At 41.1% G+C, this 72,089-nt stretch overlaps 1 protein-coding gene and 1 long non-coding RNA gene across 4 annotated transcripts in view; one reads left to right on the top strand and one right to left on the bottom strand.

The window, feature by feature from the left end:
- Window positions 1-29,710: 29,710 nt before the first annotated feature.
- On the bottom strand, window positions 29,711-61,640 carry LOC132018765 (uncharacterized). 2 transcript variants are annotated; one of them, XR_009404572.1, is made up of 4 exons: window positions 61,514-61,640; window positions 60,180-60,294; window positions 45,858-46,034; window positions 29,711-31,631 (listed from the first exon to the last, which is right to left on the bottom strand). It is a non-coding gene; the product is annotated as an uncharacterized LOC132018765 (long non-coding RNA). The 2 variants fall into 2 exon arrangements; XR_009404571.1 differs by having other exon boundaries at window positions 61,527-61,640.
- A 2,430-nt stretch (window positions 61,641-64,070) lies between these two features.
- NRN1 (neuritin 1) overlaps window positions 64,071-72,089 on the top strand; it is a 9,106-nt gene continuing 1,087 nt past the window's right edge. The window contains exons 1-3 of one of the 2 annotated variants that reach the window (XM_059399384.1): window positions 64,071-64,334; window positions 68,492-68,636; window positions 71,988-72,089. The exon at window positions 71,988-72,089 is cut by the window's right edge and continues 1,087 nt beyond it. In XM_059399384.1, coding sequence (XP_059255367.1) covers window positions 64,280-64,334; window positions 68,492-68,636; window positions 71,988-72,089 — 302 coding nt within the window. In that variant the 5' untranslated portion in view covers window positions 64,071-64,279. Of the gene's footprint in view, window positions 64,335-66,893; window positions 67,054-68,491; window positions 68,637-71,987 lie in introns of those variants that run through there. The other variant, XM_059399383.1, reaches the window with a different exon arrangement.

Here is a 72,089-nt window from a genome sequence, read left to right as displayed (position 1 = left end):
CCTAATTTGTCTTCTCTCTCAGGGATTCTATGATCTTAAGTTCTTGAGAATTCTAAATCTGTTGTCAATGTCTACTGACTCTTGCCCAAGGTGAATCATTTCCTCATAAGTTTTGTAATTTTTATGAGTATCCATGTTAATGTATCTTTTCCCTGTGGAATGCCTTGTGGTCTGGGCTATGGTTCCACCCTTCCAGGATGATTTGGGGTTTGGCTCTGATACAACCCTAGGGATATCAGCATCCCAGGATAAACTTCATATTAATATTTCCTGGTTTGGCCCACAGTTCTGACCACAAGAGTAGTGAAATTGGAATCCCAAACTTGTGTGATGCTCAAGCTTGGGTTTTAGAAATCTCAGAAGAGACCTATTTTTTCCACTCTTAACCCATTATATGCAAACAAGTTTTATTTCCTGTTCTGATTCACTTTTAATGGTAAATGCCACTCTTCAGAAGTTCTAGCATTTTATCAGGGCTCCTCAATTCCATATGTCTGCCTTAGACAGACCCAAGCTTCATCTTTTGTGCCCAGACAATGACACCCAAGCACATGGGTTAACAAAACTAATATACACTTCCTACTCCACCCCTTGGACATCACAACATCAGTTCACACTATATCACTCTTAATTTTTAGTTTCCTCTCATTTCCAGAACTGGGGCTTTCTTTTTCCTTTTTGAGATATTTAAAAGATTTTTTGTTAGAATTTTATCCACTTTTTCTAGGTGTTTGTAGAAGAAAAGTTTCAGGTTGCCTTAGTTTACTATATTACCAGAGACAGAAGTCCCTCATACAAATATCATTTTAGTTGCAACCATCTATAAAAACAATATTATAGAAAAATTGAGATTAATCCAGAGAAGAGCTATGTCAACAAACTTTTAACTCATAGTGCTCTACCAATCCTTGCTTGGTTTTTTGTTTGTTTATTTTTTTTAAATCCTTGCTTAGTTTAAATAAAATCACATAACCACATAACTTTTGTTAGGAAACAACAGGTATTCCACATGGATGCCAGATTGATAAAGAGCCTGCAGGCTCTCATTTGAAACAAACTTCCGAAACAAATTTTCTAAGGAATAAGTTAAATGAGCAAAAATCCCTTTGAGAAAAATAATTTTCTCATTACCAGATGTGAATTAGTGGTAGAGTAAACATCTAGGACTCTGTTGCAATAATATCAGTAATTGAAAGATACAGAAATGAGAGATCATGGCATGTCATCATCATGAAAGATATTAGAGGAGACACCTAGTGATTTGGACAGAGAATTCTTGACTTTTCATGTTAAAATACATTCAGCAGGACATCTTTCTTTGTAATTCCCTAGACGTATACCAAAACAACACGTTTTTCATAAGAAAAATCAAACAGGCAAAAAGAATATTTTATCCCTCCTGTCAGACCACCTAAACTTACTTCAGTGCTGAGAGAACCTCAAGGTGATGAGGGGCCCCTTAGGTCAGACCTGCATAAAGTCTTTTAACAGCACTGCCAATAACAATCTAATTTGAGCTAGTTTGAGTTTTCTAGTACCCACATCAAAAGAACCAAGTGAAACTAATTTTAATGATGTATTTTATTTAACTCAGTATGTCCAAAATATTAGCATTTCAACATCTATTCAATGTAAGAAGTATTAATGAGAAACTTCATATGTATTTTCTGTATTGTCTTTGAATTATAGTCAGTATTATATACTAATAGCACATCTCAGTTTGCACTAGCCATATTTCAAGTGCTCACTAGTCTCATATGACTGATGGCTACCATACTGGACAGCACAACTCTAACTCTATCCATTTATAGATGTACTTTTTTCTACAAATATTTTTTGCAAGTGTTTTATTATTTTATTAGAATAACCTTTAGAAGTGAAATTTCTAGGCAAGTAGTATACCAATATCACATTTTAGCTTATTGCCAAATTAACCTCCAGAAATGTGTGATAATTTAAATTTCCACAGTAGTGACATTTCTCCATGATCATGTTCATTAACTGGAAGACAGAACAATATGCAACTGAAGTTACTGGTTGGAAGCAAAGCTGGATAGTCAGGATATGTTACCAATATTTAAAAATTATGTTTTCCCTAATTAAAAAAGAACTGATGCTTTTACAATGTATTGAAAATATTAATAAAAAGAAATCATTTATAATCCAACAACCCAGGGATGATAACTGCCATGAATGTTTAGTTTTCTGTCTTTACAGACTTATGTCAAATTTCTTACCTAGATTTAAATAAAAATGCCATTATACTGTAAAAAACACAAATTATAAATGAGTAAAAACAAAACACAGGTATGAAAGAGATTTTTAAACTATAATAGTACACAATATACTATTCTACATTTAAAAAAATTGAATCATAACAAAACAGACCATTTTATGCAAAAATAAAACCTGCCAAAATGACTCATGAAGAAGGTGAAACTAGAAAGAATAATGACTTTGGAAATACTGAGAAAGAGAAATATCTCCCTCAAAGACTTCAGGTTTAGAATGTTTTATAGATCATTTTCTCAAACTTCTAAAGAACGGCATTTCCAATCTTTTATAAGCAGTTTTTAAGAGCTTAGAAAGGAAGGAGGGGAGAATTCAAATTGTTTCAAAAGCAAGAGACTATTAAAAACATAAACTTTGAATGTGGACTGCCCCCTGACAGATGTACCCATGCTACTATTCTATACAAATTACTCATAAAAAATCATAGACTTATTATCTCATAATTCTATTTTATCTGTTGGGTTTGGAGTTAACTCTTTGTAATAACTTGACTCTCACTCTTGAGGACTGAGTAAGACTCAGATACAGACTTAGCTTTCAACAAGATCCTACTCTTTGCAGGGCACAGGACACACTGAAGAAAGAGATGATTAAAGTATGGCTTTCTTTGAAGAATAAATTAGTTCAAATTTATACTCATTCCAAAAAAAAAAATTCTATGGCTTCTTATAATAATAGAAAACCAGCAAGGTTTTTTTTTCCTTATTTTCAGATGTTCTGAAGATCTAGTTAAGATATCCAGTTTTGTCTAGTCAAAGATGATTAAACAAAATTTTGAATCTTTTCCCATTTCTGTCTCTTTTCTGAATCAGAGTGTTTTGTTAAATTCCCTATGGGCTATGTAATAATTCACTTATTTTTATGACAATTGCCTAGAGAACATAGATTGTGTCCTTCTACAAGGTCATTTGTCCAGCTCGAAAATTATTTACACCCGGTGGGTAAAAGTGGGGATTAAGACTTCACAATAATAATCTAGAAATGACCAGCTGAATAAATAACTCTGTTCCATTGCTTTAAAGTTGCTCATGATGACAAGAAAAATTAAAATCTTTTGTGAAAGGTACACTGTCTCAGAGTCCTATAAGGGAAAATATTATAATGGATGAAATTATCTACCCTTGAAAAAATCCTGAAGGGATTAGATTGCTTTTACTTCAAAAAGCATTTTATAAAGTTAATATTCTATTTTGAAATTTTAAAATAACCTTATCTTTTATACATATAATAAATATTTAGTCTATTAATGCTTCAATGTTGTGATAATATATGCTCTTTGAAATTTAGAGATGAAAGGCATTCAGTGGATCAATTTATATTTTCTATTATTTTTTGGCATATAGTGTTACTGTTACTACTTCTGCTAAGAATGTTTTGAGACACTAAAAATAAAATTCAAAAATAAGAGGAGATAAAAAGCTCTTTCTTCTTTGCTCTTTCCACCTAACTGTAAATCTTGACAATCATCCTATGCAAATAGGTACAGGTCTACACTTACATGTATTTTTTAATTGCTCAGTGTTCCTCCATAGGATGGAGTTGTTATTAAAGAGTATTTCCAATTTTTCACTATTACAAATCATATTGCACTGAACTGAAGAATATGCATATGTTTTTACAAATGCAAGAATTTCTGACAAAGAAATTTATAGAGGTAGAACTGCTAGTTCATGGGACATAATGAAATTTTGTTTTGATAGATACTGAAAATGGGTTGTAATAAGGACATATAATGGTAAACAATATGAAAGCTCAGTAAAATATAAGAAACAGTAAATTCATCACTGAGCCAGCATGCACATGCACACACATGCAAGCAAAAGGCAAATAATCTACAAAGGAAAAAAGTCAATGTGAAAGTGAGACTCTCAGATTAGAAGAACATCCTAACCTGCTTTTGCCTTAAAGTTGACCTTCAGATCCTGGTGATCTTGTGCTTTCATTCTGAGGGCTACAAGAATCATGGAAAACAGGCAATAAAACTCAGGGTCCAACCAAAGTAGGAATCAAATAGAAAAATCCCCACAAAAAGCTAGGACTCCCAAAGGCCTAGAGCTTCACTGAATGGTGAAGAACAAATAAACTGTCTACCAGAAACTTTCTTCTCTTGACTCTCTTGTACTAAAAATAAGGCAAAATAAATTGCCTTAAGAAGTTGTAACAAGTTGGTTCTTACATCGTTTCGGGGACCAAGTTCATACCACCTGTGCAATCTAAAAAAACTTCAAAGGATAATTTAATTTACTGTAACCTAGGATAATTAGTGCTCCAGAATCTAGCAGAAATAAAAGCAAGCCCTTTATGAAGAAATGTGATTTCAATGTAGGCCTCAAGGAATTTCTAAAGATAAAATTCCAAGGAAATGAGTTCATAGCTCAAAGCCATTTGTCAGAAGTATACATAAAGACTAAGCTCTGTCAGTGAAAACCAGCAAAAATAAAAGTAAAGAGCAAAGTCAAAACCACTAATATTTCTGAATAGAAAATTAGTTTGAAATGTAATATTTGTCATATGAAATAAATAATATTGAGGCTCAAAAATACAAGCAAAGAATATAGGATCTTAAAACAACCAAAAGACTTAAAAAAGAATGCAGTAATTGTCTTTCTCTGATTTATTTACTTTCCTAAGCATAATACCCTCTAGGTCCATCCACATAGTTGCAAATGGCAAGATTTCATTTCTTTTGATGGCTGCATAGTATTCCATTATATATATATATACCACATCTTCTTTATCCATTCATCTGTTGATGGACATCTAGGTTTTTTCCATAGTTTGGTTATTCTGGACATTGCTGCTATATACATTTGGGTGCACATGCCCCTTCAGATCACTATGAGACTCTTAATCTCACAAAACAAACTGAATGTTGCCAGGGAGGGAGACGTAGGGAGAGAGTGGTTGGATTATGGATATTGGGGAAGGTATGTGTTATGGTGAGTGCTGTGAAGTGTGTAAACCTGGCAATTCACAGACCTGTACCCCTGGGGCTAATAATACATTATATGTTAATTTAAAATTAAAGAAAAAGAATGCAGTAGAACAATTTGAAGTATAGCACTGAGGGATAACAAACAAAAATAGACACCTTATTGAAAATACAACTACAGAACTAGACGCGTCCAAGAACCCCTACCAAAATGAGCTTTAGGAAGACTAAGAGATTAAAAATACAAAACAGAGATTAAGAAAACATGAGGATAAAATGATAAGGTTTACCTTACATCTACTTGAAATTCCAGAAGTGACAACAGAATGCTATCACTCGAAAAATTGATACATACAAAGATTATGACAGGTTTTTGTAGAACTATTGAATGGTTCCAAGCCTCAGATCTATAATGATTAAATAATATTAAGCATGATAAATAAAAGGGAATGGATGCTTTAATCACATTGTCATGAAAGTGCAGGACACTGAAGACAAAGGGAACACCTTTGAAGCAGCCAGAAAGATATTTTACCCAAAACAAAAGATGGTTAGGTTAATGGATGATAAAGTACATTGGAAAAATATCTCCAATGAGTTAAACCCAAAATATAGAATGCAAGCCTGGAAGCATATTTTCAGTGAAGTTATTTTTCAAGAAGTCATATTTTCAAATAACAAATAAACAAATAAATAAACCCACCCAAGGAAATCATATTTTTATGAAAACGTCCATATCTACAAAAAAAAAAAAACTACTGTGTGAGATACCATGTAAAACTAGTATTTTAAACGACTAAATAGAATGGGTTATTCCAGGACTAGTACCGATAAGTTTACAAGTAATTTAAGAATATTACTCAGCCATCAAAAAGGATGAAACCCACCATTTGCATCAATGTGGGTGGAACTGGAGGGGATTACACTAAGTGAAGTAAGTCAAGCAGAGAAAGACAATTATCATATGGTTTCATTCATATGTGGAACATAAGGAATAGCTTGCAGGCCTATGGGTAAGGGAGGGAATACTGAACAAGAAGAACTCAGAGAGGGAGACAAACCATGAAAGACTCTGGACTTCAGGAACCAAACTGAGGGTTACAGAAGGGCAGGGGGTAGGCGCATGGGATAACTGGTTGATGGGTATTAAGGAGGGCACATGTGGTGATGAGCACTGGGTGTTATACACAACTAATGAACACTACATCAAAAACTAGTGATGCACGATATGTTGTCTAGTTGAACAAAAAAAGAATAAATAAAAGATGAGAAAAAGCTAGATATTGAATTTTTAAAAAGAATACTCAGACTTTAATCCACAAACTGAAATATCTCAGAAATATTTTTGTGATTTGATTCATTTAAAGCTATTGAATGGAATCTCAATTTTATTTTTTTTAATTAATTAATTTATTTATTTTCATCCTAACGTATTCATTGTTTTTGCACCACACCCTGTGCTCCATGCAATCCGTGCCCTCTCTAATACCCACCACCTGGTTCCCCCAACCTCCCATCCCTCGCCGCTTCAATCCCTCAGATTGTTTTTCAGAGTCCATAGTCTCTCATGGTTCACCTCCCCCTTCCAATTTCCCTCATCTCCCTTCTCCTAATTCCCCTTGTCCTCCATGCTATTTGTTATGCTCCACAAATAAGTGAAACCATATGATAATTGACTCTCTGCTTGACTTATTTCACTCAGCATAATCTCTTCCAGTCCCGTCCATGTTGCTACAAAAGTTGGGTATTCATCCTTTCTGATGGAGGCATAATACTCCATAGTGTATATGGACCGCATCTTCCTTATCCATTCGTCCATTGAAGGGCATCTTGGTTCTTTCCACAGTTTGGTAACTGCAGCCATTGCTGCTATAAACATTGGGGTACAGATGGCCCTTCTTTTCACGACATCTGTATCTTTGGGGTAAATACCCAGTAGTGCGATTGCAGGGTCCTAGGGAAGATCTACTTTTAATTTCTTGAGGAATCTCCACACTTTTCTCCAAAGAGGCTGCACCAACCTGCATTCCCACCAACAGTGGAAGAGGGTTCCCCTTTCTCCACATCCTCTCCAACACATGTTGTTTCCTGTCTTGCTAATTTTGACCATTCTAACTGGTGTAAGGTGATATCCCAATGTGGTTTTAATCTGAATCTCCCTGAGGGCTAGTGATGATGAACATTTTTTACCAAAGAGGTAAAGGATCTGTACTCGAGGAACTACAGAACACCCATGAAAGAAATTGAAGAAGACACAAAAAGATGGAAGACCATTCCAAGCTCTTGGATCAGAAGAATAAACATTGTTGAAATGTCTATACTGCCTAGAGCAATCTATACTTTTAATGCCATTTACGATCAAAATTCTGCCAGTATTCTTCAGAGATGGAGCAAATAATCCAAAAATTTGTATGGAATCAGAAGAGACCCTGAATCGCTAAGGAAATGTTGAAAAACAAAAATAAACCTGGGGGCATCACATTACCTGATTTCAAGCTTTACTACAAAGCTGTGATCATCAAGACAGCATGGTACTGGCATAAAAACAGACACATAGACCCCTGGAACAGAGTAGAGAGCCCAGATATGGACCCGACAAAACATGAAAAAATATACAGTGGAAAAAAGACAGTCTCTTCAAAAAATGGTGCTGGGAAAACTGGACAGCTATATGCAGAAACTCAACCATTCTCTTACACCCTACACAAAGATAAACTCAAAATGGATAAAAGACCTCAATGTAAGACAGGAATCCATCAGAATCCTAGAGGAGAACATAGGCAGTAATCTCTTCGATATCAGCCGCAGCGACTTTTTCAAGATATGTCTACAAAGGCAAAGGAAACAAAAGCGAAAATGAACTTTTGGGACTTCATCAAAATCAAAAGCTTCTGCACAGCAAAGGAAACAGTCAAGAAAACAAAGAGGCAACCCACGGAATGGGAGAATCTCAATTTTAAATTAAAATTTATACTTTACTCAGTCAAAATTTGTTTGGTACAGAAAAACTTTGGGTGTGTATGATCTACATTAAGTGTATATATGATTTTCAACATTTTATAAGTATTGGCTGCCCATCTTACAATGGCAAGGAAATTCTAAGGTTTATCAAGATGCAACATGCCTAAGGAGACTTGTTACTCAAAAAAAAAAAAAAAAAAAAAAAGCTTTTATCCTGACATTTCATTTCATAGCGGTATTAAAATCCCTATCTTAAAGACAGTTCTGAAGCCTAAGTCCTTTCCCAGTATCCCTGTGTCCTTAGGCACACAGACAAATTTAGGCACATAGCTATATCCCTTCTATTATTTTTTTCTATTGACTTCTTATCTCCTGGACTTTAAGCCCATTGAAGACAAGAATTGTTCCTGATTGTTTTTTATATCCCAGTTTAACATTTGTTAAACATTTGTTAAATATTTAACATTTGTTAAATAATGATAATTTTCAACTGTTTCTGTCTCAACCTGCTCCATACTCATAATAAATCCATCTTTATCCATGAAATTGTCCATGGATGATCTATAATATTTATAATAATATAATAATAATCCCATTTTTGTTTCCGTGGGTCCCAACCATTAAATCCCTTCTGCCATGTCAAATCCACTGGCCTTGCTGGTCCAACATAGAAAGAATTTGGAAGTCATCATTCCCACCCTCACAACAAAAACAAAAGCTGAACAAAAGTCAGCTATTTTTCTTAGATCCACCAGGCAGTTGAGGACACAGAGCAAACTACTGCCCCCAAAACTAGAGAAACAGTGAATACAAAGAACCACAACTTACTGGGAATGGAAGCCACTGCTGGAGCCTTGTGGGAACACTTTAAAAAATAATTGACTATAATATAGCAATTATATATATATATGCAAATATTATATATAACATATATATAGCTTTATATATAACATATATATGTGTATATATATAGAGAGAGAGAGATGTAGTAAGAACAGAATATCAAGAGATATCTGCACTTCCATGTTCACTGCAGCATTATTCACAACAGCCAAGATACAGAAATAACCCGTGTTCCTCAGTGGATGAATGGATAAGGAAGATGTGGTGTGTGTGTGTTCATATCACACACCCAGTGGAATATTATTCAGCCTTGAGAAAGAAGAGAATTATTCCATGGAGGGACCTGGAGCGTTTTATGTTCAATGAAATAAGCTGGAGAAATAAGGACAAATACCATTGATCTCACTTATATGTGGAATCTCAAAAAAGTTGAACTCAGAAACAGAATGAAAAGTAGTTGCCAGGGTCTGGGTGGTGAGGGAGTTAGGGAGAGGTTGATAAAGGATATAAACTTTCAGCTATCTGATGAGTAAGTTCTGAGGACTTAATGTATGATATGATGACTATAGGTAACACTCTACAGTTGACCCATGGGTTTGAACTGCATGGGTCCACTTATATGAGGATTTTTTCAATAAATATTGTAAGTATTATAAATGTAGTTCCTCTTCCTTATGATTATCTATTTTTTTTTAAGATTTTATTTATTTATGACAGAGAGAGAGAGTGAGAGAGGGAACACAAGCACAGGGAAGCTGGAGAGGGAGAAGCAGGCTCCCAGCTGAGCAGGCCCAGGTGCCCTCCTTGCAATTTTCTTAATAACATTTTCTTTTCCCTAGCTTATTTTATTGTAAGAATACAGTCTATAATACATAGAACATATGAAATATGTGCTGTTTGGTGAGGCTTCCAGTCAACAGTAGGCTATTACTAGTTAAATTTGGGAGGGTGGGGAGTCCAAATTTATACATGGATTTTGACTGCACAAGGGGTCAGGACCTCTAACCCCCACATTGTTCAAGGATCTACTATATTGTATAGTTTTGCTAAGGCCAAAAAAAAAAAAAAAAAACACAACTTGCTAAGGCAGTGAAATTTAAATGTTCACACACACATGCATGTGTTAATTAACTAAAGAAAAATTGATTACTGGAAAAGGAGTATAAACTAACTTGAGAATTTGAAAGTCCTGGGAGACCCCCACCCTTTTGTGAGGTTTATCTCCAGAAGCTACCCAGGTTCTCAAGGTGAAGATCAGAGAAAAATCTCCTCAGGCTCCAGATAGGGGAGGGGAAAGATAACTGTTTTTAAGCATTCCCAAAGCACTCTTTTCTCTTTAACAAAGGCCTCAAGGGAAACTACTTTACTAAGGCTTTACTAGCTTGAGTTTTACCAGAGTCTGACCAAAGTGGAGGAAGGCAAGTTATCTAACTCCAGGTCCCTCTAGCCTTTCTGTCTCACCTGAGGTGGGAAGGAATTGTGAAGGTCATAGCCAGAGGCACAAGCTCGCTAAAAAAACTGAGGACCTAATCATGGGGTTATAGGATGCTTCCCCTCCCCCAACCCACACCTTGCCACCACATCAGTAAAACGTTGAATACAACCAGGTGTTCAGTTGAAAGAACTTTGTCTTTGTTAACACTACTTAAGAGGAAGCCCCTAGGGAAATTCAAAGACACCAAGGGATACAGGAAGGAGAGTAAGCCTACCACCTACAGCTGCAGCAAATAGTAAACACAGGCTAACACTCTGCCAGATAAATATAAAACCTCACGTGAAAGACTTATTTACCGAAGTTTCTTTTACCTGATGCATCTTGCTTAGCTTTCAACAACAACAAAATAAAATTACAACACATGCTGAAAGGCAAAAAAACACAATCTGAAGACACAAAGCAAGCATCTGAAACAGAGTCTCAAAGGGGGCAGAAACTTTGGAATTATCAGACTGGGAATTTGAAATGACTATAACTATACTTGATATGCTAAGAGCTTTCATGGAAAAAGTGGACACCTGCAAGAACAGACAGGTAATGCAGAATGGAAATGGTAAAATGATAACACAAGGATATGGGAACTCTAAAAAAACAACAAAAGGAAATGCTAGACATTTTATTGTACTTTTTTAAAGACTTATTTATTTATTTTAGAAAGAGAATGGGGGCCGGGGGCATGCACAGGGAGTAAAAGAGAGAGAACCTTAAGTAGACTCCCCCCTGAGCAAGGAGCCCAATGCAAAGCTGGATTCCATGATCCTGAGATCATGACCTGAATTGAAATCAAGAATTGGACGCTTAAACACCTGAGCCACCCAGGCACCCCTAAGAAATGCTAGAAATTTTAATACTCCATAACAGAAATGAAGAATGCATTACTGGGCTCATCCATGGATAATACAAGCAAGAAAAGAATCAGTGAGCTTGAAGGTGTGTCCATAGGAACTTCCAAAACTGAAATGCCAAGAAGAAAAAAACAGATCAGAATATCCAAGAACTGTGAAACAATTGCAAAAGGTGTAACATACAAGTAAAGGAGACACAAGAAGGAGAAGAAAGAAGAGAAAGGGACAGAAGAGATATGTGAAGTAAAAATGCCTGCAATTTTCTAAAATTAATGAGATACATCAAACCACAGATCCAGGTGAAATGTCCTCCAATAATGGGTCCATGATCAAAGGAGAGAGACTAATACAAAGCGAAGGTCAAGCAAAGCTTTATTTCGCACCAATCATCAAGAATCAAACCGACCAGCCCGGGCCATCTCTTACAAAGAAGCGACCCCTCTCTGCCTTACAGACTAGCTTTTATAGAGCAAAGGCCATGTGGTTGGGTAAGTTCCCTGATGGGGGGAGCAGGGTCAGTTTAAGTTTTACTGCATAAACAACAAAATCACTGTTTAACCAGATGGAATCGCTCTGGCTAAATAGGCCCTTACACAGGAAGATCAGAAGGCACCAAGCAGGATAATTACCAAAAAGCCTACAGATGGGCATATCATATCCAAACTGCAGAAAACTAAAGACAGAGAAGATGTTCAAAGAAGCCAGAGGCAAAAACTTCCCTATGGAGGAACAAGGAGAGACTTTTCTTCAGAAACCAAACAAACTAGAGAATGGACTGAAACATTTAAAGTGTTGAAAGAAAAAAAAAAAACACCAACCTAGAATTTGATGTCTAGTGAAATTACCCTTCCAAAGTGAAGAACAACAAACATGTTCTCAAACAGACCCACTGGCCTCACCTGCCTCCTGGGCTCTGCCCTCTCTAAGCTTTCCCGGGCCATCAGCTTTGCCTACCCCACCTCTTTGCCATGCTCCCTCCAGGTACAGTCTGGATCTTACTGGTGCCACAACTTCACAGTCTTCTGTGAAATCAGCCCCCCTTCCCCACCAAAAAAAAAAAAAAAAATCTCTTCTTCTCAGCTACTAAAGTTCCAAACTGGTACAGAGTAAGCAAGCAAGGATTTTACATCACAGGAACAGACCCTTCTATCCCCATGACAACACACCACCAGATTCTCTCCAAGTTCTCTCTCAGTGGCTTCAATCTTTCCCTCCAACTTCATTTCCACTGCTCTCTATCCACCTTATTTAGCTGAAAAGCCTGTAGATATCTGAAGCCCAAAAGAAAATACCTTTAAAACTTCTATCCCCAAACAACCAAATGTAACAGATGGACTTTCTTTGGATCCTGACCGCTCCCTCCCAAACAATTCTTTTTTTCATTAAGAACAGTACTAAATGGTACCAACAAAATACTACTTTTGTTAGAGGTGACAGTGGTATTATGAATATAAGATAACATTTTTTAGAGATGCATACTGACATCTGTAGGGATGAATGGCGTGAATAATGGGATTTGCCTGGAGATATTTCAGCAAAAATAAATGAATAATTAATTAATTAATTAACTAAAGGGATAGAAGCAAATGTTGAAAACTGTTGATACTTGTTGAATCTGGGGAATAGGTATATGGAATTTTATTCTATTACTCTACTTTTATGTGTATTTGAAGTTTTTCATAAATTTTGTTAATTTCATTTCTACTGCTTCTTCAGAAAATGCCTGTTTCCATTTAATCAGATGTTAACAGGTGCCAGTACAGGGTTTACTTAACCTAGTTCATGCTCCATTCATTAACTAGACTAGATCTACCCCATCCAAGACCCATTATAAAAAATAACATTTCATTAAACTGGCCGGTACCTAACTCATTGCTCATGTTGCTTATTATGCTAAGTTTATTGAAGGGTAAGTTCCTGGGTCATACTGACTGTTTTGAGAGAAGTAAACCAGGTACATTCTGTTCAGTAGTGGACAGTGTGCCCTTCTCACCACACCCTTGCCAACACTGGGTTGTTTAAACACACACACACACACACACACACACACAAAACAACAACAACAACAACAAAAAAAAACTTTTAAAAGTGCAGTGCAGAAGTTGGTGCAGCCACTTTGAAGAACAGTGTGGAGATTCCTCAAGAAATTAAAAATTGATCTTCCCTATGACCCTGCAATTGCACTACTGGGTATTTACCCCAAAGATACAGATGTAGTGAAAAGAAGGGCCATCTGTACCCCAATGTTTATAGCAGCAATGGCCACGGTCGCCAAACTGTGGAAAGAACCAAAATGCCCTTCAACGGACGAATGGATAAGGAAGATGTGGTCCATATACACTATGGAGTATTATGCCTCCATCAGAAAGGATGAATACCCAACTTTTGTAGCAACATGGACGGGACTGGAAGAGATTATGCTGAGTGAAATAAGTCAAGCAGAGAGAGTCAATTATCATATGGTTTCGCTTATTGACAGAGCATAACAAATAACATGGAGGATATGGGGAGATGGTGAGGAGAAGGGAGTTGAGGGAACCATGAGAGACTATGGACTCTGAAAAACAACCTGAGGGTTTTGAAGGGATAGGGGGGTGGGAGGTTGGGGGAGCCAGGTGGTGGGTATTAAGGAGGGCACATATTGCATGGAGCACTGGGTATGGTGCAAAAACAATGAATACTGTTACGCTGAAAGAAAAAAAAAAGTGCAGTGCAGACAATCAGAATTTAACTTCCCCCAGTCAAGAGGGAAGGACATTCACTGCAGCAGACAGTTTCAACAAGGCAAATAGGTGAGAATAGACCTGATTACTTCAGTTCTGCATTACCAGAATTCACTCATTTAGTAAATAATTATTTGCATAGAGATTCTGTATTTAAATGGATATTAATGATTCCAGCTGTTAAAAATATATTAGTAGCTAATTAAAGCTTTAGTCCTGATAAAGTAAGAAGAATTGCTTCTTTTAAAAAGGTAGCCATTTTTGGAGGTGTGGAAATTACCCTTGTGCAGACTTTCTGGAACATCTAGAATCCCATGGAGGTCAGACTGCATCTTTCCTCTTTCTTCCCAGCCTTCTCCACACAGCACTCTGGTAAAATAATGTATTTCTAAATAGATTATTGAGACCAATGACACCCAACATTTTCTTTTATGGTTTACACTTTCAGGAAGTGCTATGGTTTTAAAGTCCTTTCTGCTCCAGTAGCTTTCCTAATAGGAATTAGCAAAGTCTTCCAGAAAAATTAAGAGGCAAGTTCTCCTTTAATAAAGACAAAGACACATTCACTTTGCAATTGGGCTGAAATTCAGAAGACTTCAATAATGAAATCCCATTCTCTAGAAGTCATCATGTTTACCATGAGGAGAGCAATGCCTGTTCCAGGTTAATTGGAGAGAAAGGATGTTTCCCCTGGGTAGTCACTGCAGCTAAATTAGCCCTGCGCTGCAAAGCCTCATTGCTCTGTGTTACGTTTCAAAGCCGAAGTTCTCAGCTCTAAGGAACTGCTTTGCTGTTTAATACTCTGGTTGCTTCAACTTGCTCATCAGCCGGCGCATTTGAACAGGAATGATTGGAAACGAGGCACCGGGAGGGAGAATCACTGAGACAATGAGCGTGAGCAAGGACGAGAGAAGTGCTCTTCCCTCTGCCATGCCTTATTATGATGTTTTCAAGGGGGCCCTTTGAAATAAACAGGGTACGTGGGGAAACTTAAGCAGGACCTCCAGGAGCCGGTTTCACCGCACTGCGCACAGACAGGCTCCCGGGAGACAAGCTGCAGCTTCTCATCGCGGGGAATCTCCAGCCCTTGCTCAGCAAGCTGACCTTCCTGGTCCATTCCAGTTCCGTGCTTCTTAGTCCGGCATAACTGGGGGCGGGGGGGGACCTTAAAATCAGCATTCTTTATTCTGGCCTTTTAGCTATCAAAGTCAGGTTCCAGAAATTAACACGCATCTCCCTGCAGAGGGGGGGGAAAAATGCAGCAAACAAGAACAATGCTGCTAAATAGAAAGCCAGAATAAAGAAAGAACAATGTTGCTAAAAGAAGAAAGAAAGGAAAAGAAAATCCCCTATTTTCCTACTCCACAAATGCACTGGTATGGATTGGTAAATATACAATACAGTACGTGTTTTACATTTAAATGCTTCATATGTCTGTTTCATCCACAAGGCCATGTTTTCATATATAAGTCATCTTCGCGCTTTAGAAAACGAAGAAAAGATAAATTCTTAAAGAAATGTTAAATATACATATAGGTGCATACTGTCATATTAGTATATTTTGTTGTAATATAGAGCATATTTAATAGTATATAATACACCCATAAATAACACATAAGGAGAGATACAGTGCCCTCTACTGGATCAAATTCAACTTGATTAACCTCTCCCTTGAAATAGTTAATTTAACTTTCCTTCAAGTGACTGTCAACAACAGAATAAAAAGTTTCACTGGGTGTGGTGAAAAAAACAATGAATTCTGTTACGCTGAAAAGAGATTTTTAAAAATTAATTAATTTTAAAAAGTTTCATGTTAAGTGATTCTTCATGTCTGGTGATTCCTCTCTGGCTCATACCAGGAAAAAAAAATGCCCATTTCACATGCTATACGTCTTAATGATGCTTGCTTACTATGCTTTGTGTTATAATCCTTCGTGTTCAAAGGATTGTTCACATTCACAAGTGCACTTGGGTTACTATCTGTGGTCTTTGGAAGACAGTAGACAAAGCAAAGGGAAATTTGGCTGGTTAATTTCTTTGAGCTATCTAAGCAATTAATCCAGACTCTATAATTCCGAAACCAAAAATAAACTTATTGATTGTGTGCTATTTGAACTAATCAGATGTAATTTTAAGAACCAGACAGATATGGACTCAGGCACAGCATCCGTGTTCCAAAAGCTGGACAATTCGAGACCTTAAGCAAATTGAGAAGTATCAGTTTAAAAGTAACCTGATGTAGACAAATAATACAGAAATCATCATCATGAACAATTTATTCTGGACTAGTATGGAGATCCCGCGGAAAAGACGCATCTGCTCCCAAATGAGCTGGTGATAAAATCTTTGTTGTGGATTCTTGAAAATTGCAAATAAGAATGGATTTAGGGAATTTCTAAGAAACGATTATAAATAATAGGACAGGTTATTCTAAAATAAGAATAGTTTCAGGATACCTGGGTGGCTCAGTTGGTTAAGCCATTGCCTTCTGCTCAGGTCATGATCCCAGGGTCCTGGGATTGAGTCCAGCATTGGGCTTCTTGCTCAGTGGGGAACCTGCTTCTCTCTCTGCCTCTGTCTCCCACTCTGCCTGCTTGTGGGCTCTCTCTCTCTGACAAATAAATAAAATCTTTTTAAAAAATAAAATAAATTAAATAAGAATGGTTTCAAAAATTCCATGCAGTACAATTTAACATGTATGGACCCTGAGAGAGAGCTGGAAAGCAGAGGGATTCTTAAAACACTGGGGATACCATTGCACTGTACGATATTCTCCACTGTGGCACTGAAAGTGTCAATGTTTCCTTTTCCCGAGGAGACCCTGTCTTCCCCTTGTCCTGACCTGGATTCGTCTCCTGGCTACCAAGGGCAAAGACCCACAGGGTTAACCTTACACAGATTTTCAGAAGCTTGGCAGAGCTTGTCGTGGAAGTTCATCACCCAGCCAAAGTAAGCCAGCTGGAAAATCAGATCCTGTCTCCTTGATGCAAAATTTAGAGAAGATGTCAGGTTGATGGCAGTCCCATTCCAACCTCTGCTGCAAAGAAACACAGGAGAGGGATTTCTAGAGCCCTGCAGCCATTCCTATCAGTAACATGAAGGAAAGCCTTTTGAGACCATTCCCTCCCCCTCAAAAAAAAGAACAATGCTTGGAGGTGAGGTTTGCCCCCTGCCCGGGTTTCCTAGGAAGGCTCTGGCTGCCTTGTGGGGTAGTTTAGCTCTACAAATCAACCATCACATGAAAGTGTTGACTCCCCTAAGAAGCTTGCTCCTTTCTAAGGAGCAAGAGAACCTTGGGCAGAGGTTCTCCCGTTGTAGTGAACCTGGAGACCCTTCTGGTGAGCCTGTGGCAAGTCTGGAGTCCATGGTTTCTTGCAGAGACTCTGGTTCAGTGGGCCTGGAGAAAGATCCAAGAATCTGCATTTTAACAAGTCTAGGGGACTCTGGTATAGTGGTCCTTGGACCATATATTAGAAACACTGCTTGAGGAAGTGAAGAAACACATTTCACCAAAGGCTCCGACATCTTCAGACCTTCTCTTTATGAGTATCCACCTTTTTTTTATTAAAAGATTTTATTTATTTCTTTGAGAGAAAGTGTGAGTGAGAGGGAGAGAGAGAGAGAAAGAACAGGAGGAAGGGCAGAGGGGGTGGGGAGAAGCAGACTCCCTGTTGAGCTAGGAGACCAATGCAGGACTCTCTCCCGAAACTCCAGGATCATGACCTGAGCTGAAGTCAGACCCTTAGCCAATTGAGCCACCCAGGTATGCTTTCAATGAGATCTTCATGGACTAAGAAGTCCCTTGTACTCATTTTTGTCCTTATGTAAATAGCGTCATCATAAATGTACCTATTTCCTTGAGGTGGAACCACATGACAGGATACGTGACTGTGTAGACACCCCTGAGACACTTCTTAGTCCCGGGCCAGGGCCCTGCCGTACTCTTTACTCTATGTGCCAGCTGCAGCCCTTGCGTTTTCGGCTCCCTCCTTAAAAATGTCTTCACCTGTTCCTTCTGCCCCATCTTGTCCCCGCAGCACCGCAGAATAAGCAATCTCATTGCTTTCCCTACCCATCCTGTCTCTGAAAAGCTGGACAAGACATTTTGGGTTTTTCTTGAAGGTTTGTGACAAGCAACAAAGAGGAAAAGACAAGGGGGAAATAAACATGGACATAACATTAAAGAGAAATCTCACTGTCTCATATAGAAGTCACTCCCAAAATTCAGTTATTCTTCTTTGCAGCTCTTGACTCTACCACAAAATACCTGTTTTCTTCCTTCCTTCCTTCTTTCCTCCTTGCCCCCTTCCTTATTTTTTTCCCTTCTTTTTTTCTCCCTCCTTCCCTCTATCCCTTGCACGAACTTCGCCTGAATGCCCACCATGTTCGGCACTCTGGACTTGACAGCACAATCTTCCCATACTCCACAAACATGCCAAAGGGCAACGAAAGCACCAAATAATAGCAGTTTCGGAGGAAGGCTTCACGAAGGACTGATATGAGAAGAACCTGGAAGAAAAGAGAATGGACCTAGCAGAATGCCGGGAAAATTAATTCCCTTCAGCAGAGAGAAGAGCCCCATACAAAGCCAAAGAGAAATATAGTATGTCATATTCTGGGAACCCAGTAGTTCGGTAGAGCAGGAACCTGGGGCGAGTGTTGGAAATCGGAGGGGTCAACTCAAGAAAGGCCACATAGATCACAACAGTGAACAGGGAGTTCATTTCATAAACCATGTGTAAATGACTTTTACAACCGAAAAAGTCAGCAATTATTTAAATCTGATGATTTACGTTCCAAACCAAGTTGGGGGAGAAGGGAAAAGAAGAGGCAAGCCTAGTAAATATTATAGCAGACATACACCTGTCCAGGGCAACCCAGAAGGTCACTCTAACCATAGGGTGTCTTGGCCCACGTGACAAAGTTTCTTGACTCACCTTGATGAGAATGTCTTCATCTTAAGGTTTCAGTATCTAAACACCATTAGAACTACTTGGGGGCAAAACCCAGATGTGCTCCTGCCTTTAAATTCTTTTCTCTTCACAAAGAAAACATCTCCTAGGCATTTCCTCCATTTAAAAAACAGTGACTTCTTAGAAGAAAGGATAGAATCTTTCAGTATGTCCAGTATGTCATTAGTGATGCTGACCACAATTTGACTTACTGAATCAATCCTTCTTTTCCAGTTCTTCAATAATAAACTGTAAGGATTTTGAGTTACTATATGATCTAAGAGATAGAAGGTATGTGATTTCCCAAGAACAATGAATTCTTTGTGTGTTTTTTTTACACATTTGCATTTTATATTAAATCAAAAGTTCTACCATATGTTATCTTGGGGCTCTAATAGTTTTTACCTAACATTATCAATGTCATCGTGAGAGCTACTGGGAGAGTCAGTTCCTGAATCTGCTGGTGGGCAAGGCTGCGGGGGCTGTGAGTCATTCTTGGGTTGGAATAGTTTCTTTACTTCATACTAAAGCACCTGCCCAGTACCACATGGGCTCAGTCATTTTTCTGCTTATGAACAACAACAAAATAACAAATTCATCAAATATTTGGTATCGCTTCGGGATTCAGAGTGAAGTATCTTTATCCGAGGACTAAAGAGTCTCTGTAGCAGACATATTGTGATGTTTCCCTTTTCAAGCTCTTAATCCTTTTTGCCAGCGAGGCCAGATGTCTGCTAAACGAACGACATTAGCCGGATCCCACTCAGGGTCATGTCAGGGAGGAGTTCAGCTCTGGTAATGAGGAAATACGACCTCCTCCAGCTCTCTCTACAAAGGTCACTTGGTTCTGCTTTGACAAATACTTTTTGTACTGCTAATTATAAGAGGTGCTCTAGAATAGTGATTCACAAACTGAGGGTCGTGTTCATTTGCATTCATTAGGTCTGGGGTGGGACCTGAGGTTCTCCGTTGCTAGCAAGCTTTTAGGTGACGCATGCTGCCATCCACGGACCACACTGTCAGTACCAAGGTCTAGAACATACTCAGAAATTAAGATATCTGTGATATTTCAGTGCTGTCAGAGATATCAAGGCAGAAAAGTTAAGATGTTGAATCATTACAGATTATCTGAGATGTGTGGCTATCTCCTTTGTGCCCAGTAGCTCTTAGAACCATATATGGTTGGGGGGGGCTGGGTGGCTCAGTCGTTATGGGTGGCTGAGTCAGCTCAGGTCATGATCCCAGGGTCCTGGGATGGAGCCCTACATTGGTCTCTCCACTTAGCGGGAAGCCTGCTTCTTCCTCTCCCACATCCCCTGCTGTGTTCCCTCTCTCACTGTGTCTCTTCTGTCAAATAAATAAATAAAAACCTTAAAAAAAAAAAAAAAAAAAAAAACCATGAGAGTCCGTGGACTCTGAGAAACAAACTGAGTGTTTTGGAGGGATGGGGGATGGGGAATTAGGTGAGCCTGGGGCTGGGTGAGCCTGGGGCTGGTGCCTCCATAACATGGAGGGCAGGTATTGCTTGGAGCACTGGGTGTGGTGCATAAACAGTGAATGCTGGAACACTGAAAAGAAATAAAATAAAATGAAAAAAATAGCTTTAAGAAAAGAACAATATATGGATTACGATCATCTCAATTTCTTACACAATTGTTCAGGTGAATCTGATTGTGGATTCTCACCCACCCTACTCATAAGCAGACCGATAAGAAAGGGGATTTATTTACAGTGTTGGGTTTGCTTATATTTGGTACGCTTTTTCCATTCTGTGGTGTTCATTCTCCTTCCTCTTCATCCCACCTCCTACCTTCCTCTGAATTGAAGACTTCTCAATCTTGTTTCCTGATCCTCCTCTCCATGAAAACATTCACTCAGGAGGAAAATCGGACTCCCTCATCCACACATAAATAATGGTAGCTTACTGAGCTGTTAACCTACCTGAAAAGGAGAACTATGCAGTATTAGAATTCCAAACAACATCCAGAGGGCAGAAATCAGTACTTGGGAACACGACGGCCTTTCCAGCAGTGGTCTGGAGCAAGCCTGAGTCCACTTTGAGACCCTCCTATAGCCTAGGATCCCTCACACCTACCCCAGGAGAAGCTTCTAACCCAAGAGTGCTTCTAGAAGCTGACCTTGGGCCACCGTAGTTTAAGCAGGTCCCTGGACACCTCAGAATTGGTTTTATGAAGACATTTGACACCCTATTGGCATTATATTCCTGTTCTTTAAGTCAGATTATCTAAATGGGAATTTTTTTTTTTTTTTATCTCATGTTTAGTTACTTATGTTTCCGGAGGTAATAATGGACGGAGTTAAAAAAAACCCCTCTAAGTGAAATCCAACTGCTTGACAACATCAGATTTTGCAAGGACTGAAAGGTGAGCCCTCTATTTATTCTTCCTCTTTAGGTGCATTATGTTTGTCAAATGCCTGCAAATCATGGCGGGGAGGCAGGAAGAAATGGCAAACCTCTGTTTCCTCACTTCCTTTCTTTCTGTGTGTTCTAAAGAACACTCTTCTGTCTTAGCTCAGTGGAAAAGTACAATGATCCTTGTGCACGTGGGCTCGGTTTTTTCCTTGGGTTAAATCGCTGGGGCTGAGTCACTGAGGGCCAAACTAAAAATGCTTGTTGCCATAGGTTGCCCAATCTGTCCACCATGTCATTTATGAAGTAAAGAAAATATTGAATTAGGAAAGAAGAGGACTAGGAATCCAGATGTCCAGCCGGTGGAAAGATGGGTAATGAGAAAACAGAGCTGACCTCTTTCAGCAAAGCTGGGAAATGGCAGGGGATTGTAAGAAGCAGCTGCTCACTTTTGGCAGCTGCCGTGAAGGGCAATGTTACGGAATGTCAGAAAACAGCATATTTCATTGCGGCTTCTCTCTTGCCCTTTAATGATTCAGGAGCAGAGCCATCTTTAACGACACTTGGCATGCTGTCTGCTTTAAAGGCAAATAAAATGTCCTCATTTCAGCCACCTTTGAAAGTCCAAGTGGAGACAAAGAGAATGGTCAAATGTGTCCTTCTCGTGGACCTCTTGGATATCCGTTTGTTACCTAGAAGGAACACTTTGCTTATGAAATAATGCCCTCGCTTTCTCTGAGAACATCTGGAAAGGTATCTTTAGACCCCCATTCTATCATGGCATTGAAATACTCTAAATGACATGGATCCTTATTTAAGGATATAATTCTAAGGTAAAGCTGGAACATTGTCTTAGCCAGTAGTCCTAAGCAAGCCTTTTCTATCTGAACAGTGAACAGACTTCATTACTTTGCCATCAGTTGTAATGTAGTCAGTTAAAATGGGCATTATCCTTAAAAGTTCCCCCCATGTAATTATTGTGAACACTTTGCCTTGTGGTCACTGTAACATTTTGGGGGGTGGGACAGGGAGGAAAAGTAACAATAGTCCATTTGTCCCTGGCATCTATTCAGAGCAGTGTGCAGAATGTAATGCTCTTTTGTAAGAAACGTTTTATGATTTTTAAAATAAATTTAGTGAACCTAAAAAAAAAAAAAAAAGTTCCTCATCCTAAAAAGTCATTAGATGAGGCATATGAAGATGTTTCTTCATAGTTCAGCTCTGTGCACATAGCACAAATAAAGAAGGGGTTCTAGGGGAGCCTGGGTGGCTCAGTCGGTTAAGCAGCTGCCTTTGGTTCAGGTCATGATCTCAGAGTCCTGGGATCAAGACCGACATTGGGCTCCCTGCACAATGGGAATCTGGTTCTCACTCTCCCTCTGCCCCTCCCCATGCTCGTTCTCTCCCTCTTTCTCTCACTCTCTCAAAATCGTTAAAAAAATAAAAATAATAAAAAGAAGAAGAAGAAAAGAGGTTCAAGGGATTATCCAATTGGATAAACTCAAAGAAAATCAAATAACAAGTTTTATTATACAAGTTACAACCTTTGGTTAATGTTGACTAGATCCAGGTTCAACAGCAAAATCTCAAAGGTTGTTTAATTGATGGCATTTATGTCACTATGACACAAAATATAAAACATGTTGTGTGAAGTGCATTGTGATATATGAAATCATTGACTTTCACCCAAGATGGTGTGCTTTGAGACTCCTGGTTCATCAATATCAATTCTAAGGTGCATCACACACCATTTGTGATACTTAATTATGAAAGTACTTGGGTTTTAAAATAATTTTCCTTTTATAGTGGCCACATTTATAAATTGGTGTGTGTGTGTGTATGTGTGTGTGTGTGTGTGTGTGTGTTGGAGCAGATTCAAGAGACCCCTAATATGCCATTATTCACATTCATATTCCTTCTGAATTGTTGGGGAGAGAGAGAGGAAAAAAGGGGGATGTTAGAGAAATAACTGTCGAGAATCAAAACCAAGCAATTGTAAGCAACCATTGTATATGCCATCAATAATGATGTTTAAATGGGTCCCTCTAATTACCCATTTCATTCATGAGGGACTCTCCTGCCAGTCTGTTCCCAGCTGGTTCATCCCAAAGGAAAGCCAGCTGTGGAGCTGTTCTCACAGCCACCATCTGAGGGAACATCAGATAGCAGGTGCCAGAAGATTCCAGGGCACTGCTGAACAGGTCGAGGGAAAAGAAGCCCATCAGGAAACCAGACAGTCATTCAGGTAATTATTGATGGGGACCATATCATCTTCCAAAACTCACCAACCCAGATTTTAATTTTAAAAATACAAACATAAAATATCTGAATCATCAAAAACACTTGGATCCCACCAAAACTGAATTAAAGCAAAAAAGGACTAAACTTCTCAAATATTCCAGATTGGACCCTCAGTGAGATTTGAGAAGTTTGGGGTGACAAAACAAGATCATCAGAGGAAAAATACAAGAACAACAACAACAACAACAACAAGAAAAAAGCTCTTGGGACTACAAAATAAAAAACAGATGGTGTGCTTTTTCCACCTAGAAAAATCCATGAAGGCTGAAAGTCCTTTAAAGTCATACATTTTGGCAAGTTGTTAAATATAATTATAGCGGTTTTCTTTCTTTTTTTAAATCTCCCTGAATCCCCCACCACCATAAAACAAAACAAAAAACAGAAAATAAAATAGCAAAACTAGAAAGTCACAGACAGCATCTAGATCAAAACTAGACTATATGATATTCCCAGAAAGCTCAAACAGGAGCTGGTGGGGACAAATAGAGCCACAAGATCAGTGTGGTATTGGCAAGTGGGCAGAAAAGCAGAGGAAGACCAGTGAGTGTCTGTCAGCATCAAAAGAAAAGAGCTCCGGGGCGCCTGGGTGGCTCAATGGGTTAAAGCCTCTGTCTTCAGCTCAGGTCATGGTCCCAGGGTCCTGGGATCAAGCCCTGCATCGTGCTCTCTGCTCAGCAGGGAGCCTGCTTCCTCCTCTCTCTCTGCCTGCCTCTCTGTCTGCTTGTGATCTCTGAGTGTCAAATAGATAAATAAAATCTTTAAAAAAAAAAAAAAAGAACACAGGAAACAGAGGAACATAGTAAATGACACCATTGGAGTCAAACGGAAAACAAAATTCAGAACAGGGTGTTTCAGTGGTATAGAAAAAAGACTTGTGGAGCGCCTGGGTGGCTCAGTCAGTTGTGGCTGCCTTCCGCTCAGATCATGATCCCAGGGTCCTTGGATCAAGCCCAGCATCGGGCTCCCTGCTCCATGGAAAGCCTGCTTCTCCCTCTCCCTCTGCCCCTTCCCCCTGTTTGTGTGCTTTCTCTCTCTCTCTCTCTCTCTCTCTCTCTGCCAGATAAAATAAGTAAAATCTTTAAAAAGATAAAAGGGAAAAAAGCAAAAAGACTGGAATTTGTCAAAAACAACAACAAACTAAAAAAAGGGTCAGGTAAACCTATAGGTTCGAAGACACTTATATGACTTATCAAATAATTACTATGTGTTGGAACAAATTTGTATACTATTTAAACAAACTTTTAAAATAATTTAAGGACAATAGGGAAAGGTAAACACCAGATATTTAATGATATTAAGGGATTATTGTTCATATTATCTAGGTGTGATCATGGTATTATGGCTATACTTCTTTGTAAAAAGGAGTCCATATCTTTGAGCAACGTATAATGAAATGTGATGTCTGGTAGCTGCTTCTAAATAACTTGGAGTTGGTGGGGAGCCTTCAGGTGCCATAGAGGAAATGAGACTGGCTGGGAGACCATGGCCATTGGGTCTGGGTGTTGGGGAGCACAAGGATGTGTTTTAGGTTGCCTTTAGTTCTCTATAATAAAGCCAAAGCAAATAAAAATACATGCATGTATGAAAATCAGTGGCAAACTCTAAGCCACAAATAACCAGTTAGGTAATACAATGAGAGAGGGAGACACCCATCTCAATAGCAACACAAAATGCATAAAATAACTAGAAATTAGCTTATGAAGTATAAAAGCACATAGTGAGAAAAGAGCAGTTACAAAACTTGACTGAAAGACGTAGAAGAGCTTAATCAATAGACATTTTATGGTCCAAATGGAAAGCCAACATTTAAATGTCATTTTCCCACAAATTTATCTATAAATGTGATGCAACTCCAATCGTCCAACAAGATTTTCTTTAACTTGACTAATGAGTTATAAAGTTCACCCAAAAAATAGAACGTAAGAAAGCAATCAGGATATTTTGGAGAAGAATTCAGAAGAGACGATATTTGTCTTACCAGTTAACAAAACACACTGCAGTACCGGAGAAATTAAAACAGTGCAATGCTGTTGTGGCCCAGACAAATCAATCAGTGAAATGGAATAGAGATTGTGGAAACAGACACAGGCATTTATAAGAATTTATTATAGGGTAAGATGGTATTTCAAATCAGTGGGGAAGGATTCAATAAACACCTGTTGGGGCAATTAAATCTCTTTTTGAAAAAAGAAATAATGTTAAATTCAAAGCTCATGAAAATAATTTTTAGACATTAAATATATAACTGTAAAAATTAGAACTATCAAAATAAGCAATATGAGAAATTATTTTTCTTTTTTATTTATTTTTATCTTTATGTATTTATTGTGTTATAGTTAGTCACCATACAGTGCAGCATTAGTTTTTGATGTAGTGCTCCAGATTCATTTTTCCAACTTTAAAAGATGGAAACCCTTTCTTAATCAAGACAGGACAGCTTTAAGAAAGTGATAAAATTCTCTGTGTACAGATACAGGAAAAACTCCCAAGAGGTACTATTTTAAAAAAAAGATACAGAATGGTGTGTATACTTTTCTACCTTTTATATAGAAAAGGTGGGGAAATAGACATCTCTGTCTGTATCTGCTTCTATACTCAAAATAAACTCTGGAAAAATACACATGACACTAATGGTAGTAGTGTCTGTCACTGCCTCAGAGTAGGAGGACCCAATGGGGAGGAGAGGCCTACAATTGGGAAGAAGATTTTTCACTCTACAACTTTGTTGTCTTTATTTTTAATTTTTGAATTATGTAAACGTATCTACCACAGATTTCAAAAATGACATAAATAAATATAATGAAAAACTAAGATGTTTTTCACAACAGATATTCTAAACAAATTGAATCGACAAATACAGAGGAGGAAATGTTCTCCGGGTGTCAAAGTGTTAAACTCCTTAATGGACATAAAGCTCTCTAAACTAAAGAAAGGGAAAAAAGAAACACCTAGTGAGAAAAAACAAACAAAATATATAAATAAGCAACTGACTCCCCAAAAGTCACCCCCCCAAAATGCTCAAAGCCTTAGAGAAATGCTGAGAAGAGGTATTTCTGCCTTTCAAATCAGTAGGATTGGTGACACTTAATGTTGGTGAGGATGGGAGTGAAATCATACTTGGCAGCATCGGTGGTAATAGAATCCACTCCCACTCAGGAGTCGGGGTGATCACTAGAGATAAAAAAAAAATGAGTAAAACCAAACCTGGTCCAAAACCACAGGCAGCTTACCGTCTCCATGTTTTCTGGTGCCCTGGCTTCTCAGCTGCCTCCACCAGCCTTAAAACCCTAGGGTTTCTCTGGATTCTCTGGGACTAAACCTTCTCTATGGAGTGTCTCCACAAGGGGGTCTACTTCCTTAGCCTTCAGTACCAATTCAACCTCATACAGAAGCCCCCCACCCCCAGCCATCCACGGTTTTACTTTCCATGGTTTTAGTTACCCTTGTCAACTACAGTCCAGAAGCAGATGATTTTCAAGTCATCATGATATGCCAGAAGGTCAATACTAGCCTAAAACCATGTCACCATGCCTACATCATTCCCCTCCTTTGACGTCATCATGTCCTCACATTATCACAAGAAGGGTGAAAACAGTACAGTAAGAGAATTAAAGAGAGAGAGAGAGAGAGATCCCATTCACATAACTTTTATTGCAGTCTATTGTTATAATTATTCTATTGTATTATTAGTTATTGTTGTTAATCTGTTGTGCCTAATAAATTAATTTGTATTAAATAAATTAAATTAAATTAATTAAATTTTATCCTATGTATGTATGTATCTATAGGAAAAAAACATAGTATATATGGACTTCAGTCCTATCCATGGTTTCAGTCATCAACTGTTGATCTTGGAACATATGCCCTATGGATAATGGGGGACTACTATACTCAAACCATTTCTCTGTACCCCAGAGTCATAAATTTTCACTTGGATGTTCCACAGCCATTGAAAATTTGACAGTCAAAATGAACTCGTGATTCCACTGCCTCCTCCAATGTGGTCTGCCAATATTCCCTAACTCAGCAAGCAGAACTCCCTAAATTTAGCCCACCGTGCTTGCAGAACCCTCCAAGACATTCTCCACAGCTGCCTCCCCCTCAAACCCATGATCAGTCAAGAGTCGGGTGGTTCTACTCCACCTTGTGAATAGATGTTGAATCCATCCACCTCCTCTTACACCATCGCCCTGGTCTAAGGCACGATCATCTCCATGGTGGAAAGAGCAGTACCCTTGCTCCTTCCCAGATCTGTTCTTGTCTCCTTTCCACCCACTTTTCATACTGCAACCACTGTGGTCTCTTGGAATGAAGATCTGATCACTTCACTTCTCCGATTACATTCCTCCAATGGCTTCTCATTGCTCTTAGGGTAAAATCCAGACTTATGACCAGGCTCTGCAGTAGCTGTCTTCCTGCCTACATCAGTGGACTCTTCTCAACCCACTCTGCTCCACCATGATTGAAAGGCTGGGGTTGCTCTCTTTGTACTGACATTGAGACTTATCCATACTGTGTTGTTGATTAACTATGCTCACCATGGTGGGCACTGTGTATAGAATTGTCAAATCACCATATTGTACACCTGAAATTAATATAACACTCTGTCAACTATACTTCAGTATTAAACACTTTTTAAAAAGTAAGTTACAGGCTGATCCCATGTTAAAAATATACATGGACGTCTGTGTGGCTCACTGTTTAAGTGTCTGCCTTCAGGTCAGGTGGTCATTATCCCAAAGTCCTGGGATGCAGTCCCACATCGGGCTCCTTGCTCAGTGGGGAACCTGCTTCTCCCTCTGTCTGCTGCTCCCCCTGCTTGTGCACTCTCTCACTCTTTCTGACAAATAAATAAATAAATAAAATCTTTACAGGAATAAAAAACTTTAAAATGTATATACATATATAAATATATCTAAATATTATATGCACCTATGTATATATGTCTCTAATATAAATATGTACTTAGAGACATATATACATACATACAAATCTGAAATGACGACCTCTGAACTCTTAATAGTGTTTTATTTGTAGGGTGTGTTTATCTAGAGAAGTTAACTTTCTTCATTACACACTTTCTATTTAAATTATGCAATATACACGTACTACTTTTTATAATGAAGGCAAAACACTTAACTCCATTTTTTATATTTTTTATTAATTTATTTATTTTCAGCACAACAGTATTCATTATTTTTTCACCACACCCAGTGCTCCATGCAATCCATGCCCTCTATAATACCCACTACCTGGTACCCCAACCTCCCACCCCCCGGCCACTTCAAACCCTTCAGATTGTTTTTCAGAGAGACTTAACTCCATTTTAAAAATTTACTTTGAGACTCTACATTTTTGTAGTGCCTCTGAGTTATGATTGTATAGTCAATTGTCCAATGTTTCCGTTGATCTAAGAAAGAATGCAGCAGTGGGTAAAGAAACATGACATGTAAATCTAGATCTTCAGGGCACATGAGAGAGGGATGCTATGACCATGCTGGGTCATCAGTTGCTAACAGTTATTTCTTGCCTGCCTTCCTTTCTTCCTTCCTTCCTTCCTTCCTTCTTTTTGAGCAGGGGAGAGGCAGAGAGAGAGAAGGCGCCTCCCTACCAAGCAGGGAGCCCAAGACTCCCAGGACCCCGGAATCATGATCTGAGTTGAAACCAAGAGTGGGACACTTAACTGACTGAGCCATCCAGGTACCCCTACCAACAGTGATTTCAAAGTCAAAGATAGACAAAACAACTATACAAATGAAATTAGCAATAATATTACTCAGAGTAATGAGTAGGTTGAAAACATAAATCTACCTGTTGTAGTTTTTGTGTGAAGTAAGTTTGTTCCTATTCTTTATAGCACATACTTTCTAGCTTGTTAATATTACTTACAGAGTGACAACCTAGAAGCATCAAGTCTCTTTTAAGAAGTTCAGCTGTTTTTCCAAAATTAAGTAAGCTGTATTTTCTTTGTAAAAGCATGAGTTTTGAGATCTCAAAAAGGCTGATTCATTATTCACATGCTTATACAATATATTTTATGAATGCTATAAAAATTGTAATGTTATTTGCTTTACTTCTCTGCAACATTTCCTGGGGCTACATCAAAATCCAGAAATATGCATAGCAATTCACGAGACCTGTGAACACCAGCCATCACGTGAGCACAGTGAGGTGGGGAGGGGAGTTCAGGAGTATTGCTGGTCTAACAGAGGCCAGAGCTATGAATTTAGCATCTCAGCCTTAGTAGCCATTGCACTGCTGACTTCTGGAAAGCCAAAATTCCATAGCTCCTTTCTTTCCATCAAAATATGGTTATAATGCCAATATGGCTACATCAAAGCCCTCACTTCAAAGACCTTCAGAAAGAAGACATGTCGGGTAATTACCTACAGAGAGATAGGGAGGTTGCGTCCAAAGAAGGACCCTTGATCCAACTTTTGTCAGGCACCTGCTGGAGGAGCAGCTCCCATTAGACAGAGTGGAAAAGACACCAAAGATGACTCATGCTCCTGAATCTGAGACCATGCATCCACCTGTTGGAACACCTACAGGGATGACAGCGACTGTCCTGGCGGCTGATGACCATAACTCTTAAGCAATGTGACTTCAGAGCCTAGGAAGGGCACAGAGTCATTTTTAAAACCCCCTGCCTGCTAGTATTAAAAATAAGTTTATGAAATAAACATAAACATTAAACATGTGTTTTCTCACAGCTGTGTCATTTCTCAGCTAATACGCCATGCGTCCTGAAAATGTCATGGGCAATTGTTTTGTTACCAACACAATCTATTTCCTATCTCCTCCAGCTGCTTATAACTCCTGAGAGAGAACGGCACAGGGAGAATATATTTTGTTTACTTCTGTGTGTGTTGTTTTTAAAAATGAGGCCATTTCAAGCAGTGATGGTGGGAGATTTTGTTTGTTTTTGTTGTGGTTGTTCATTTATTGGTTACTCTGGTGCCCCTTCTCTCAGCTCCCCTTCAACACATGTAAGGTGTACAAACAGTTAGCCTCCTGTAGTTTTCTCAAATCTACTAAGATATGGACTCCGCTCAGCAGCATCCTGATAGCAAACGCAGATAAGGGATCCCCAAAATTGGATTCAGTCTACACATGAAACCATTCTAGACTGCATGTTTATCTTCCTCAGTCTTCACCCCTTGACTGGCTCTGCTTCCTTTTAATGATCTCTGAACACTCTAGAATATTTTGGTCCTTGGGGGAGCTGGGCACAAGCAGGTCCAAGGCAACATTGCATGGTCTGTCGCACATGTCGTGACGCTCCAGCTTCTTGGCTCTGCTCAGCACCCACACACGGAGGCCTGTGAATCCCAACCAGCTCCAGTTCCCCACATCTTCAAGACACTCTCCTCTCCATATGGAGCCACTCCAGATAGTCCATCTCCTTGCACATAAACCCTTAAAAATCCAAATTCTGAACCATTTCTGATCTCTGAAATGTGATAAGTTCCTCTGAGACTGAAAGGAAGGAATCAATCAACATGCCCTCAAAGAGGTGTTCATGGCAACACTCAAAACACAAATCTGTCCCTTACTCCAGCTTCTTTTCAGCCTTTTATGGGCTGTATGGACTACTGTCAGACCCAGGGTTGCCACAGGGATCTGGGTGTCTCTAGAGCCAGCCTGAGTCACAATTCACTTCCCCTCTTGAGTCTTCGGCCATGGCAACATAGAACAACCTTTTTCTCTTAAAACGCAGATGATGGAAGGAAACATCCCCTCCACATCCCTCTGCTGGTGCTGCCCATTCATTCACACTCTCACTGGTGCAGGATGACTCGACAAGAGCCCCTTGCAACCCTTCCATCTCAATGATACAGTGAAAGGAACTACTGCTTGGTTAAAAAAAATGTATAGTTTTGGGCACTCCATTTCCCAGTCTTCAGTTTCTTCATCTGCAAAATAAAATAGGTGAATTCGAATGAATGCTTTAATATCATTTCCAGCACCAACCATACAGGAAGTTTCTGGGTGGAGATACTGTGTGTGATGACGGGACCCATTTTGGGGAACCCACTGGCCATCATTCAACCTGATGAAGTCAACTCAGTTTCTGCACTGACTCCAAGCTCTCTGTCATTTTTTAAAAATTTTATTTATTTATTTGTCAGACACAGAGGGAGAGAGAGAGAGAGAGAACAAGCAGAAGGAGAAACACACAGAGTGAGAAGCCGGCTTCCTGCTGAGCTAAGAGCCCGACTCAGGGCTCTATCCCAAGACCTAGGGATCATGCCCCGAGCAGATGCTTAACTAACTGAGCCACGCAAGCTCTCTGTTTAAACACATTGTAATAAGTAAACAGCCTCTATTGTTAGATTTTTATTTTGCTGCATATATTTAATGCTAACATGTTCATAATTTCCAACTTGAAGCACTACAAAATCTTGACATCATCAGAAGGGAAATACACTCAGTTTAGTTTCGATAGACTTGAATATAGTCTTTGGAAAATCAGTTCTGTCATGTCTCCTTATTCCACCAGATTATCATATTCCATGCATTCTGGAAAACAGATCATATACTGCAAATAACTTAAACCTGGACTTCCGTCAGTGATACAGTTAGAACATTCTGGCATTCTGGACTAATGTTTTTAAGACTACTTTTTAACAAAAAAATATTCTTTTCCTTAGCCAAATGTCAGGAATGATAAAACATTCATGAGAAACTCATTTTGATCCTTTCCTATAAACTGTTAAGTCTTGATAAGTCTAATAACCTTCAAATCTAGAATACTAAAATATGACCTGTGTTTTCCAAATGTGAACAAAGTACAAAAAGCAGGGGGGAAAAAAACCTGACAAATGTTATAATGGGTCTGAAGACTCAAGTCGGATGGGGCTCTTAAAAGAAGAGCCTTTCAGAGAGGTCTTGACTTTGTCCTGTATGTGGGCACTGATGGAAGGCTGAGACAAACAGCCCCACCACCGACAATCTCCTAATTGACCAGATCCACCATACTATCATTCTGATTTGGTAAGTATAAGTCTGGTTTCAATGGGGCCAGGCTTTTTTGTACCTGTATCAGTCAATCATCGACTGCAGAAGGTTATCTAGCGGGGGGGGCAGGGATGACCTCCCAACATATGTGGACAAGGGACACCAGCTAATGGAGGGGGAAGCTACAGAGAAGGATGCAGTTGTGTGCTGTTAGTAGACAAGATGGGTTGGAGGCATCAGCCCAAGGAAATCTGATGTGGGCAGAACACCAACAGCATCTACTCCACAGGTGTAGCCAAAGACTATCTCTGGTGCCCAATGGAATAGAGGGGCAGTTATTCCCAAAGCCAAATCAAATGTTGTATGCAGAGTCATCAGAGAACCTGAATACTTCACTGTTTGGAATTTTTTGAGGGAATTTTCTGAATGTAGGGAGAGTCAGTAACAATAATTTGCCACTCCTGTAAACTGCCAAATTCTTACATTGGTTTATTGATTTGGAAAATATGTATCGAATGCTTAATATTTGCTAAGCTAGACTTTGGAGTTATATAAATGAATGAATCTTGCCTCTCCTCTTAAGTTGCTCACCATCTAGTGAGGAGGACAGACATCTGAACAGATGATGACAACTGACTTATGAGATGCGCAACCATAGAAATAGGGGAGCATCGCAAAGAAGAATTGCTGACTTCTTTTGTGTGTTACTCTGTTTCAGGTGCTAGAGAGTATTGTCACAGCAACTGAGCAGATGAACTTTTTATCCCCTAAACCATAATAAGACGAATGAGTCCCAGAGAAATTAGGTAACTTGCCCGTGTTCACACAGCTAGTAAGTGATATGTCTGATCTTTCTGACTCATGATGGATCCCCATGCCCCAGACTCTGACTACACATGAGCATTGCATTAAGTGCGTATTACAAAAGGAGGTAGAGAGAAGTAGGAAAAGAATGTCCTAATTATTTAACCTATAAATCCTAAATTTGGAGAACCAACTGGGAAGAGAAAATGGGATGATTTCTGGGACTGAGCATAGGTGAAGATCTTGTTTTCTTTTTTTTGTATTTTAAGCAATTGGTATATTTTATAAATAATCTTGTGAACTACTACACTATGGTTTTGAAGAAGAAGAAAAATAAGGTCATGTGCCAAGATGATATGTCTTATCTGCTGAAGCAAGGTAAAACTGTTATGTATATCTTTTTCTCTAAAATAAGAGAGATATATTATCACTGTGGCTATCAAAGTGTCTGTGAATGCAGAAATGCTCATTATTTATATAGTAACATAAATGTATGCAGCAGATTTACTATACATCGCACCTGCTGAGCACACAACTCCCTCCCCCAAAGAGAAGAGTACAATGAAGGAAAAACATAATCTAGACAAATAGAAAGTAGTGTGGTCTTTATGGCCAGAAAGCTTCATAGAACAGATATTGTTCTCCGTTTAAAATATTCAGTGATGAGACCCTATACACTGTACTTGTAAAATATGGATTTACTTGATCAGATCTATCATTTTTATGTTCCTCAGGATACCAATGAAACTGTGTTTCAAAATAAGCTCACTGAGAATCAAAGTTGAAGACAGGGCAGTGGTTTAGGGAATGTGGTTGAGGAGTGGCTAGAAAACACAAAATGTGCAAAAGCTAAAATAATTTGATGTAGTGGGACTACATCAAACCAAAGAGCTTCTGGATAAGGGAAACCATCAACAAAACAAAAAGACAACTTGCAGGATAGGCAAAGATATTTGCCAAGTGTACATCTGATAAGGAGTTAGTATTCAAAATACATAAAGAACTTACACAACTTAATACAAAAAAGAAAAAAAAACACCAAAAACCATATTAAAAAATAGGCAGAGGACTTGAGTAGAGATTTTTCCAAAGGAGCCACACAGATGGCCAACAGGTCTAAGAGAAAGATGCTCCACATCACTCATCATCAGGAAAATACAAATCAAAACCACGACGAGGTATCACCTCATCGCTGGCAGATTGACTAGCATCAAAAATGCAAATAATAATAATAATAACAACAACAAAGACTGGTAAGGATGTAGCAAAAATGGCACCCTCATATACTATTGGTGGAAATATAAATTGGTGCAGCCACTCTGGAAAACAGTATAGAGGTTCCTCAAAAACTTAAAAATAGAACTACCTTATGGTTCAGCTATTCCACTCTTGGGTGTTTATCGAAAGAAAACAAAAATACTAATTCAAAGAGATATCTGCATCCTTATGTTCACTGTATTATTTACAAGAGACAGGACATGGAAGCAACCCAAGAGTCCATCAGTAGATGACTGGATAATATGTACAATAGAATATTACTCAGCCATTAAAAAGAATGAAATCTTGCCATTTGTGACAGCATAGATGAACAGAGAAAGGCAGAAAAGATAAATACTGTATGATTTTACTAATATGTGGAATCTAAAAAAAAAAAAAGCAAACAAACAGAACAAAACACAGACAAATAATTACAGGAAACAAATGATTTGTTATCAAAGAGAGTATGAGGGGTCAGTGAAATGGGTAAAGGGGATTAAGAGGTACAAACTTCCAATTATAAAATAAATAAGCCACGGGGATATAATGTGCAGCATAGGGAATACAATCAATAATAAAATTAATATTGTATAGTGACATGGTAACCAGACATCACGGAAATCAGTTTTTTAAAGATTTTTTAATTTATTTACTTGACAGAGATCACAACTAGGCAGAGAGAGAGGAGGGGAAGCAGGCTCCCCGCTGAGCAGGGAGCCCGATGCGTGACTTGATCCCAGGACCCTGGGATCATGACCTGAGCCGAAGGCAGAGGTTTTAACCCACTGAGCCACCCAGGTGCCCCCATGGAAATCATTTTATAATGTATAAAAATATAGGATCACTATGATTTATATCTGAAACTAGTAGGACATTGTGTGTCAATTATATTTCAGAAAAAGAATAATGTATCACTACGGCTTTAGTAATTGTGACAGCTGAACCATACTAATGAAAGATGTTAATAATAAGGAAAACTGGCCAAGGGTATGTAGTAACTTTCTGTACCATCTTCACAAATTTTCTGTAAAAAGGTCAAAAGTTTTATACTTAAAAAAGAAAAGAAAATGGGATGTAAAAGTTAATATCACAATTAATAGATGTGATTTAGAAACATGTTACGCAAAAGGTTAGAGAGGGTCTGTTTGTCTCATAGAAATGTGTCTGTGGGTTTGGCAATGGATCAGAGTAAGGTCCATCCGGCTTGATACAAGTTACTTAGTTTTATCTGAGGCCACAGATTCAATCTCCATGATCTACAGAATCAAGTCAGAAATGTGGGTTGTGGGTCATAAGAGCAAGTGGCCCAAACTGCAGCTCAAAGGACAGAAGTCATCACTATTTTGGACATGTTATTCAAATTAGCTATGGTAATGATGGCAATGAATCAAGCTACCTTTTATTGAAGAGTTATTTTTAAACTGATAGCACTAAAGATAGGTAATACATGTTATTTAAAATGGTGCAAATGCACACTGAAAAAATAAAATAAAATAAGAAATAATGTATTTTCACATCCCTTCACATATTTTAATAAAAGTTCTTCACTCATATAAATAAGTAAATAAATAAAGCAACTACATCATCAAAATACCCATTGGCCAGTTAATAGCAGGGTGGCCATACAATTTATTGTCTAAGTCAGGACACTTTTTATGTGAAAAAGAGATACTACTAATAATCACCCCAGTACAATATGGGCAAACCATGATTGTTTCAGGTAAACCTAGACCCATGGAGAAAATGAGAAAATGTCCAGATTACCATGAAAACCCTGAGAATTTGAATCCTCTTTATTCATCTTCAGCCTTCAAGGAAGTCAGTAATCCTCCAGGAAGTAGGATAACTATAAGACTACATTCCACAGAGCTTCCTGGAGAGCAGCCAGAATTAGGTTTCAAACAAGTTCCAACAGTGAGTTTGTCCTTATCACCTACTGCAATTCTTAACCAGTTTTACCGACTTCAAAGGAGCTTTGAAGAAAAAAGAAGACATCTTTAATATGTGTGTGAAAACCACAACATAAAGGGCACATTTAGCAGTATTGCTCGCTCCTAGCTCAGGAAAATACTACCCAGTGAATGTGAGTCAACATTTATCCACCCAGAAACTCTCTCTACTCTTCAGTAAAAGAAGTCATTATTGGCCTTGTGAAACTACAGACCAACCTTGCCACTATTAACAATTTGAGCTAGATAAAAATTCTTTGTTCTGGGGCGTTGACCTGTGCATTGTAGGATGTTTTAACAATTCTTGGCCTCTCTTCTCTCAATGCCAATACCACTCTCCCTATACTTTTGACAATTAAAAACCTCCAGATATTGCCAGGTGTTCCCCAGGGGACAAAATCACCCATATTTGAGAACCAGTGGTATAGACCATGACCTTTTTTCTTTGCCATTACACCTGCTGCCAAGCTGACCCATGCTCTGAACGTCTACAAATCCTCACAACTTTCAGGTGAAAAGGACCTCAGAGGGAATAATCCTCTCTTCCACATGTTTGTTAAAGCATCTGTAACATCCCAGGCCCATAATCATCCAGATTCTGTTTGGCTCACTTCCTCATGAGATAATCTATTTAAAACTTGAGCATTTGAATATGAGGAAGTTTATTAATGCTGAGCCAAAATCAGCTTGCCTGTGATTATCTCTCTCATCCTAATTTTACCCAAAGGAGCTCCATAAAAGATGTCTACTCCCACTTCTACCACGCAGTCTTTCCTTTCTTCCTAGAGAAGTTTTTCTATTTCTTTCCATAATACTTGCCTTAAATAAGCCACCAGTTTATCTCTCTGCCTCAGGATTTTCCAAATAATCAAAATGATATGAGGGTGAGGATGGAAGATGGTAAAGATGGTACTGATGATGAGGACAATGATGGCAGCAGGATGAGAATAATGATGGTGACAATAACAGTGAAGACGATGATGGTAGTGGTAATGATGATGGAGGTACTAGTGGCAATTGTGGTGATAATGGTAGTGACAGTGAGAATGATGGTGGTGATGATGATGATGGTGGTGATGATGATGATGATGGTGGTGATGATGATGGTGGTGATGCAGATGATGATGGGGATGGTGATGACAATGGTGGTGATAGTAGCAGTTGTGATGGTGATAATGGTGGTGGGAGTGAGAATGATGGAGGTGGTGGTGATGATGATGACAATGATGCAGATGGTAATGATGATGATGGCAGTGTTGAGGATGATGGGGATGATGATGATGATGATGTTGGGGATGTTGGTGGATGATGGGGATGCTGGTGAAAATCATGGCACTGATGAAGATGATGACGGGGATGACAATGACAATAGTGGTGGTAGTAGCTATTGTGAGTATAGTAGCAGTGAGTATGATGGTGATGGTGATGTTAGCCATAATTTATTGAGCTCCTTCTATGTAGTGTATGCTCTTAATCCATCACAATGCAACCCACTGTACCAAACATACTAATAATGAAGTTAGCAAATTATTCTAAAATATAACTTCTACCAGGTGACTCCCTACTTCACAAACTTACCTTGGATTTCTACTGCATGGTCCCCTCCAAGACTTCCAGAGCTCTTCTTAAACTTTCTCTACTTTGGGAAGCCTATAAAATTCTTTTTTTTCCACTGAGAGGCTCAATGAGACTTCCCAGGCTTTCCTCCTCCCACTTCCAGTCCACCCAAGACAACTTTGTCTGGCCAGTTCAAATTCTTTCCCTCCATTACCCTCCAGAGAGAGTTCTTTCTTTACCAGATTGGCTTCAGCAGACTTGCGAGGCAGAATTAAGAGATTGATTAGGGAAAAGAGAAACCACGTAGACACACACACACCCCCCCAAATTAAAAAGCTACGAGAAGCAAGAAGGACAAAAATAAAAGGTGTGGGTTGGGTGTCAAGAAAGTTAGAAGTGTTTTGTTTGAAGGGCTTTAGAGAGGCAGTGCTAATCAGGAGATCTTAGGGAAGAGAGGATCTAGACTTCTGAAGGGTATCACTGAAGGTTATAACTTAGATCACCTTTCACATTCTTCCTGAGACACAAGAAATATTTTTAATTCTTTTGAGTTATGAGATTGTGCTTATTTGAATGCAAAAGCATAAAAAAGCCTTGGATATGTGGTCCTCAATTTACATTGAGTTATATTTATAATCTAAACTGGGACTTTGGGGAGTAAAAAGGGGAACTATAATAATTATTCTGGAACAACAGACATAAATCAGGACTAACCTGGGCAAACCAGGATGTCCAATCACCCTAGTTATAATCATTATAAAATGTGACAAGTGAAAGGATGAGGTGTACCCAGGACATCCCCTTGAGCCCAGAAGATGAGTATCTTATCCACTTAATGGCAAGAAAGAGGAGAAAAAAATCTTTCCAACTACCTGGGCCTATAGTGAATTTTTTATTTTCTGAATTAAACCCAGTCTCTGTCACCTGAATTACATCCTGTGTCTCGTTATTTGCTAATTTCTTCTAATGTTCACAAAGAGTAGAAAAAAAAAGGGGGGGACCATCAATCTTTTATATCCTCAAAGGAAGAAAAGAAAAGAACATCATTCTTCTGTATCTTTCACAGTGCTGGGCAGCGTAGGAGATCCAAAGAAAAAGAAGGGTCACGATAAATGCATGTTGTTTGAGCAATCTTATTTCCCTAGACTGGGGGCTATGCACCCACTTTCCAATTATTTTGTAATGGCCTCTGAGCAACATCAGTAGTGGGGCAGAAAGGGTAATGTCAATATTTACAGCCAAGCAGGCAAACTTTTCTATCTCTGATTAATAGAGAAGAGTGTGTACTAGAGTCTCATTTACCAAGTTTCCCCCCAACATCCCACAACGTCATTTAAAAGTCCATCACATTTATACACCCACATTGCCAAGCACAGGTAAACTCTGTCTTCAGCTCTGAAAAATAAAAATGCCCTTACACCACCACCTTCCTCCCTCCCTCCCCCCGCATCTGCTGCTCCAACATTACACTAGTTGCCTTGAGTAAAAAATTTCAAATGCTCTTCTGCAACCAATAGGCAGGGTTCAAGAAGAAAAATGACTGGTTATCTCTTGTTCACTTAAATTCAATCAGACACAGAACACAAGACAGCAGAAAATCCACTTCCTGAGCAGCTCACTTGGATACTAGCAACTTCCTGGCAGTACAGGAGCATTTTGCTGCAAAGTCATCTCTTTGGGCCCTCTCCATGCAGATGGCATGGAGGAAGTTGAAAAAAACTGATGAAGCGTGCTGTCCTGAACGCCTGGACTTAGACAGGAGCGCCACTGTCAGGGAAGGGAACCTATACTGACCAAAGTGGGTCTTTTGATCTAAATGTCAAACGAACATGAGTTCTGCTGATGAGTATAAAAATGTTCTCACCTGCTGACCTGAGGTGGCACTTTTCCTGACTGGTGAGCTCCATTATAAAATTGCTTCTTGGACCCAATTTCATGACATTATTACCTAAGACATATTTCTAGGACACAACCAGTTTTCCTGATAGCTAATATTTACTTATTCATCAATGCATAAAATATAACTAAAGCATCATATGAGGGGAGGCAGGTAGGGAATCCAGGTGTGGGGAAGGATAGAAGGAAGATGTTTCCTCACCATCAGCACCAGCCTGAAACAGCATCATCAACAATTCACTGGATGCCATGGAATGACAGAAATGCGCATAAACTACTGGTCAAATCATGTCATTCCCACCTTCGTTCTACTTTATTCCCTGAGAAACACAGAGTACTCCGATGAGACAGACCCTATTTTCCAACACCAATACTATTAAGGAGTTCTACTTTAAACCAATAAAATACATACATTAATAACACCACCTTCCTATTTTCCCATTAAAACGCCATCCCTACCATTATTTTACAGGGACTATAAATGTCCCTTCAACTTCAGGCTCAGTTCAAGGCAGATTGTAACTAGGCACAATCTATCACAAGGTTTTGGTACATTTTATCCTTTTTTATGACGAAACACCAAACAATTAGGCCACAGGGTACAGGGAGTATAGCTCAATAAAGTTCTAGGAGTCTAAAGAGTAGTCTGTCCTTTTATTTTGTTGCTAATAAATATTTTATTGTTGTTTGGAGGACACATAAGTGGAAATAGCAATTTCCTTTCTGTGACTATCCTAGAAATGGTAGTTGCTTCTTGATGAGCAGAAACAAGACTTTCCTTTTAGGTGCTTGCCCATGCATAAAACTTCACTCAACTATGCAGCCAGTATGCTCCTAGAAGACTGGGTAAGAGATGATTTCACTCTTGCTTTAGTCATATACTAAAGAAATAAATATTAGACTGGGCAGCCTTTGTTAAGAAAACATTTGTTTCCATGGCTGAAGTTTTCTGCAATTTACAGTTCCTCATGATTTTGTGCGTTAGACATCAGTTCATGGGGAACACATCTAAATCAATTTTTTAAAGCACTTATAATTACTAAAATGCCTTGTCTTTCCAATAATATGAGAAAATACCATATCTTACAAAGATTAATTTCCCTGAAAATGGGAGTTGAACACAAGCTTTATTTTTTAGGATTTCAGCATGTTTGTGAAAATCCCTTTAAAAACATATTATACATCTGTCTGCTTTCTTAAACAAAATATGATGTGAATAAACTACAGTCCTTAGTTTGAAAGGCTTCCATGACTGATTCCAGATAGCTCTAGGGGGAATGACTAAACTCAAAGAAGAAGCAAGAGACCGGTTGAATTCAATACTTGAATCATCATGTGTACATCTCTCAGGCCAACTTTTGGATTTGCCATAATCCTTCTGGTTCAAGATTTTAAGTCTCTGGGGAAAAACACATCAAGCCTGAATCCCAAATACTCAAGGACCCACCCATTGCCACACAAGCTCACAAGGGAAATATACAGAGGGGTCACTCAGAGCAGAACCACTCTTTTTATTATAATTAGGCAGAGGGGCAAACTCAAGCTCCATGAGGTCCAGGTAGGTATTGTTAATAAGAAAGGTACACTGGATATAGAGCAAAACACAGCTGTAGACTGAAAGAGTTGGAGAGCCCACTGTCTAGAGCTGGATCTATTACTCAGCTCCAATTCACTGGGCCAAACAAGATTATAGGCCCCATTGTTGCCAGCTTCCAAGACTTCAAGAACACCTGGGAATCTAGATTTTTATGACTATAGAGCATGCACAAAAGCTGTCTCGGGTCAGATGTAACCTGATGGCCATCTTTTGTCAACACCTAGTAAAAGGCATTGGTTTAAAGCTTCATGTGGATACAACTTCGTTCATAGAAATTAAACTGCTAAGCTGAATTAAGCAATGTCCAAGGCCCTTGAAGTTCACTTTATGTCTCTGGACCAAGACCTATGTTAGAAATTAGTCAATCCGAATCAGTCCTGTTGGTTCAGTCTCTTACTGTCTCAGAAAACCCTCTACTTCTTTCCATATCCATGGCCACCACTGTCCTCTCTCCTGTATGGCCTCTTCGCCGCCTCTCTGGCCCCACTCAATCAACATTGCATAGAGATTCTTTGCTGCATCGAGACCAGATGAGATTATGACTCTACAATCCCATAAGATTGCCTTACTTTGGGACCTTTAAGTGGTACCCAATTGCCCTTAGAATAAAATCCAAACTCCTTAAGATGACCTTCAAGGCGCTGCCTGATCTGGCCCCTGCCATGGTCCAAACTCACTTTGTACCACTGTCCTCTTCACTATACTCCACCTTCGCTGGCTGGGTGAGCTCTTTAAGGCTCTCACACTTGAAAGGTCCTTCCCTCAAGGGATAGAGTCCTCAAGTTTACAGGTTTTAATTTTTCCATGATCACTAGAGTGGGTTGAATTGTGTCCCCCAAAAGGGTATGATCAAGTTAAGATAAGGTCCTGTATGGCCTCTTTGCAAGTATGATCAAGTTAAGATAAGGTCCTGCTGGAGTAGTGTGGCCCAAAATCAGTGCCTGGTTCCATAAGGAGAGAGAGACTTGAAGACCCAGACACACAAGCAGAGGGAAGCTGACCATGTGAAGACAGGCTAGAACTGATGGCAACTACAAGCCTGAGAAGGCCAAGGATACCTGCAGCCCCCAGGAGCTGGAAGAGAGGCAAGGGAGCCTCCCTCTAAAGCCATCAGATAGAGCATGGCTGTAGGATACCTGGATTTTGGGCTTGCAGCCTCCAGAACTCTGAGACAACACATTTCTGCTGTTTTAAGCCACCAAGTTTGTGGTAATCTGTTATAGAAGCCCTAGGACACTGATACAATCACCCATGACATATGTTCCAGCTTCTTTCTTCTTACACATGGAGAAAATGACAGCACCTTTCACAATCAGAACCATTCATGGGTGTTTACCTGTGTCTCTCCCCCTGGACTGTAAGAAACATGAGGTCAGAATCTACACGCATTTTGTTCATCTCCATATACCAAGATTACACCTTTCTTGTAGAAGATGCTCAATAAGGGCTTCTTTAGTTCTACACATGGTGCTTTAATGCCTCACACTCTTTTGGGCTCTTGATATGTGTGAGGTTGATTGCTGTAAAACTAAATAATCCCGCATAGCCAGGCCAATGCCTACTGGTCCCTCTGTTCTCCCAGAATCATGGATTTGTAGTGCTGGAAGGAATCTTAAGAATCAACCAACTCCCAGCACCAGCAGCCTTCACTGATTTTTCAGATGTGAAAACTGTGCCTTCTATGGATGTCACCTCTTACAGCTGTAAGTCTATCCCTGTTTCTGAGCAACAATGCTAGATTGCCTGTGACTGTTTCAACTGATGGTCCAAAGGTGGCTTTCCCTCACCTGCAAAAGAAATCATGTGGCTCGTGACAAGAAGTCACTGTGACACTTTTGTTTAATTAGGATAATAGAAATTTAAGCCTGGAAACATCCTCTTTACACGTCGTCTGAGCAACACCATCCCCTCAATTAATTGACTATGTCTCGGTTATATACACATTAAATGTAGCAAGGTTTATTGCTGGAAATTACCCAATTAACCACTCCCAAAGAGTTCCCCTAGCTATTTCTGAGCATTTCCCAAAGAGCCACCTCAAATGGGCCAGGACCATGACCCTCAGATTCCCCTCTCACACACAGGTCAGGGGCTGGCTGAGCATGCCGTGGCATCAGGACAGCCCTTGTACCTCTTTTCCTGCCTTCTCTTTAGCCCCTGCCTGCTTCATCCTGAATATGGGACATTATCTCTCACAATAGAGCAGATACTGCGTTATAAACCTTTAGTGAGATATTTTTAAAGGAAATAACGGAGTAGTGGAATGGAAATGAAATATACAACCAAGGATACAATATGCAACCACAACTCCCAGCCCACAACTGCATAGGCTTTGCCTTGCTCCAGCCTGTCTTCCCATGGTCAGAGGAACGTATGAGTTTCCACCACAAGTGGAAGCGTTCAGGCTTCCCTATGCCTCAGAGCCTCAATCCAGTGTCTCTCTGGCCACAGGGAAGGAAAGAAGCCCTTCCTTCAACTCAGTTCACAAGCCGCTTCACTTCCTGCTCTAAGCCTGATTCCCTTCAGTGAAGCACCACCCTCAGCAGGGTCATGTGCCCCCTCAGACTGGTTCCAAGGGCTGCCATAACAAAGTGCCCCAGACTGGGTGGCTTCAAGGACAGAAATGTGTTGTCTCAAGGTTCTGAAGGCTGTGTAAGTCCAAGATCAAGGTCTTTTAGCAGCATTGGTTCCTTCTGAGCACTACAGGAGGAAATATGTTCTAGGTGTCTGTCCTAGCTTCTGGTGATTTGCTGGCAACCTTTAGCAACAGGGAGAAACTGAGCATGTCTGACTACATCTTGCTTCTATTTCCCTTGATGTTGTGAGAAAAGTAGCTTAGAAACTTCTGCTTAGCACTGCACATAAGCAGGTTAATCATCAAAAGAATTTTGCTTACAGCTGAGATTTGCCCAAAACTGCTTTTTCACCCAAAACTTACCTCACTCAATGAGATAAGGCAGGAGATAAGGTTCTGAGCAGAGTACACACATACACACAGAACTGATGGAAAATAAGGAAGAACTTCATTAATCTAGGCAAATACTTGGCAACTCATAGCAAATAAACCCTAGAATAATGAAGATGAGTGAATTTGTGGGCTAACAGGGCTTGCCACTTCCCACTCCAAATTTAGACCTGGGGGCCTAGGGGCACCCACCTGCCCCTAGAAGGAGGGATTAACAGGCTACATAATGGATTCCAAGTTCACATACACAGTCCAGAGGTAGACTACTGGCCAACCTGTCAGAGGCTCCTGGAAACAAACAAACAAACAAACAAAGGACCATCCCTCAGCTAAGAACTGACCAATAGGACAGTGACTTGAACAACACTGGAGAGGTGACATTAAAAAATCAGGCTCTGAGGAACTAGGAATCAAGGTAGAGAAAGCAAACGTGTTGCACTAATCCTCCCCTGAATAAGGAGGGTAAGAACCCTCCATGGTCCAAAACTGAAGCCTAGAAGGCAGAGAAGTTGACCACCTTCCCTATTTCACGCCATGTAGGGAGCTTTTAAAATATAACATCATGCTTTCCCTTCTTGACAACTCCCACGTGGAAAATATCATCATGCCCATTTTAGAGACCAGGAAACTCAAATCCAGAGAAGTAAGTAAGTTGACCGTGTTTTTACAGCAAATAACTTTAGGAAGGAAGCCAAAACTGAAATCTCACGTCCGTCTGTCTGACTCCAGGCTGTGACCTGGAATGTGACCTTTTCCATTCTGTGTTAATAAATGATTTATGATCAGGAATTTACTGGTTGTAATTGGTGAGGCTGGATTCACTGTTTGGCCAGGGCTTGTGGAGTGACTCCCTGAAGTATGTCACCAAGAACTTCCTTATACCCACAAACAGAAAAGAAGTTTCTGCAGAACATTTTCATAAAGGGTGCCCTGGAGCCCAGTCTCACCCCCAGGTGAAGAGAGGAGAGAAGACCCTGGTGTCATGGCTGCCATGCTGCTGGCCAAGCTCACCTCCCAGCGTCCTCACAAAATAATTCGTGACCAGCCCGGGCTCCATGCTGGCACTGGCTCAGCCTCAGATCACCAATGTTCTTGAATCACATTTTTTCAGAATATATAGTTAGAAAGAATATATATTTGACAAAATGATACTTACAATAGAGGCATTGGTTGAAGTAGTAACACATGACAGAATATTCTGAGAGAAGGGAAACAACACCCAATGTCTTTGTTGAAGGAAGTGACTGCTCTTTCCTCTGTGGCCACAGGCTCCTGATGGGCAGGTGAAGATTTCACTCTCCAGTGAAAGCTACAAATGTCACTTTGCTACCTCCTAGGTGTAAAAGAAAATGGCAGAATCAAACCATAGTCCACTAAAATAAATAAGGAAGAGCTTCCAAATTGCATAAGTTCTACCAAAACAGCCAGTCTGGTCCTGTAGCAGGGGAGGTGAATGTTGAACCTCAGGCTCTCGTTTCCACAAAGGGAGCCTGTGGCATGTTGTGGGCTCCGCAGCCCGCAGTAGGATGGCCTGATGTGCTGAGCGGAGTAAGCCACAGTAAGGGTTTAAGAAGTTAAAGGCAACTACCTGCCTGAAAACAGCATGGGACTTGGAGAGCTGAGGTCCCTTAATAATGAAACAAAAATTAAAAACTTTGGTAGCAACATTTCATAATTCAATGTGGGCCAGATATTTAAGAAATCTTTGTGAACAACTAGTTGAAAGCGAAAAGCCTCTAATTCTAAAGGTATCTAAAAGTAATCTGGAAATCATGGAACCCTCCAGAGGTAGTGCTGGGGAGGAGATGTCTAAGAAGCTAGATCTGAGTTTAAGATGAGTCTATTCATTTGTCTTGTTATTTTCCTTTAAGTCTTATTCCAAATGCTATTTATATCTTATTCCAAATATATAAAAGTAGATAATTCTCACTTAATGACTATTTACTTTATTAGTGCAATGTTTTGTTTTTAATTTAAAAAAAAAAGTCCTAGTTAAAAGCTTGCACTGTGAGCTCAACCATCCTTTAAGTCTTCATACTAGAAAGCTTGATTACAGAGGCCAAGCCCCACCAGTCCATTGTACTGTTTGGATGGAGGTTTCCGTGATTTGTCCTGCGTCACCAACCACCCTGACCTGCACCAACGCAGGCAGGCTAAAGAATGTTGTTTGTGAGACTCACGCTGCATGAGTGACCTTGGGAGCCTGATTAGTTGACATTAGCTGGCATCCAGGTGAGAACTGGGCCTTCTGGTCTGGATGCCAAGAGCTACAAATCATGCCTTAGACCCCCTCTGGCTCAGACAGGGCTGGCCCCACAGAAAGGAATCCAGGAGGAGAAGCAAGCACAGGAATGACAACACAGGAATGCAGCTCACTCCGACTGCATATAGGCAAGCAAATGTTTAACTTCAGACCCCTTTCATTCATGCAATAAATATGGCCCTGATGGGGATGGTCATTTGGGAGTCTCAGCTGAGCAGAGGACACTCCACCCAGGCCTCTCAATTAGGACTTCAGCCTGGCCATCTCCACCTGGCTTTCCACCTGAAGTTGCATGATCTAAGTACCTGATTTGATGAAACTCGGTCTTACTCTCCTTTACTGCTTACTATTACCCCCATTAATGTGCTAATTTCCCTTTTCTTCTTTCTGTTTCTAGTAGGCTTTTATAATATCAATAAAGTGTTTTTCCCCTTCAACACTGAGAGTACAGCTGCCATGAATCTTTTCCTCAGAACACAGATCCGTGATGCACTGAGGAGAAACTGTAGAGTCCATGGTGAATGTGTCTTGCAAACCCACAATTATATCAGGGACATTTATGTCACATCTCCCTTTGGTCACTGAAATATGCTGCTTATAATTTTCTTACAACATAGGAATATACTTATTTTTTCAGATGCAAGGAAGTTTGGATGGAAGAGAAAATTTTAGATCTCAAGCCAGAGCTCACACACGCTTACAGTCAGAACTCATGTTCCCTGTGATGTCCACAAACCTTTCAGCACACAGTTAACTTAAAAAAAAAAAAAAAATGTTGCGGACTCTAGGGTGCCTGAGTTGTTCAGTCGGTTAAGTGTCTGCCTTCAGCTCAGGTCATGGTCCTAGGGTCCTGGCATCAAGTTTCACATCAGGCTCCCTGCTCAGTGAGGAGTCTGCTTCTCCCTCTAACCCTTCTCCCTGGTGATTTCTCTCTCTCTCTCTCTCTCAAATAAATAAATAAAATCTTTTTAAAAATTTAATAAAATAAAAAAAGTTGTAGCACTTGACTGGCTTAGTCAGTGAAACATGTAACTCTTGATCTCAGGGTTGTTAGTTTGAGCCCCATGTTGGGTGTGAAGCCTACTAAAATTAAAAAGTAAAATTAAAAAAAAAAAAGTCATGCCAGGTTGGTTGTACCCCAAAAGAATGGAAGAAATAAGAAAAGAACATTCCACACAGCATAAAAGATTCCAAGCATACAAAAACTTAAATATTAGAATATTAAACTATGCTCAAACAGTCCCATTTTTAGGTAAAATGTGTTTTTGGAGTGATTTATAGAACAAAAGCCTGCCTCTTTGAAGACTGTATGTGGACCAAACATGCTTTGTTATCTTTATTGTTCAGACATGATAGGAAACACTGGGGAAGAGCACCAGATGATCAAGCTAAGAAGGAGAGAAGTACAATATAACTCACACTGTAGGACTGTGCGTAGCAAATGTATAGATCAGCAAAATGTAAAGCCGCAAAAAGGGAGAGATGCCTGTTTCTTCCATGGAATCAGGTCAGTTTCAGAAAAAACAACCAAGATGACAATTTTGAATAAGTGGATGGCAGGATAAAGAGCTTCTGTGTGAGCATAACTGTTATTAGTTTTCATGTAAGATACAAATCTATGTTCAATGCTAAAAAATTAATGGTTCTATAAGCTGTAGGTGGGGAGGTTATTTATAAGCAATACAAAATCCAGAAACCAAACGTGAAGATATGGACAAATCTGAGTTATTAAAAATTGTAAACTTCCCCATAGCAGAAGACATCACAAAGTCAAAAAAAAAAAAAAAGAAAAGAAAAAGAAAAGAAAAGAAAAAGAAAAAGGAAAGAAAAGAATAGATATGGGGAAATATTTGAACCATGAACAGGTCAGACAAAATTTATATCCAAAGTGCATTTGCCTTAGTGATGATCAGGTCCCCTGGGCTCTCCTGGAGAATACAGTGAGGTTGTAGGGCCTTTGATCTCATGTAATAAACCCCTTCTAATACACACACCTCCTTATCCCTTCTGGTTCCTTCCTTGCTGCTCTGCCAAAGCAGTTCTGGCATCTCCAACCCGATCAATTAGACCAGCAGTATATGCAAGCTTCATAAATCCATCCCCATGCCTATTACCACTGGCTCTGGGACTCCTCGCTAAGATCTTAAATCTCTAGTTGCTAGAGTCCAATGGCTGTAAAGTCACCCTCACTGACTTTATATTCCACCTTCCCCCCATCCAGTTTCAGTTTCAATATGCACTTCCACCAGTTTACATTGTTATATATTTGCCAAGTCTTGTAACTCCTTGGTGTGTGTATTTTTTGTCCTGGAGTAGGAACTATATTTCCTACTGAGGTTGTACTACACCTTGACCCTCGCTGATTATTCCAAAGGCAGTGAAGTGAAGCAGGTCTACAGATTGAGAATAATATACCTGACTTGGATGAGCTTTTTGCAGAATCTCTAAGGTTTTCAAAGGGAGGCTTCTATCTTCCTGCATGGGGAAGGGAAATGCTTCTGCTGCTCTGGAAGGTTCAGGGTAATTTCAGATTAAATATTGGGCTCATCTACCCAAATGTCTCATCTCAGGTGTTAAGGCACCACTTTTCCCCTTTCAAGGTCCTAACTTTCGTATAGGAGATTGTTCATGCCTATGCATTCACTCTGGTTGATCTGATACCCTTAAAATTAAATTCTGGGTCTCATTTGCTGCTGAATATAAGGCTCTTACTGACTGCTCACATGACCCCTTGTTCATGCACACTTGAGAAGAAAGAAAGAGTAAGATCTCTGGTGTTTCTTTTTATTAAGGTACTAATTCTATCATGAGGACCTCTCCCTCTTGACTTCATCTAACCCTAATTATTTTCCAAAGGTCCCATCTCCAAATACTATCACATTGGGAGCTTTGACATATGAATTTGAGGGGAACACAAACATTTAGTCCATTTCGGCAATGTTGATAGTATACCATTGATATGATGTGATAAGAATGGCACTTAACCTCCAACGGTCCTATCCTCAAAACCTCTTAACCTCAGAGTAGTCATGAGGAAAACATAAGAGAAATCTCAGTTGACGAATATTATACAAAATACCGGACCAGTATTCCTCAAAACTATCAAAGTTATCAAAAACAAAGAGGGGCACCTGGTGGCTCAATTGTCTGAGTGTCCAGATCTTGAGTTCAGCTCTGGTCATGGTCTCAGGGTCATAGTCTTGGGGTTGTAGAACTGAACTCTATATTGGGCTCTGCCCTCAGGGCAGAGTCTGCTTATCCTTCTCTCTTTGCTGCTCCACTCCCCACTTGTGCTCTCTCTAGCTCTCAAATAAATATATAGAATCTTTAAAAAAAAAAAAAAAAAAAAAAGCCTGAGAAACAGCTACGGCCATGAGGATCCAAAGAGACATAACAACTAAATGTAATTAATATGGTATGCTGGATGGATTCTGAAACAACAAAAGAACATGAGGTAAAAACAAAGGAAATCTGAATAAAGTATGAACTTTAGTAATTATAACAAATCACCATATTTACATAAGATGTTAAGAATAGAGAAACTGGGTGTAGGGTATATGGGAACTTTCTGTATTATCTTTGCAATTTTTCTATAAGTCTGTTCAAAACAAAAACATTTCTAAAAATAAAAGTTTATTAACGATAATACTTGGGCACTTGAGTGGCTCAGTGGGTTAAGCATCTGCCTTTGGCTCAGGTCATGATCTCAGTATCCTGGGATGGAGTCCTTGCTCAGTGGGGAGCCTCCTTCTCCCTCTGCCTCTCTTTCTCTCCTTCTCTAGCTCTCATGAATAAATAAATAAAATCTTTAAAAAAAAAAACAAATAAAAACAAAGAGAAGACTCTTCTAGAAATTCTTCTACAATTGTCTTCAAGAATAATGATTGAAATGAAAAACTTACTGGTTCATTTTAAAACAGTATAGATACAGAAAAAGAGAGAATTTAAGAAATGGAAAATAGAAGAAAATGTATAAAATGACACATGGTAAAACAAGAGGGAAAATATGAAAAGGGGAAAAACATATAGAAGATGTAGAAAGGTCTAATGTATGTGTACTTAAAAAAAAAAAAAGCCAATAAATGAAGAGATATTGGCATTGAAACACAGATTCAAGAAGTCTTAAGGAGCCCAAGCAGAACAAACCATCTAAAAATTCACTTGGAAGTGCATCATGATAAAAAAGCCAAAAAGCAAAGACAAAGAAGAAAGGGCTAAGCACCTGGAAAATAAAGATGAATTGTGTTCAAAAGAATAGCGATTAGAAATGATGACTTCTCAACAGAAACAACAAGAGTTGGCAGATAATGAGGTATTTATAAAATTCTAAAAGAAACTGACAGACTAGAATTGTATACCAGGGAAAAATATCTTTTAAGAATAAAATTAAAATAAAGCAATGTTCAGACAAACAGAAGCTGAAATAATTTGTCATTTTACCACCTGCACTAAAAAAAAAAAAAAAAAGATACCAGCTGGAATGTCTGAAATGCAGGAAGCAATGAAAATGGTAAATTTGTAGATATATATGTAGACAAATATAAACAAATGCTTGATGTACAAAACAACAATAATGTCTCATTAACTTTTAAAGTAATGAGAATTAAAATGCACAAAATTAGTGCTACATAAGTTGAGACAGGCAGCAACTGAGTTGAAGTTTCAAAATTTTTGTGCTATCAAAGAATAGCATAATTTATATGAGACTTGGATAAATTTAACATACATATGGGCATTTCTAAGGGATTCAGAACCATAATAAATTGTATATAACCTTTAAGATAATAAAGGGAGGAGATGAACTAATGAAACATAAACAATCAACAAGAAGACCATAGAAAGATAAAAAGAAACATAGCACACATGAGATAAATAGAAAGTATATAAGGAGATGGTAGATTTTTTTTTTTAAGATTTTGTTTATTTATTTGACAGAGATCACAAGTAGGCAGAGGGGCAGGCAGAGAGAGAGGAGGAAGCAGGCTCCCTGTTCAGCAGGGCTTGATCCCAGGACCCGGAGATCAGGACCTGAGCCGAAGACAGAGGCTTAACCCACTGAGCTACCCAGGCACCCCGAGATGGTAGATTTAAAACCAAATGTGTTGGTAGTTAGACTAAATGTAAATTAACTAAATGCTCCAGTTCAAAGGTTAAGATTGTCAGAGTAGACTTCGTTTAGAAGAGAAATCTAAAATATAATGATAAAAGTAATTTGAAAGTAAAAGGATAGAAACAGATATACATGCAAACATTCTCCTGAAAAAAATGTCAGATTACTATATCAATATTAGGAAAAATAGGCTTTAAGGCAAAAAAAAAAAAAAATTTAAAAAGGAATTTAAACTTAAAAATGTTCAAATTACTAAGAAGATATTTAAAAAATCAAATTTGTAACAATCTAATAACACAGTCTTCTATAAACCTAAAGTTGACTGAATTAAAAAGAAAAACAGACAAACTGAAAATCATCATTATTTGTTTTCAACACACCTCTCTTGGTAACTCTTAAAATGAACACATAAAAAGTCAGTATGAATTTGAAATATTTGAGTAACACAATCAAAAAACTTGGTCTAATGGATATTTATAAAATATTGAAACCAAAAATTATAGAATATATTTATGTATATGCAGAGAAAATTTCTCAAGAAACTTCATTAAATCATGTAGTATAGTCTCTAACCATATTATAGTTCAGCTGTAAATCAATACTCAAAAGGTAACCAAAATATCCTGAGAAAATGGGTAATAACCAAGGCTGTTAGCCCCTAGCTCCAAGGTCAACCTTGAGGAAATAAGAGAGAAAACTTGAGGTGATAGGTTGTTCTAAACACGTGATGATTGAGTGGTGGCTGTGACCAGTGGACCAGAAATCCTGGCAAGGCTGAGGAAGAATGAAATTGGAAAGGAACTATTGGCACTCTAGTTTTTCTTCTCCCCTGTTTTTCCTAAAGGAACAAACATACCTCCCCTCTCACCTGTTGTGACTCAGACTTGTGGTCCAAGTAGCCACTGGAGCAGAGTAAAGACAGTACAGAACCCTATACTAGTGAGCAGCTGGAAAAAGAGATTAGGACTAACTAACCAGGATACTCATTTTCCCGTCTTCCCACCTCCAAATCCCCAAGGTTGGTAAGTTAAAAATCTAAAAAGAATCTCTCTTATATCCAGATAATAAGGGTTCTAAAAAGAAAGAAATAGTTTAAAGGAGAAAAGAAAATGAAGATAAGTTTCCTAGAAGTAAAACATTAGGAAAGAAAGACTTGGGATTGAAAAGGCCACAGGGTGCCAGAGAAGAATAAGGAAAATGCCCAGCTAAACACATTTTAGTGAAATCTGGAAATATCAAGGACAAAGAAAAATTACAGCAGTTTATCTTCAAAGGAACATGAGGTAGAGAGACACTAGATTTTCCAACAGCAAAACTGAATACCAGCAGACAGTGGAGTTACATTTTTATAATATTGAAGGAAAAGCCACATTGTCATTCTAATGCAAAAAAAAATCCATATTGAAATACACAAAGTATCAAAATGTGTCACTAAGATCCATAATGAAAACAGTCTTGGATGAATAATTTAAATGAAGGAAAAATCACTTAAATAATTCTCAAAACATAGGTAAATTATAGGTGACTAAATAACTCACTTGAGTTATTTTCAAGATTTTATTTATTTATTTATTTCAGAAAGAGAGAGTGCAAGCAGGGGGAGGAGCAGAGGGAGAGGGAGAGAGGGGGAATCTCAAGTAGACTCCTCCTTGAGCAGCCTGCGATCATGACCTGAGCTGAAACCAAGGGCGAGAAGTTAAAGCAACTGACCCAACCCAGTCCCTTAACTATGTTATTTTAAAACTAACAAAAATAAATGCTAAGACTAAAGTAAAGGAAAAGTATACATCTATAATCAAAAATTAAAATTCTTTTAAAAGCCTATATATGATATCAAATGTAAAACTGTAAAATTCTCAGAAAGAACATAACAGAACTTCTTTGTGACCTAGAGTTCAGTGAAGATTTCTTGCACATATCCTTTTTTTTTCCTTTTTTGAACATAATCCTAAAACCATTATCCATAAAAGAAAAAATGGATAAGTTGTATTTCATGAAAATTAAAAACTTTTGTTTTGCAAAAGACTGTGTTTAGAGGATAAAAATATAAGCCACCAACTGGAAGAAAATGTTTGCAAATCACAAATTCAACAAAGGATTCATATCCAAAGAAATTCATATGCAAAGAAATCTCTAAACTCAACAGTTAGAAAACAAACAATCCAATGAGAAAATAGGAAAATGACTTGGACAGAAACTTCATCAAATAAGAAATAGGATGGTAAAGAAACATGGAACAACATGTTCACCATGACTAGACACTTGAATATTGCAAATGAAACCCTGATGACATATCACTACACATCACTACACATTTAGAGCAGCTAAATTAAAAGTACTGATGACATCAACTGTTGGTGAGTTTACAAAGAAACAGGATCTCTCACACATGCCGATGAGAATGTAAAATACTCTGGCCATTTGTAATCAGTCCGACTGTTTCTTTCAAAATCTGACAGAGAGGGGTGCCTGGGTGGCTCAGCAAGTTGAGTGTCCCACTCTTGGGCTCAAGTCATGATCTCAGGGTCATGAGATTGAGCCCCACATGGAGCTCTGCACTGAGTATGGAGTCCGCTGTAGATTCTTTCTCTCCTCTATTTTTTTGTTTTTCTTTATTATTACTTTATTTTTTATTATTATATTTTCAATGTGATATTAGTCACAAAACAGATGTCATTAGTTTCTGATGCAGTGTTCCAAGATTCATTATCTGCCCCTCCCCTGCCCCTGTGCATGCTAAATAAATAAATAATTAATTACAATCTTAAAAATAAAAATCAGACACATACTTGACATACAATCCAGCAATCACATGCCTAGACATTTATCCTAGAGAAATGAAAGTTTATGCTTATATGAAAATCTGTACACAAATGTTCATACCAGCTTTATTTGTAATAAAATTCCAAAAACTGGAAACAATCCAAACATCCCTCAATATGCGACTAGTTAAACAAATTTGGATGTCTCCATAGCATGGAACAATATTCAGCAATAAAAAAAAAAATTAGCTATTGGTACAACCAACCACCTGGATGACTCGTAAGAGAATTATACTGAATGAAATAAGGCCAATCCATTAATACAACATTCTAGAAATAAGAAAATTATAGAAATGGAAAACAGGTAAGTGAATGCCAAAAGTTAAGGAAGAGGACAGGGGGTATGACTATTAAAAAAAAAAAAAAAAAAAAAGGCGGGGCACCTGGGTGGCTCAGTGGGTTAAACTTCTGCCTTCTGCTCAGGTCATGATCTCAGGGTCCTGGCATCAAGTCCCGTATCGGGCTCTCTACTTGGCAGGGAGCCTGCCCCCTCACCTGCCTCTCTGCCTACTTGTGATCTCTGTCAAATAAATAAATAAAATCTTTAAAAAAAAATAAAAAGGCAACCCAAGTGTCTTTTGTGGTGTCAGAACTGTATCTGAATTCTGGCAGGGGTGTTATACAAATCCATACATGTCATAAAATGTCACAGATTATATACACATACCTACCAAAAAATAAGCACATATAAAAACACTGAAATCTGATTAAGATCTTTAGCTACTTTTATCACGTCAATTAATATTCTGGTTTTGAGAATGTGCTATGATTACAAGAGATGTCATGCCTCAGTGGAAACTGGGCAAAGTTGTATGAGAACTCTCTGTACTCTTTTAGCAACTTCTTGTGAGTCTAAAATTATATCAAAAATAAAAAGTTTTTTTGCAAATCTATATAATATCAATATAATAGTGTTAGGAGTAAGAGGAAACCAAGGAATAGGAGAATGGACTAAATGCCTTGCTTTATTTAGGAGACTATGTCTCCATCAGTTCAAAATATTAAAGAAATAATTAAAAAGAAATGTAACTTGAAAAGGAGATAAACTGAAAAATAAAAATAGTAGAAATGAGTCTCAAGATGTCACTATTTACAATTAACGTAAATAGATTACACACATCAGTTAAAAGCTAAATATTGTCAAATTGGGCTTTTAAGAAATCTATATATATGATACTTACAAGAGATACACCCGGTTACCAGAGGAAAGGGGAAGGGAGTGGAGGAATGGGTGAAATGGGTGGCGGTTGAGCAGTGCCATTGTCGTGATGAGTGCCACGTGTTTTATGGAAATGTTGCATCACTATGCTGCACACCTGGAACTAATATCACACTGGATGTTAACTAACTGGAATTCAAATAAAAACTTAAACCAAAAGAAGAGAGAGAGAGAGACCTCAAGTATTAGGACAGACCAAGATTAAAAGGAAAACAAGACATATCAAGCATTTAAAAACAAAATCTGGCCACATTATATTGATATCATATAAAATAGACTTTAAGCAGGTTGAAGGAGACAGCCAGTGTGGTTAAACACTGGGTTAGGCTGAACAAATCAGTGAATTGTTGGAGCAACTAAATAAGACGCTGAGGATAATGGGAGCCAAGACTCTTAGTACATTTACACATATGTGAAATCATGCCCCATTGGATTAATGCAATTAGAACTCACCAGCAACACCCTCCTGACCCCCCTTCTTCATAGGAATGTTAACCTTAAGAGGAAAACAACAGGAGGATTCCACTGGGCCTAGACCGTATGAGCTCGACCACCGTCTTATGCATGCACCGATGGACCACAGAGTGCCTGAAAGTTATACCTCATTATAATGTTAAGATCTTGGCCCAGGGAAGACGAACCTTGTTAACATCACATACAATGCATGGATAGGCATGTTTCCTAAGTACACATGCACGACCTTAAGCCCACTTCTACTGCAATGACAAAACTCCCTTTTCTGAATTTTCATCCTAGCCCTAAATAAAGGAAACCCACTCATGCCCCCTCCCCCAACCAGGGAGTCATAGCTTTGGAAGTTATTCCCTGTGATCTCCTTACTTATTGTAAAGTTTCTTCTGTGTGACAATTCTACATGGGGTCATCTCTTTTGTAGCTCACCAAGGAGTGGACACACATTGGTTCAGGTACATATGGAAAAGGGAAGGATAGAAAGACCCCCGTATTATTGGAATGATATTAGATATATCAATATAAACTCATAGTCTTATAGTTTTATAATATGTTTGTATAACTATACAGATAAAGAACTAGAGATGTGTGTGCACAGATATGTATGTGTATATACATATAGGCACACCTACATTTCCCATTTCTATCTTCTGAAAAACTTAGAAGCAACCACATACTAGCAACGACAGGCACCATCAGGGCCTAGATCTCAGTTTTGAAACTTGAAAAAGCAGAGCTCTTGGAAACATGCCTGATTCCAGGGCTGGGTCAGGACACAATGAGCCCAGAATATCTTTTTGTGTCAGAAAATAAGAATTCTCAATGAATGATTAGGTTACACTGAAAAGCCGCAAAAATCAGCTTGAAATGGTTCCCATCAGCTATATTTGGGCATTAAAATAAGAAAAAAGGATTCTAGCACTATAAATAAAATAGGGATCCATGAGTTTATACTGATTTAAAGGAAGGAAGGAAGGAAGGAAGGAAGGAAGGAAGGAATTTAGTTCTTCCTTAACAATAAAATACCAAATAAAATTAAAAGAAATGAGAAAGAGAATCACCATTTGGCAATGACTATAGAGGTGGATGATTTAGACCGGGGTGGGGGGCGGGCAGTGGAGCTCAGGGTTTGTGTGGAGCTGTGATGAGGACTAGGAAATCAGCAGAATCTCAGAACACTTTCCCATGAAATACTAATCAGTTACAAAACAGAACATGGAAATGGTCAGTTTTGGGAAGAGAAACCTGGCAGACACCAACATGACTGCTTAATCCAGATTAATATCAACCCTGGTGGAACAACGTTCCATTAGGAATGTTACACTCCTAATGTTACACTGTGTGTAACACATAACATGTAACACATGTTACATGGTGTTACATTCCATTAGGAGTGTTAGTTCTAATGAGGTGCACTGAGAAGAACATTACTTGTTTTTGAGGTGCTTCCAGTGATTGTAAGTGTGCCTGTTGCCATCAGAAACATGAGATCAACCACAGTGAGATCAGCCTATAATCTTTAAAACCCTCAGGACGTGAATGACCTGAAGACACCGAGTCTTCTGAATGTTAAACCAGTTTGCTTGCATTCCTGGAATAAATCACATAAGCTTTCTCATCTATGAAATCTTCATGTATTTTGCTCCTTTTTATTTTAGGGAGTTTGTGTGCATGTGTGTATGTACATACACTCTTTTAAAAATTTAGTTTGAGGGGCGCCACTCGTACTGACACTTGGTTTCGGCTCAGGTCATGATCTCAGGATCATGGGATGGAGCCCTGGGTGGATCTCCATGCTCAGCCGAGAGTCTGCTTGAGATTCTCTCCCTCTCTCTCTCTCTCTCTACACGCCCCCCCAAAATAAAATTAATTAATTAATTAATCTTTAAAAAATAAAGAAAGAAAAGAAAAGAAATGATTACCTGCTCTCTCATTTAAAAAAAAAAAAATTGTTGGAGGGCGCCGGGTTGGCTCAGTTGTTAAGCATCTGCCCTCTGCCTTCGACTCAGGTATGATCCCAGAGTCCTGGGATGGAGCCCCATATCAGGCTCCCTGCTCAGTACGAAGCCTTTTTCTCCCTCTCCCACTCCCCCTGCTTGTGTTCCCTCTCTCACTGTGTCTCTCTCTTTCAAATAAAATCTTTTAAAAAAAAATGGTTTGGGTTCTCTAGTTTTTCATACTCATCTTTTGTGAGTTTATAATTCACTCTTTTATTTTATGTATGGTGTGACTTTATGAATAAAAGTTTTTCATTTATTATGGTCAAATTTATCAATCTTTTCCAGTTCATGCTTTTTTAAGGTTTAAAGACATCTATATATTTCACTTAGTATTTTAAAGCTTTGTTTTCAACATTTTACTCCTCAACCCACGTAGATTTTTTTTGTAAATTATTACTGTGAAATAACTGCAAACTTAAAAAACTGCCAAAACAGTACAAAGAACTCCCATACCCCTTCATCCAAAGATTCTCCAATTATTAACATTTTTACTGTTTGTTCCATTGCTATTTATTTACCCCCATTATTGTCATTCCTTTTCTGAGGCTTTTGAGAACAAGTTGCAGATATGATGTCTCACCACTCCTAAACACTGCATGTGTGCTCTCCCCTCTCAAAGTAAAACAAACAATAGAAAAACAAGGACATCCTTCTCTATAATCAGCATACACCTCTACAATCAGGTAATTAACATTGGTACAAACTAATATCTAACTCACAGACCATACTGAAATTCTGCTGTCCAACAATTCTCTGACTTTTTTAGGTTAGGATCTTGTCTAGCAATAAAGGTTGCATTTAGTTGGCATGTCTGTTCTGACTGTTTTGAGGTGAGTGTGAACCATATAAATGTTCACTGTGTGATAAATTAATGGCTTGGGCACCTTTGTTTTGTGCATTGTTCTGTGTGTATATTTCATAATAACAACATTAATTTAATGAAATATTTTGTTTTAAATAGAAAGCTAATCATATCAATATATTGCAAAAACAGTATTTGCGTCCAGAATCCAAGTTTCTGCATAAATCCTTTCTCAGTCAGCCATATACGTAAAGCCCAGAAGTTTTAATTATTTTGAGGAGTGATTAAAGAGTGAAAAACCTCCTTACCAAGTAGCAGATCTCAAGAGAGATCCAAACCTTCCAAAATGGATCTTTATTAGAACCCCTACCAACATATCACTATAAAAAATTCATTCCCCTTCTAATTTATATGATCGCTTAAATATGGTATAGTTGTTCTCATTCTCAATAAAGGAGCTATATACATTCATATTTTGATAAAAGGTTTTAGTTGAAGGTGTTAAAAACAAAATTCAACTCAATAATTTGAGCATCACATTGGCTTTATTAAGCAAGTCATGAACCAGGTAGCATCCCATCTAGCAAACTGAGGAGTTGTATAAAATTGAAGATTTTTATAGGAAGGAGGTTGGGCCAAGAAGTTATTAGCAAAAGAAAATAAAGAATTATTACCCTTTAAGGAGGGTAGGTGGGAGGCCTTATCCTGCAGATCATCTCATCTGCCTTTGGCGGTGTAGTGCAGAAAGGATGGAGAAGGCCCCAGCGACAGGTTTCCTAATTGATACTGACCAGAAAATTCCAGATTGATTTGCTTAAAACTCCACTCCTAGAGAGGATGAAATTGCAATGAAGTCTTGGTTTGTCGTCCTGGGGGTTAGTGACTCCACCTTGGGTCTCCGGTTTTCTTTTTAACAAAGGTATAAAAAAAAAAAATGACAGGCTGAGTTTATGAGAGAGAGATATTGCTAGATCAATCCATTTTAATATAGCAGTGGATTTTTTCAAATTTATTTATTTATTTTACCAAAAAGACAAAGTGGCCCTGACAACTGCTCCTGCAGATAATTTCTAAGCAATGTTTTTTGAAATGTAGCTTCTGGAAAATCCACTTATGATGGACTGGTGGAGAGAGTTGGGGAATGGACTGGCTCAATGCTTTGCCCTGTTGCCAATGCCAGAACATAAAGCACAGGGTCTGGCCCATACTAGGTGCCCCTGTGTGTGTGTGTGTGTGTGTGTGTGTGTGTACAATATGCATGCCCACTTGCTGACTAGGGCTGCAGCAAACCTGAACTGAGGGAAGAAGTTGATGCCAAACAGGCTTAAATTTAGACATGGTCTCTTTCTGGCAGTTTTAAGGATAAAAAGTTTTGCATATTTATGCCTTAATTATGCAGACCTACTTTCAGGGATACCTTTGGCTCAACTTGATATGCAGACCCGGACAGCACCAAGCACTTTTTTCCTCTATCCTTAACGGTATTTGTTTCTTTAGCTTTAAGCGAAATTGTTTATCCAAAGGAAATATGCCCTTTGCAGTAAGTTGGCCTACAGCAAGCACTCTTGAAGGGACTTTATTCTCCCGGTCTCACATGCCCACTCCCAACCCCATCGACTGTATTCTAGAAAACCTCCGGTTCACAAAATGTCAAAGGTGAAAACAGTTTTGGAAATCACATCATAGTCGCATCTCCGTTTTTTGTTTTTGTTTTTGTTTTGTTTTGTTTTGTTTTGTTTTCCAAATCAGGAAACGGACACCAGAGAAGCGTGGGTACCAATCCTGGTCATGCCAATACTGACAACGCAAGGCCGAGGATCTGGACTTCCCCGCTCTCGTTCACCGCTCTCTCCTCTCAAACCCCTCAAATATGTGCAGTGGACTTCTCGAATTAAAGGGGAAAAAAAGGGGGAAATGTTGTCCAGTGCCACTTTCAACCATAGATATCGCCCCCAACGTTTCCAATTAGCATGAGTGGGCAACCATGGAATTCATTAGCCGTTAATTAAGGAACTAGAAAGAACCAACCTCGCATGGAACGACCGGTAATTTTAAAAGGATTTTAAAAGCAAAACAAAACAACAACAACAACAAAACCACCGTTAGCATCTGCTTTCAACCTTACGTGCAGTACTAACTCTGCTCTCTGACTTCTCCACTTTCAAAGCGACCCACGCCAGCGACGGAGGCTGCGACGCCAGGCGAGGAAAGTGAAGAGGGAAAGGCCAGCTGGGGTTCCGGGGTGGCGCCCACCGACGACTGACCCGGGAGCCCCAAGGCGGGCGGCTGTGCGCAGGCGCGCGGGTCGGCTGGCTGCAGCCCGCCCGCACCCGCTTCACTCTGCTTTATTTAGTACTTTAGCGCAGCCTCCTCCCACACCTCCAACGCCCCAAGTTCAGGATGACAGGGGATGGGACCCGGAGAGGGGGGAAATCCCAGGGCATCCTCTGAAATCGAGGTTTTGGAAGATCCGCGGTTTGTGGGTGAGCAGGAGGAAAGCACGGAGGTGAGGGGCAAAAAATTAAAGCGCCCCCAGCTGGGTTTCCGCAAAAGTCTCGAGAGAGGCATGGATGCTGCTGCTAACCGCAGGCGGGAGAGCAGAACGCTGGGCGGGCGGAACGCGCGGGACCCCGAGGGGCGGGGCGGAGCTGTGGGTGGGGCCTGCTGCCCCTCCCTGGAGACCCCGCCCCTCGGACCAACCTCCCTCCTTGTCATTGGAGAGCGCCGGGGGCGGGTCCGAGGGACACCCCCCTCTCGCCACCGGCCCCCGCCCCGCCCCCTGCCCGCCTACGCCTTCGGACGTTCCAGGAGACTCTGAGCACCGGGAAAGGAAACACCGCGGCTGCCACAGAGCCCCTGGACGCTAGAAAGGCGGGCCCCCAGCCACCCAACCCGCCGGCCTGGTGATGTCACCAGAGGTGGAGCTACATGGCTCCGCCCCCGGAGCCGGGGCCAGTACCCCCACCTCCGAGTCTGCGACTCCCGCGGGACGCGGGGAAGCGGCCGCCCTGTGCAGAGGCTCCACGTCACAAAGTGCTGCAGTCAGAACCCCGCACTCCCCTTCAGACCCTCACTCTCCACAGCACCCCTCTTCTTTTGCCCCTTTCTCTGACTTTGAATCTGCAAATGTCTGAGAGAGTGTGGGGACCCTGAGATGGGAGCGCAGATGGCACTGATGCCTGAAGAAGTAAATCCGATTCGATAGCTCTTTAATCCGTTTGCGTTTCTACTGACTATTTAATATTTCGATATGTTCCCGTGTATTTTTGAAAGATTTGGGGGGGGCTCTTTTTTTTTTCTTTTTTCTTTTTCTTTTTTTTTTGTTTTTGTTTGTTTGTTTGTTTTCTGTCTTTTGGTTTTTGTTTTCTCTCTTCAGGGACTTAAATTTGGCTGATGCTGCCTTTAGCTTGCGATTTAAAAAACTAGGATTTAGTCATCTTTTCTTGCAGAAGGGAAAGAAACCAAAGCCTAACGGCCTTTAGAAAGGAAATAGCCCTGTTTTTCATTCTTAACTCAAGTGGTGGTTCGCACCTGGCACCGAGCACACACGCAGCTGCAGAAGCACTCGGTTGCAGAGCAGGCTGCGTCTACACGGGGTCTGCGCCTGAGCATCAAAAGACAGTGCAGGTGTATGTGAAGGCGGGCGTGCGTGTGCGTACGTGATGTGCGTGTGTGCGTGTGTGTACGTGTGTGTGTATCCTCAACAAATAACCCCAAGAGGCGCATCGGGATCAGAAAGAGCCCCGCGTTCTATCAATGGCCTAGGAAATTTCCTAAAGCTCTGAGAGTTAGTAAATCTCTAGTATCCGAAAATCATCTTTGCAGAGGCTCGTTTCTCCGTGCTCTCCTGTCCCCCAAAACAGTTGTCGCTGTCTCGTGAGTCGGCCTCTTGCCGGCTGGGGCGTCCCAAGTGGTGAAATTCGCAGAGGGCAAACGGTGTATATTTCAGGGACCCCACGGGTGCGGACCAAACCCCCGGGGCCTGGGCGTGTGCCGCGCGTGTGCGCGCGTTCCCGTGCAGTGTGAGCAGGCGGGCACGGGGGCGCTCTGCTTGCGGGCGTGCGCGAGTGTGTGCGTGAGTGTGTGCTCACGCGCTCTAGGCTAAGCCCAGAGCTCAGCTACTGGGTTGGAGAGAAAGAGGGTAGGCAAGTGCAGGAGGCAGGGGGCTGAGGGGAGATGTCGAATTGATAGAACTGCTTTAACTGTCTTCCCTCTCGGGTTCGCACTGGTTTAAACCCCACTGCAACGTAGGGATAGGGGGGCTGGATTCTCTTTTGAGCTGATGGTAGAGGGGGGAGCAAGTTGAAATAACCGAGTGGGCGCGCCAGGACTCCCCGGCTGCAGGCGGGGAGGGGAGAGGGAGCCCCTGTTCCGCGCAGGGAGGAGGCGGGGTTTGGGGGCCCCGGGAACAGCGAGGAGGCGGGGGTGGCCGCGGGGACGGGGAAGTGGTCACCCCCGGGAGGCGAGAATTCGTTTGGATCACACATTAATTGGAGATATCTGATTAATTCCAGCTTCTGATGACTATAAATGGCGATTCTCCACCAAGGTGTCTTTATTTAAAAAAAAAAAAAAATCATTCCGTGTCATCCCCCACGTCAGGCCTGCTCGTGGGCGTGAGGCTGTACTTCCTCCGCCCCCTCCTAATGGAGCGAACCCCTCCCCGCCCCCCCCCCTCTCTCTCTCTCTCTCTCTCTCAGCCTCTCTCTCTCTCTTTCTCTCTCTCTCTTCCTCGCTCCCTCTCTTTCTCTCCTCCCTCTGCCTTCCCCGTGCATAAAGTCTCCGTCGCTCTTGGAACTTGTTGGCAATGCCTATTTTTCAGCTTTCCCCCGCGTTCTCTAAACTAACTATTTAAAGGTCTGCGGTCGCAAATGGTTTGACTAAACGTAGGATGGGACTTAAGTTGAACGGCAGATATATTTCACTGATCCTCGCGGTGCAAATAGGTAAGTGGCCGCCCGGCCGGGCTTGCGGATTGTGGCAGGCGGTAGCCGGCCCGGTCCGAGGCGCCCAGGGGGACCGACTGGCCCGGGGCTGCCTCGGGGTGCGGAGAAGCCGGCAAACCCCCAAGGGTGGGGGCATTGGCTCCTAGGGACTCGCGCGTCCCGAGTTGGTTTTTCTTAAAAAAAGAGAGAGAGAGAGAGACTCCAAACCTTTGCCAGGAAATGTATGCAGCTGGCCGTTTTCGGGAGGGGGCTTCCCCCCCACTTTTTACCCCCAAAGCGCACATCCATTTTTGCTTCCTTTTCTCGGGTTAGACCAGGTTTCCTGGGTTCTGGGGCAATGCATTGGCCCCTGCGATACGGCAAGGTAATATTTTGAAGGGTCGAAAGGTGAATGCAGGAACAAGATGGCTAGGCAGCTAGAATGGAAAGTTTATATGCAGAAAGCAAAGATATTTCGGGGCTCAGACTGCTGCATTTAGAACTTTGTCATTCTCCCGCCCCCCTACCCCCCATATCCTAGCTGCAGCGTTTGCACCGGGCACCGCAGACCCGGCTGGGGGGGGGGGGGGTGGCAAATTGAGAATGATAGGGAACCCCAGAGTACATATTTTAATATGCTTATTATTGAGGAGGTTGAATTCAGCCAATTATACGTGGATATCATTTTCTATGAATATTTGCCTGTTTATTTCCTTATAGGTATCCGAATTTTATATATAGGAAAGGGTTAAGAAGTGTATGCTGTATGTCACGTTGGGGGTTTGGTTTGTTATTTTTGTTTGCTTGGGGTTAATTATGTCAGATTTACTTAGTCCCCATTTTATGTTAAGGAATGTTGAGTCCTAGTTACACTGTTTGGGGGCTTTTAAAAGTTCACGTTTTTCCATCCAGACTGAGGAAGACGTGATGGAAGGCAGCACTAGAAACCCCACTTCTTCAATGCAGGTTGGAGCATTAATTAACCTGACCTAAAAGTGAAAGTGAAGTAGATTATTAATAGAATGGACAAGAGAAAAAATAGAAACTCTTCAAACGGGTTTTCTGGGGACCGAGGGAATTGTTGCCTCATATCATTTCATATCATAGCATTCTTTACAGACAAACCCTTGCAGTATTTGGATTGGAGGATCCTTTAGGGAATGGGGCAGCAGAAAATATTTTTTCTCCATGAGAAATGTGGAGGAAACGGGGTTTGGAGTTATCTACACATTAAAATGGATTCTTTGCAGTGTTGTGTTTTTAAATGCATTTGACATGATTTTGTGTATGTGGTTTTGTTTTTATTTTTTAATTTTTTTTGCATGAACATTACAGGAATTTTAGACGGTGTGCAGGATGTTGGCATTTTCCTTTAATTCTAAGAATTGACTTGATTTTTTGAATCTGGTTCTTCTGAATCTTTGACATTAGTGCAAAGAGATTCAATAAAATTTAAAAATTATAATTGCAGAAAAACCCTTAAGTGTGGGAAGTAAGTGAATGTGGCATTTTGCAATTAGCCTGCAAATTTTTAGAGAGCAAGATATAGCAGTTATTTTTGAAATAGGGTTTTAAACGGAGCCGGTTCGGGGCTGTTTTCCTGGAGGGAAATAACCTTACTTTGGAGGGGTTTTTAAAAAGAGAGAGAGAAAGATTGTGCATGCGGGATACACTTGGAACACATTAACCTCGACCGGAAAATGACCATTTGTTGGCTGTGGAATTGAAATTGAGCATGTTTGTTCCCGAATGTCTGCCCTTTCCCGCACCAGAGCCTCAATCTTTAATTCATGGCTGGGAGCTGTCCCAAATCATTGACATTTGGCAACAAAAGTGGGGGTTGGGAAGGGACGAGGAGATGGAGAGGATGGTGAACGCAAATGAAGACACGCGGGAGGAAGTTTGAAATGAATGAGAGGTGGAACGAATGAATGAACAGATGGAAAAGGCACAAGACGCGGACACCGGAGAGGGAGGGAGCCCAGGTCGCCCGTCCGAGCCTCGCTGAAGCCCGGTTCAGGAAGGACAGCGAGGGTCGCACGGGCTGTGACCTGTTTGGCAGCATGAGCTTCAAAACACGTCCCGCGCGCAAGCTCCGGTCCTCCCACAGCGAACTAGAGACGAAGCAGTTATAGTTGAAAAAAAAAAAAAAAAAACACCAGAAATTTTCACGACTCCTTATTTTACACACGCACACACTCACACATGCGCGGTGTGGAGGGTCTTCTCCAGCAGCTCCCGCAAAGATAACGTGACGGGAGCGCTTCCTGCCCCCGGCGAGCCCCAGTTCCCCGGTTAAAATATTGGCAGTGCATCTTAGGGACTACTTTTTTGCCACTGAGTTTTGGGGGTGGAGGTAAAGGGTAAGGAGAGACGGGGAACTGGGTGGGGGAGGGGAAGAGGGACTGTATTTTACTCCGTTCCGGCGCTGCAAAGCTGCATTTGTGGCATGTTGTAGCGGAGGGTGTGTAGGGCTCGTTTCACTGTGACCGATTCTAGTAGAACGAAGATTCGTTTATTCTATCACAGCGTTCTATTTGATATTGCAGTCGCAAGGGTTTTTATAATTTCTCGGCGGTGAGGGGAGGGAGATTCATGAAGGTTTACGTATCTGCCCGAGCCGAGGTCGAAGTTAACCTCAGTCCCTTCCCCAGCGCTTCCCGTTCCGGATTAGAAAGCGCAAGGCCCGCCTCGCTCTTCCTGCCGCAATTTGCAAACGGGGAGCTCTCGGGGCCTGCAGGTTCGGTCACCTTCCCTCTTGTCTGCGTCTGGCCCGACTCTCGGGGACCAGCGGCTGGGGGTAGCGGGGGCAGTGAGGTGTGTGGTCCTCTTCGGAGACATTCACACACAAGCCCCGGAGGCAAGAATCCTCCCCAGGAAGGAGCCTGCGCTCTGGGTCGTGGGTACTGGAGGCCGATTTTGATTCTGAGAAGATCGGCCTTGCCCTCTGCTCCCCTAGCCCCAACCGCGTGGAACAACGGTTCTTGCTCCCCTCCTGGCCCCTCTACGTGCTTCTGGCCGAGCACCTAGGAACGTTTAGCCTGTTTCGTTGGCCTAGGGGTGGAGAGAAACGGCCTTGGCAGCCGCAGTCTGGCGCCGTGGGGTTTGACCGCCCCGAGGCCAGGAGAGAGGACTTCGGAGCCGCTCGGGTTACCTCCCTCCTCCCTTTCCCTTCTTCTCTGGGTCCCGGCCGCCATCCCGCCCCCCGCCCCGCCTCACCCGCTGGAATGGACCCGCAGCTAGACGCCGGGAGCCCCGGGTCGACTGCCAACCTGGGCCTTCAGGGTTGGGGCCTGGAGAGAATCCGCTGCAGGCGGATTGGTGGCCGGTTTTTCGGGGTGTGTGGGGGAGCTGAGCCGCGGACAGAGTTTCACGGATCTGGCCCCCGGGAGGCAGCCCGGGGTACCTGTGCCAACACAGGTACTCTGCCCGGCCCCGAGTGCACCGACCACTCGTCACCCCAGCCCAGTCGCTGGACGCCAAGGCTGCTCTTTCTCCAGTGGGGTGGGGAGGGTGAGTGCGACGATCTCACTCGGAACACATACCCCACGGTAGGCAGTCCGATTTATAATAAACAACCCATTTCGATGGCTGCTGCTGGCTTCCAGAGACTTTATTAATTTAGTCATTCAGCAGTGTTTGCTGAGCACCCACCAAGCACGGGGAGCCCGCCCGAGGCTTTTTCGCAAGACGTGGCCAGAGGTTCAGCTCCGTGGCCCCCACGCGATCCCGCCTCCTCACCCCTTCGTCACCCCCGCACTCTGCTGCCGTTACCCCCTCTGTCACCTCAGAAATGCAAGATTGCACTTCGAGAGCCAGGACGGACTTGCTGGGGAAGTGTTGGGAAACGAAGGAGGGAGTGAGGAGAAAGAGAGAAATAAAAGAGACGGGGGAGGTGAGAAGAGGGGGCGATGGAAACAGAAAAAGATGCAGAGCGAGATGCGGGAGGGAGCTGCAGGAAAGGAATGGACTCGCCTCCCCCTCCCGCACCCGCTCGCGCGCAGACGGTCCGCACAAGTCTGTAGTTGGGGCGGGTCAGTCACTCTTGGGCTACATCTTTCATTTACCTTTAACACTGGCGTCCCGCGAGGCTGGGCCACGAGTCGGGGGCTGGCGGGCCTCGGGGGCTGGCGGGCGGGGTCGCGACGCTGCTGACCAGTGTCCCCTCCTCCCCGCAGCGTACCTGGTGCAGGCCGTGAGAGCAGCGGGCAAGTGCGATGCGGTCTTTAAGGGCTTTTCGGACTGTTTGCTCAAGCTGGGCGACAGCATGGCCAACTACCCGCAGGGCCTGGACGACAAGACGAACATCAAGACCGTGTGCACGTAAGTGTCCACTTTGGCCTGCTGGGTTTCTGTTCTGGGGGGCGCTGCTGAGGTCCGTGCGGGCTTGGCTGAGGGCCTGCGCTCTGAATTCCCCGCCAACGCGAATCAGAGCGTGCTGGGCTGTGGGCTCTCGACCTCAGGCCTCGGCCAGGGTCTGGGTCTGATTGCCCAAAGGGGTCCTGTGGTCTGAGATGGGCAGGGGAGGATCCTCCCACGCGGGAGCGGGGCCCAGCCCGGCGCATCCTCACCCGCAGGCACAGAGGCGCCGGCACTAGGCGCGCTGGAACCCAGAGCGAGGGCAGAAAACTGCTGGCGGTTCCCCGCTCTACTTTGAGGCCGTCTTCGTCATTTTTTCCCCCCCTGCGTGCGTGAATGAGTGGACTGCCAAGTACTCTCCGAAGAAGAGTTGGTTTTGGTTTGCAGAGCATTTTAGGAAATACCTCAGGTTTGCATAAAGGAAAGGTCAATGTCAATCATTTATTTTGTCCATTTCCCCTGATAAAACCCGTTCTGCTACACACGAAGAACACTTGGGGGCAGGCTAGGGAGCGCGGGTCCCTCTTTCTCTTTCTAAGAGAGAGGCTGGAAGAATATTTTGTTTAGTGTCAATGATTTGGGCCAAGAAAAGTATGTCATGGGCCTCCATTGACCATCTCTTCTGAGTCTGTGGCAGATTAATAGAGGTCTGGGCTAGCCCCCTCTTGTTCCCCCCATCTTCCTCTCTGCATTTGCTTGGTATCCCCAGGCCACAGGCAGGTAAGGACTAGGTACCTGGCCAGGTACAGTGGATTTTCCCAGAGCTTGGCTGAAAAGCACTGCTCCCACTAGGAAAAAAGGTAACTAGCAGAGAGCCCTACTATGGTAGACCAGCAACATTTTAGCTACTGCAGACCTTAGCAGTACCTCTGTCCTCTATAATACACACATAAACACACACACACACACACACACACACACTTATTTTATTTTACTTTATTTTATTTTTCAAAAAAAAAAAAAAAAGCTGTAACTCCCACCCCTCACCCAATTCTTGTCTTTACCAAAAAGCCCAAGGCAAGAGGTATTCCTTGGCTCCCACAGGTTGATGAAACCATTTTCTGCACCATCCTTTGTATACAGTGAAGTCCTTTTTTCTCTAATTCCTAGGGAGGGACCATTTATTTGTTTAAACAATGAGTAATTAAATGGGTGTCAGTTTTGCTACACATTTTCCTAAGTACCCTGATATCCACCAAAAGCCGCAGCACCTAGGTAGCTGGTACCTTCCTATCAGAAAAGGGACAAAAGCCTGATCTGGGTTGCATACCCACCTACTTTAATTCCAAATGTCTGGTGAAAGGTAAGAATGTAGCTTTATGAAGACTGACAAAAGGTTAGATATAGATCAGCTCCCAAATCTTCTACTATTTGCTAGAATTCAGTTATTGCAAGTTATTTTAACTTTTTTGCAGGACTTGGTCCTGGAGGATAGAAGTATCCTCCTCCAACCCCCTGCACACCCCATCTTCCAGAGGCTGGAGGCCATTGCTGGGTCTGGGCTTCCACTTCATTAATGACTCTGGTTGCTCAACACTCTGCTGAAACCCACCGCCTCTCAGTACCTTGTGGATATCTGTCCTTTATCACCATACTCCTCTTCCAGGAGGGTCCTGTCCCCATCTGGGCATGCATAAAGAAAGAGGAGCTTTAGACATCCTTTGGGAGGTGCAATGACAGCAAGAGCGCTTTCCCTCCGCCTCTTGGTTTCTCTAAATCTTGCTGTTTATTATGAAGTGAGGAACCTGGAAGCCCTGTGCTCCAGGCTCCCCCGTCCTCATAAATTAGAGACTCACAAAAGTCGTTAGAAAATAGCCAGAGCTCAAGGCAATTAAACAAGCATTTATATCTTTGCTATTAGCCAGAGGATGGGGTGGGCGTGCAAACAAGAATCAATCAAACATGGTGCTTGCCTTCAACGCACTTACAGTCCAGGCTAGCGAGCAGAAGGGAGGGATAGGAGAAAATACAACCAAATTGCATGGAAGGCGATCGCTAGTGACCTGGCGCTACAGGCCCGGGTGAAGTGGGAGCCAGCCCAGCTCGGAGTTACCGAGACGCACGGATCGACCCAGCACCGAAAGGAGACAGCGCCCCAGGAATCGATCACGGGTTGGAATTATATTTAGTCTCGGGATCTATTTTGGGTTTTCGGAAGAAAGGGGGACAATAATGAAAAAGGACAGGTTGGTTGAAGGTTGTGGGGGCGGGGCTAGCAGCTGAGCCCAAGGGGGAGGAGGTGCCGGGGGAAGAAGGCTCGGGGCCTCGGGAAGAGGCGAGGAGAGAGGGAGAGAGGAGGAGAGGGGGTCCCTGGAAGGCTGGCGGAGGGTACCGCGGCGGCACCGAGTCCCGTCCTGGGGGGCTGCACACCATACCCGGGAGGCCGTGGGGAGGAGGCTTTCTGGGGCCCAAGCCCAAGAAGGACTCCGGAGGGGGAGAAGAGGAGGGACCCAGCGTGCAGGCCCGGGAGCACTGGGATTTGCAAAAACAGAAGGTGGCTACAGGCTGGCCCCAGGGCACCGACACTCACCGACTCGGGGAGGGGAGAGGCAGGCAGGAGTCTCCGGACCAAATCGGAGCTCGGGGACTGTGGAGAGCGAGGCCAGGGGTCACGGAGGGCCGAAGAGGAAGGGGGAGGAGGAGGAAGAGGAAGTGAGGGATTCAACAGAGGAAAACCGAGGGGAGGGAAAAGGAGGAAGACAAAGAAGGGAAGAGGAAGGGATGGGAAAATCGGAGAACGGGAAACAAAAGGAAGGGAGGAGGGAGCTGCGGGCGAAGGCGAGGGAGTACCGCAGCGAGGAGGGGGCGTGGGACACAGAAGGGACGAGGGGGAGGAGAAAGTGAGAAGCCAAGAGGGGAGGGCCTTGCTCTGAGCAAGTAACCCATCTTGCAAGCTAAGAGGCATTAATGGGCGGCAGCTTGCAAGGCTTAGCACTGTTTTCCTAGCTTTCCCCGAGGAGGACGAGCAATCTGTCTGCGCAGGCCGAGGTGCCAGCGCGGCGCTGCGGGTGCGGCCCGGCTCCCGGCTGCCGGGTGCCCGCCCGGGAGCGGGAAAGAGAAACCAGACGCCGCCGGGGGCGGCCTCTGCCCTCAGACGTCGGCTTCCAGGGTGGGCCGAGGTCTGGCGAAAGCAAACCTAGCCCGACCCGGGCGCCGGGCTTCTGGGGAGGAGGTGGGGGGTGTCTCCCGCAGAGGTTTGCGGAGACCGCGGGGTGGAGGCGGTGGGGGTGGGGAGGAGGCGCAGGGGTGCAGGACCGGGTCCTCCCCGCGCCCAAAGTCAACCTGCTTCTCCCGTTTTGTTCTGTTCCTCGCCAGATACTGGGAGGATTTCCACAGCTGCACGGTCACAGCCCTTACGGATTGCCAGGAAGGGGCGAAAGATATGTGGGATAAACTGAGAAAAGAATCCAAAAACCT

Source organism: Mustela nigripes, chromosome 5 (assembly GCF_022355385.1).
Source record: "Mustela nigripes isolate SB6536 chromosome 5, MUSNIG.SB6536, whole genome shotgun sequence".
Lineage (NCBI taxonomy): Eukaryota > Metazoa > Chordata > Mammalia > Carnivora > Mustelidae > Mustela > Mustela nigripes.
Note: the sequence above shows the minus strand (reverse complement) of the source record. Positions and strands in the feature narration are given on the sequence as shown.